This window comes from Zingiber officinale, chromosome 9B (assembly GCF_018446385.1).
Source record: "Zingiber officinale cultivar Zhangliang chromosome 9B, Zo_v1.1, whole genome shotgun sequence".
Taxonomy (NCBI): domain Eukaryota; kingdom Viridiplantae; phylum Streptophyta; class Magnoliopsida; order Zingiberales; family Zingiberaceae; genus Zingiber; species Zingiber officinale.
Window position 1 is genome coordinate 80255959 of NC_056003.1, and position 72089 is coordinate 80328047.

The following is a 72089-nucleotide window of genomic DNA, read 5'->3' on the forward strand; positions in this document are numbered from 1 at the left end:
ACATGTTGTTGTTGAATCTGCCAAAGCAGAGTAACACATATTATCTTGGTAGGGTGTGGAGAGACAATCTTGGTCCCGCCTATCAACGTCTGGGTGAGTGCAAACTCAATCAGATTGAGTAAAACTAGTTAAACTCAATTGGATCGAGTTTAACTATAGACATTTTCCAATGGTTGGTAGATAGGTCAAAATCACATATATATTAACTCTTAGGCGATTTAGCCAAAGCTAACTCAAGTTTTAATATACATGCGGATCTTGATCCTATAAACAAGAGTTGCATAGAGATGTAATTGCTAATTAGTTACCTACCGATCATACTAAGTCTTGGGTGATTTAGCCAAAGCTAACTCAAGGCGTAGTATGATGTGAATCTTGTCCCACAAGAATTATAGCTAGTTAGTTAGAATCTAGTGAGTGTGGTTTCACCACATCCATGACTCGATTCTACAAAAGTTCTATAATTCAGTGGGAGCATCGTTTAATTAAAGGCCTAATTAAATGATTAGTGGAATATGATATTTATTTTTTATATTTTCTGTTGTAGATTGCCATGTCGTTAAACACGAACACCTTCTCCCTGCGTTCTGTCCTTGATAAGGACAAGCTCAATGGAGCTAACTTCCTGGACTGGTACAGGAACCTGAGAATTGTTCTCACTCAGGAAAGGAAATTGTACGTCCTGGAGACGCCCATTCCCGAGGCACCTCCTACCACTGCCACGCGAGTTGACCGTGATGCTTATAAGAAGTATCAAGATGACGCATTAGATGTGTCCTGTCTCATGCTCGCGACCATGAACTCTGAGTTTCAGAAGCAACACGAGTTAATGGGTGCTTATGATATGGTTGAATATCTTCATCAACTATATCAAGGACAAGCTAGGCACGAGAGATTCGAGATCTCTAAGACACTGTTTCAGTGCAAGATGCAAGACGGGACTCCCGTAGGTCCATATGTACTCAAGATGATTGGGTACATAGAAAACCTACAGAGGTTGGGATTCCCCCTTGGCCAAGAGCTGACTACTGACTTAATCTTGCAATCCTTGCCGGAGAGCTATAGTCAATTCGTCATGAACTACAACATGAACAAAATTGACAAGCCACTGCCTGAGCTGCTAAGCATGTTAAGAACTGCTGAGCTCAACCTTAAGAAGGTAAAGCCCAACTCCATTTTGATGGTATAAAAGGGAAAAGGCAAGGGCAAGCCTAAAGGTAAGGGAAAGTCCCAAGCCAAGGGCAAAGGCAAGGCATTGAAATCCAAAGGAGGGGTCGCCAAGGATGCTACCTGCTTCCACTGCGGTCAGACTAGGCACTAGAAGAGGAATTGCAAAGTCTACCTGGAAGATCTTAAGAAGAAGATAAGTGAGACTTCTACTTCAGGTATATATGTTATAGAAGTTAATCTCTTTATTTTTTCATCATGAGTATTAGATACCGGATGTGCTTCTCACATACTAATGTGCAGGCGGTGAGAACTAGCAGGGCATTAACGAAGGGCGAGGTGGACCTACGAGTAGGCAATGGAGAACGGGTTGCTGCTGTTACTGTAGGGACTTACTATTTATCTTTGCCCTCTGGGCTTGTACTAGAACTAGATGAATGTTGTTATGTGGCTGCTCTTACTAAGAACATAATTTCAGTTTCTTGTTTGGACAAGAAAGATTTTTCATTTATAATAAAGAACAAATGTTGTTCAGTTTATTTAAATGATATGTTCTATTGTAGTGCACCTTTGATGAACGGACTCTACATTCAAGACTTAGAGAACCCCATCTATAACATAAATACCAAGAGGTTCAAATCAAATGAAATGAACCAAACATATCTCTGGCATTGTCGCTTAGGTCATATAAATGACAAACGCTTATCCTAACTCTATAAAGATGGTTTGCTGGACTCATTTAATTTTGAATCATATGAGACATGCGAGTCATGCCTACTGGGCAAGATGACCAAGACTCCCTTTAGTGGACACAGTGAAAGAGCGACTGACTTGTTAGGACTTATACATAGTGATATATGTGGCCCTTTCAATGTCACTGGCAGAGGTGGTTATAGGTACTTCATTACCTTTACTGATGACTTCAATAGATATGGTTATGTGTATTTGATGACACATAAGTCAGAATCCTTTGAAAAGTTCAAAGAATTCAAGAATGAAGTACAAAACCAGCTTGGCAAGAGTATTAAGATACTTCGATCAGATCGAGGTGGTGAATACCTTAGCTATGAGTTTCGTGACTATCTAGCTGAGTGTGGGATTCTATCCCAACTCACTCCTCCTGAAACATCACAGTGGAATGATGTATCCGAAAGGAGGAATGTTACCCTATTAGATATGGTACGGTCTATGATGAGTTATACCGATCTTCCTATCTCACTTTGGGGCTATGCTCTGGACACAGCAGCCTTCATACTCAATTGTGTTCCATCTAAGGCTGTGATAAAGACACCATATAGGATATGAACTGGGAGAGATGCCCAGGTGTCTTTTATGAGGATTTAGGGTTGTGAGGCTTACGTTCGACGTCAAGTCTTGGACAAACTAGGACCCAAATCCGATAAGTGCTATTTTATTGGATATCCCAAGGAAACGAAGGGATATTACTTCTACATTCCCAGTCAACACAAGGTAGTTGTGGCTAAGACTGGAGTTTTTCTAGAAAGGGACTTTGTTTCTAGAAAAACTAGTGGGAGTACGTTCAATCTAGAAGAAGTTCAGGATATGGACCATAGCACTGAAGCCTTGATGGAAGTTGAACTGGAACCACAAAGTGTTATGGATGATGAGATTGTTCCACAAGGAGTTGAGGAACAACAACCAGTTCAAGTAGACATACCTCTTCGCAGGTCTGATAGAGTACGTCGTCAGCCTGAGAGATACTCACTTCTCTTGTCTGACCATGATGACGCTATGCTCATTGAGAATGAGCCTACCTCTTATCAGGAAGTTGTGATGAGACCAGATTCTGAGAAATGACTAGAGGCCATGAGATCCGAAATGGAATCCATGTACACCAACCAAGTATGGACTTTGGTTGATCCTCCTGAAGGGGTAAAACCATTGGGTGTAAGTGGGTCTTTAAGAGAAAGACTGACATGGATGGACTTATATATAAGGGGTGTCTGGTAGCTAAAGGTTTCAAGCAAATTCATGGTATTAACTATGATGAAACCTTTTCTCCAGTAGCGATGTTTAAGTCCATTCAGATCATGCTTGCTATTGCAGCATACCACGATTATGAGATCTGGCAGATGGATGTTAAAATCACGTTTCTGAATGGAAACTTGCTCGAGGATGTGTACATGACACAACCTGAGAGTTTTATAGATCCACAGCATACTAGCAGAGTAAAGCAAGCTTCTCGGAGCTGGAATCTTCGATTCGATGATGCAATCAAATAGTTTAGTTTCATCAAGAATGAAGATGAACCCTGTGTCTACAAGAAGATTGTAGGGAACACAGTTGTCTTCCTTGTGTTGTATGTGGATGACATACTACTCATTGGGAGAGACATCCTTTTGCTGCAGTCTATAAAGACTTGTCTAGGGAATTGTTTCTCAATGAAGGACTTAGGTGAAGCAACCCATATTCTAGGCATACAGATCTATAGAGATAGATCTAAGAGATTGCTTGGCCTAAGTCAGAGTACATATATTGACAAGGTATTACTACGGTTTGCCATGCAGAACTCCAAGAAGATTTCTGTCGATGTCACATGGTGTGAGTCTTTCGAAGACTCAAAGTCCCTCTTCTAGAGAGGAGAGAGACCACATGGATACGATCCCTTATGCCTCAGCCATAGGATCTATCATATACGCCATGCTATGTACTTGTCCTGACGTTTCGTATGCTTTAAGCATGATGAGTAGATACCAGTTAGATCCAAGTGAAAGTCACTAGATAGCAGTCAAGAATATTTTTAAGTACTTAAGAAGGAATAAAGAATATTTCTTGATATATGGAGGCGATGACGAGCTAGCTGTAAAGGGTTACAGTGATGCCAGCTTCCAAACTGACCAGGATGATTATAGATCGTAGTCTGGGTTCGTGTTTTGCTTGAATGGTGGTGCTGTGAGCTGTAAGAGTTTGAAGTAGGACACAGTTGCTGATTCTACAACAGAGGTCGAGTATATTGCTGCATCAGAAGCAGCAAAGGAGGCAGTTTGGATCCGCAAGTTCATTACTGAGCTTGGGGTGACTCCTAGCATAGCCGATCCGATAGAGCTCTATTGTGACAACAATGGAGCAATTGCACAGGCTAAGGAACCTCGCTCACACCAACGGACCAAACACATACTACGGCGCTTCCATCTCATTCGAGAGATCATCGATAGAGGAGATGTGAAGATTTGCAGAGTACCCACAGAGGCAAACATCGCTGATCCCTTGACCAAGGCTTTGGCACAGAGAAAACATGATGGTTACACTAGGTCATTAGGCATTAGAGCCTACACTAATTGACACTAGTGCTAGTGGGAGATTGTTAGTTAGAGCCCTAGAGCCAATCATATGATGATTGTTATATTGACTCATTGTATCATATTCCTATGTATATAAAGGCATTTATTTTGGTTATTATACTTACTTGTATTGGTGCCAAATAACTAAGTATAATAATATCCTTGAGTAGAAGGTTCTTATCTATATCAATCGATTGGTTGAATCGATAGTGAGATAATATAGAGAACACTACTCTTAATCATTCCTAGTCAAATATTAACATTCAAGGACAATGTTAATGCGAAGAGACTAGCATGTAGGTCAACTTGATGACTTGATCTCACAAGTCATGGATATAGAGATATCAAGTTGACACATGGGTATGCATTGGAGAATGTATACTGAATGACCTGCCATGAGAAAGTATCATGGATCGTTATATGAGTGTCATATACTTTCTCATGTGGCTATTAATATGACTATTAGTCCTTGGACTTGAAGTCACCATGGATCCCTATATAAGAAGTTGCATACTTTGGCTTCGTCAAACGTCACCCGTAACTGGGTGGACTATAAAGGCGATTACTGGGTATGTAACAAATTATGCGGAGGGATGTGAGTGATGTAGATGAGATCTATCCCTCCTATATAACGGGAGTGACATCGTTAATCTTGATAGAGTGAGACCACTAAGTGCATGGTCATGCCCAAATGAGTCAATATGAGATATTGAGCTCATTTGATTAGAGTGAGTATACTTGGAGTTCAAGATTTAGATTGATTAGAGGATGACACGGTCTATGCCTCACATTGATCAATCTAAATGTTAAGGATAGAAGGACATTGTCATATATTGTGAAGAGTCACAATTAGTAGTCACAAGGTGATGTTGGATCTCAACATTCTTGTAACTTGGGTAGTAATGATGTGTTGCTAGATACCGCTCATTACTTATGCTCCTAAATGGGTTTAGGAGCATTGCCAACGTTACAAGAACCTATAGGGTCACACACAAAGGTCAATTAGATGAAGATTAGGTTTATTTGATGAACCAAGAGGATTAGGTTCATGTGATGAACCAAATTGGATTAAGAGTAATCCAAACTAGACTAATTGAGTTGGACTCAATGTGATTCATGTGTCCAATGAGTCTAATTTAGATTATGACTCATTGAATCAATTTAATTTAATGGATAGAGATTCACTAAATTAAATTGACTTGAATCAAAGGTTGGATTTGATCAACCATGGGAGAATTTAAGTCAAGTTTGACTTGACTTGAGAGGGAAGATGAATAGTCAAGTTTGACTTGACCTTGACTTGACCAAATGCCATGTCATTGTGACTTGGCATAGGGCCGGCCAATGATGATGTGCCATATCATCAAAGTTTACATGAGTGTGTGCCACTTCATGAGGGAGACCAAGCCTATCACTACAAGAAAAATGTCATTCAACAACACTCAAACAACAACGGTTTTATACCAAACCGTTGTCTTTTTACCTTTTAACAACGGTTTTAACAAAAACTGTTGTCTTTTAGTAATTTTTTTGGCCTATGACAACGGTTTTTAAAAATCGTTGTCTATTTATGTTTTTTTGGGGATATGACAACGGTTTTTAAAGGGTACGACAACGGTTTTTTAAAATTGTTGTCTATGTGCGCTTTTTTGGGATTACGACAATGGTTTTTAAAAACCGTTGTCCATTAAGTGTTGTTGAATGCGATTATTTTTTCTTTCGCCACTTTTTCTCCTTCGTCATTTGTCTATTTTACTTCGTGCCCTAGCCGCCCCCTCCTCGAGCGTCTTCATCTTCGTGCCCTAGCCGCCCCCTTCCCCGCGAGCGTCTTCCTCTTCAAGCCCTAGGCCGCCGCCCCCTCCCCGCAAGTGTCTTCCTCTTTGAGCTCTAGGCCACCGCCCCCCTCCTCGCAAGCCTCTTCATCTTCGTGCCTTAGCCGCCCCCTCCCCGCAAGCATCTTCCTCTTCGAGCCCTAGCCGCTGCCCCCTTCCTGTGAACCTCTTCCAAACTCGCGGGGGGTCATTTTATTCGCTGTCGTTACCTTGGAGCAAATGATCACATCAAAGGGGTTTAAGTGGAGACGCGGGTACTCACGGTTAGGATTTTCTGGTAAGACTCCACTGATCATACCTTGAATAATCCCTCTTTGACAGATTCAGTGAGTTAGGGATCAGCGGAGACAACTGGTTTAAAATAGGCAAAAACATTGATTGTCAGCTTCTGTTATCGCAGCGTCGAGGGAATTGGATCTTGAAAGAGGTTCGATCTCAAACACTTCGATTCAAGTTTTTTTTCTAGTTTCCATGATTTTGTGGTATTTTCAATGTTTTGGGAGGATAATATACATCTTCCGAGTGAAAGTTTGGCTGATTCATGGTTTCTTAAATGTTTCTTTTGTAAAAAAATATTTTTTTTTAACCACCGAGCTGTTTGCACTTTTATCAAACAACTACGAGTTGAATTTTGGTATGGTGTTGTGAAATGTGCCTTTGTTCATGATTTTTGGGGTTGTGATCTAGATTAAGATGTATAGGTTCATTTAAAAAAAACCTTTGCAAGTTATTTGCTTACAGTAGAACATAGTGAAAGTCTCGTTGTTGTAGCAACTAAGGTACAATTTCTATTGTTATGTAACATTATTACCCATTCCAATCTCTTGAGTTCATGTTCTCTTCAAGTCAATCTTATTGACTTGGTAATCTTATTCAGATGAAACGACAGTGACTATGGATATGCACTTTACGGTCAAACCAACTATTTTTATGATCTTTGAATTTGCTGAGAGATCATAATAATGTCAGGTTGAGGCAACATATATAGAATTATTATCTGTTGTGGTGACCAAAATAAGTGATCATGAGTTGTTCTTGTTTTGGTGCTTTGTTTTCCTTCAAAAAAATAGCTTAAGCCTACTAAATAGCACACAGTTTACAAATAACATATTTAGTCTTCTAAACATATTCAAACTGGGCACTTCTTGTCACTTGTATAAATGATGTGATTATAGGTCATTTCTAGATTTATTATAGATCACTTAAACATCTTATTAAATTATTTCAATTTTGCTTCACATTAGTGTTTGTATTGTAGCATTAACTCTCCTATTTCTGTGTTTAGGATTTTTATCAGTCAAGAATATAAGACAATCAAGTTAGCAGCCTTCTACAGTTGAACTCAATGAAGCATCACTTGAAATACTGATATGAATTTGATATTACAATTGACATTGGTTAAGCATAAGGAATTCATGAACTCTGATTTTTCAGGCACATAACACAATTTCCCATTTAAAGGTAATAATCAAATATGAGAGTTTGGAGTAGGGCTTTCACTTTAAAAGGTTATGGAACATATACCTTGGTTGGTTCATGCTCTATGCTTTTTATCATGAGCAAATATTTGCTCATGCATCTCTTTTTATTGTTCTACTCATTTTCACATTCTTGAATCTTGACTTTATATTACACGTTTATAAATTTTATCAGTTGCCTAACTCTTATGAATTGCCATTTTATTAGTGTTCTTTTCCTCGATTTGGCTCGGGAAGATTTCTCCTCAAGTTGCAATCTCGCTGGTAGGTGGCCGGATCGTCCCCTGTTTGATCTGTCATAGAATGGCGGCGTTTTCGATAACTTTTTTTTTTTTTTTTGTCTTCTGTTTATATTGAATCTTCCACAATCTGTTTCTTTTATGTAGTTATGATTTAGGGAAATGTCGGAGGCCAAGAGACGAGTGCTTCTGCTGACGGATAACGTCTTCATTCCTGTCAATGCGGTGCTCGCTTCTGTGATCGATTCGAGTCTGGGATTGGATTTGTCCGCTCGAGACGACGTGTTCGTCATAGTTGCCCCTTCCTTTCGTTCTTTGTTGGGATTGACTTCTTTCCTTGCAGCAAGGCAGTTGTCCAGAACTTCTATTTAGTGATCCATATGGTTTACAATTGAAGCAACTGCAGACGCATTAATCGCCGAAGTAATCTTTTGGCATCTAAAAAGTGATCTTGCGACTATTTGTGCAATTATAATTAATTAGGGTAAATGGTTGGTTACAGGGGGAAAGTTGCCCATTGAGTCTGGATCACTGGATGTAACTGTGTCAGTCTCCAAGTCACTTGAACTTGTTGATGAGGAATGGGTTGAGTAGATCTCAAGAGTGTTTAAACCTGATGGAACTGTTTAATTTCAGACTTCTTATGAGCAGAGTGGAAATAAGGTATGAAGTCATAGATCAGCTGGTTGATTATTTTTCCATTAGATTAAGAGATTGATATAGTTCTTCTTATGCTGGTAATGTGTCTAACTTGGGTGTCAAATCTTTGGTTTCAGCCAGCCAAGAAGAGAGAAGTGAAAGTTACTCGATTGCAGCAGCCTTTGATCACAAAACATCTCATACAGTAAATGTTAAGAGTAATAGAGCTGCTAGTACATGTTTTCTTCTGAAAAGCTTCAGCTGTCCGACCTTGCCGAGTCTATGGCATAAGGATTCAATGGCTTTTATCAGGCTAACCATTCGAAAGGTAAAAGAGGTTAGAACATCATGATTTTGTGACATTACATTTCAATATAACTACTGCACTAATTTTTTTTGCACTCATATCAGCATATCAGCTTCTGAATATTGATTAAATCATCTTAAAAGTTTGGGTTTTTGCTAGATTTAGTTTATTATTTAGATCTATAGTTCACATTTTTAGCTCAGATGAAATTTATAAATTTCTTCATATAGTTTTCTTTTGCACCTCTATCATTTTTCATCTCAAGAAAGGATGTTTATGCATAAACTCAACTATAAGGCTTTATTAATTTCATTCTACTCTTTTTAGGTGTCCTCAAGAGTATTGGGAAGAATGCCGACAAGCTAAAAAAATGGAGAGACTTTAACAAATTAAGGAGCACTAGGAGCTGCAATCCCTCCTCTTCACCGACATCTAAGTAGAAAATCTCGTGTTATATTGTTCTACCTTTGTTTTAATAGTGTTATTATTTTATTGGTTGCTTATGAAATTTTGTTGGTTGCTTATGAAATTTCTTCAGAATGTTATAGATATTACTTTTGAATGTTAGAAAATTGTATATTAAATTATATTTTGAAATTTAGTATTTTGAATGATTTATAATATTGGAAAATTGTGTATTAATTTTTTTTTATTTTTTTTTTAAAAAGACAACGGTTTTTCACCGTTGTCGTAGATAGACAACGGTTAAAAACTGTTGTCTTTGAAGGAAAAGACAACAGTTTTTCACTGTTGTAAAAATGTTGTCTTTGCCTTCAAAGACAACGGTTAAAAACTGTTGTCTTTGGGTACCCCTTTTAACAACACGGCCTTTAACAACAGTTGAAAATGGGCTACGACAACGGTGAAAAACCGTTGTTGTATGACTTTTTTCTTGTAGTGAGAGTTGTGACCCTTGGTATACCATGGAGATAAAAACTCCTCCATTAAGTGGCCGACCACTTAAGTGTGCATTTGGTGTGCTTGTGTAACTCCATCTTCTTCCTCCTCTCAACTTTCTCCCTCTCCTCCTTCTTGGTCGAACACCTTTAGAGTGCTAGCAAACTCTATATGTTTTCTCCATCTCTATTGTTCGTGTGGATACGCATAGAGGTGTGTCCACTTGAACACACTTGAGATCCGGCAAATTTTGGATGAGCGGGATTCGCGAAGGGCTTCACTACAAGGGTAATCTCTTAACCATGTAGATTTAGAGTAGATCTAGGTTAGAAAAACATGTACACGAAATTTTATCTTCGTACGAATCCGGTGGAATGGGACTTCGGGGTTTCCGCAACGCAAAAAGTGGTTTTTGAGACTCGAAAGTCCCAACAAGGTATGTATCTCCTCAGTATAGATACATGGAATATGTCGTGAACGCCTGCTAGGGACGGTGGTAGTGCTAGCCGGTAAGCTACCGCTCCAATCCTCTCCAAGATCTGGAAAGGTCCAATGTAGCGCGGAGCTAGCTTACCTCCGAGGCCAAATCTCTTCACCCCTTTCATGGGTGAGACTCGCAAAAATACATGATCGCCTGTAGAGAACTCTAGGGGTCTCCGCCTCCGATCAGCATGACTCTTCTGGCGGTCCTGCACCTCTGACATCCTCCGTCTAATAGTACGGACCAACTCTGCCTTATGCTGAGGTCTATGAGGCCCTAGCAATTGGGCCTCCCCAACCTCATCCCAGAGGGTGGGTTTCCGACAAGGCCTACTATACAACGCCTCAAACGGTGCCATCTGGATAATCGAATGAAAGCTGTTATTATAGGCGAACTCTACCAATGGCAAATGGTCCTCCCAACTGCCTCCGAAATCCAATACACAAGATCTCAGCAAGTCCTCTAGAGTCTGAATGGTCCGCTCTGACTGTCCATCTGTCTGCGGATGGAAAGCTGTACTGGAACAGAACTGAGTGCCCAAGGCCTGCTGCAGACTCTGCCAGAACCGGGACGTGAACCGTGGGTCTCTATCTGAAATAATACTCAAAGGAACTCCATGTAATCTGATGATCTCTTGACAATACAGATCTGCCAATCGATCTAGGGAATCAGTCTTCCGGATCGCTAAGAAGTGTGCGGATTTGGTTAATCGATCAACGATTACCCAAATCTCATCATGACCTTGTTGTGTCCTAGGCAAACCCACCACAAAGTCCATGGTAATATGTTCCCATTTCCACTCAGGAATAGGAATTTGCTGAAGTAATTTGGCAGGTCACTGGTGCTCAGCCTTCACCTGCTGACAGACAAGACATTTAGCTACAAATTCCGTGATGTCTTTCTTCGTACTGTTCTACCAGTATGAACGCCTCAAATCTCGATACATGCGGGTCCCACTTGGATGGATCGCAAATCGAGAGCAATGAGCCTCCTAAAGTAGATCCTGTAAGATTGGGTGAGACTGAGGTACGCATAATCTGCCTCAAAAATATATAATACCCTCCTCATCTCGTGTGAACTCGGTCTGCTGTCCAGAAACTATCTGACTGCCAATGAACTGAAAAATGTTGATCACTGGCCTGGGCCTCTCGGATCCTCGTCCTGATCGACGACTGAGCAACCATGGTAACAAGAATACCCTGCTCTGTCTGTCCCTGCTCCTCAAGGCCTAACTCGGAGAAGCCCTGAATCAAGTCTGTGACTGAAGCCCGGTGGCAAGAAAAAGTCCCTCTGGACTTTCTGCTGAGTGCATCGGCAACCACATTAGATTTCCCCGGGTGGTAGCTAATGGTACAATCGTAATCCTTCAGGAACTCCATCTATCTCCTCTGTCGGAGATTGAGTTCCTTCTGAGTGAAAATATATTTGAGACTCTTATGATCCGTAAGAATCTCAAAGGTAATGCCATACAGATGATGCCGCCAAATCTTCAGAGCAAATATAATAGCGGCTAACTCTAGATCATGAGTTGGGTAGTTTTTCTCATGCTCCTTCAACTGTCAAGAAGCATAGGAGACTACCCTGCCGTGCTGCATCAAAACAGCGCCCAAACCCTGAAGAGATGCGTCGGTGTAGAGCATGAATTCATCCTCTCCAGCGGGCAAAACCAAAACTGGAGCCGACACTAATCTCCGCTTCAGCTCCTGAAAGTTGGTCTCGCAAGCTTCTATCCAAGTGAACTTCATGCCTTTCCTGGTCAGGCGTGTTAGTAGCATAGCAATCCGAGAGAAACCCTCAATGAATCGTCTGTAATATCCAGCTAGTCCTAGAAAACTCCGGATCTCCTGAACTAATTTCGGCTGCTCCCAGCTAGTGACAACCTCGATCTTCTGCGGGTCTACTAAAATACCTCTACTAGAGACCACGTGTCCCAGAAAACCGACTGAAGATAGCCAGAAAGCACACTTGCTAAATTTCGCGTATAGCTGATGTCATCGAAGAGTCTCCAAGATTGTGCGAAGATACTGTGCATGTTCCTCCTCGAAATGCGAGTAAACCAATATGTCATCGATGAAAACAATAACAAACTGATCAAGATACTGCAGGAAGACGCGGTTTATCAAATCCATAAACACCGCTAGAGCATTGGTAAACCCAAATGGCATTACCAAAAACTCATAATGGCCGTATCTGGTACGGAAAGCTGTCTTTTGAATATCTGATTCTTTGACTCTCAGCTGATGATATCCGGACCACAGATCAATCTTAGAATACACTGAGGTACCTCTGAGCTGATCAAATAAATCCTCAATTCGTGGTAAGGGATACTTATTTCTGACGGTTACTGCATTCAGCTGTCTGTAATCGATGCACAACCTCAGAGTATCATCCTTTTTCTTAACAAATAATACCGGAGAACCCCACAGAGAAGCACTAGGGCGTATAAATCCCCTGTCTAAAAGCTCTTGGAGTTGAACCTTTAGTTTGTTCAACTCTTTTGGTGTCATATGATAAGGAGCTTTCGATGTCGGTGCGGTTCCTGAAATCAACTCAATAGCAAACTCCACTTGCCTTCTGGGAGGCAAGCCTGGTCCTGCATCACTAAAAACACATTGATAAGATAATGCCGCGTCCTTTGATGTAGTCAAAGATAACAGAAAACCCTGACAACCATGTGACAACAGTTTCTGAGCCTGAATCGCCGAAATAGTTGATATGCCATGTCCTTAATGCCAGTGAAATCTCATGAGGGTTGGTTCGGAGGTCAGAATGTGACCACCCTCGTCTGGCAATCAACCGTGGCATTATATGCAGACAACCAATCCATGCCAAGGATAATGTCGAACTCGACCATTTCTAGTACCAAAAGATCTACCGTAAGTATCTGATTGCCAAAGTCTAACGGGCAACCTTTGACCTACTGGGTGACGTCCAAAGCATCACCGAACGGTAGAGAGACGGTCAGTTGCTGCAGTTTAAAGGTGGGTAATCTACCAATCTCCCTCATAAAGGCATGGGATATAAAAGAATACGAGCTACCAGTATCTATCATCATATCAGCAGATAAAGCATAAATGGAAATCGTACCATGAAAAATGGATCCGTCGGCCCGCTGCACATCCTCTCTGGTGACCGCATGAATACGTCCAGTCTCTGGCGGAGGTAGAGGTGGTAACACTGCTAGCGGCTGCTGCATCTGGGCAGGAGCCTGCCACTGAGGCAGCGCTGGAGACTGTGCCAGAGGTGGATGTAAGGGCTGCAACTGATACGGTATTGGTAGCTGAGACTGTGTTTGGTACTGAACTAGTGGCTAGGGCTGCAGATACTGGACTAGGGGTTGAGGCTGCAGCTGATATGAGGGTCCCACGACAAAACTCTGTGGTACCATGAGGGCATTGGGGTGCTCTTGTCCATACATGCCATAAGCAGCAGCTGCAGGGGGAGCTGCCCTTTGCTGACGATGTAAAGATTGGGCTCTGTGCCCTCCTCGCTGAGTCCCTGGCTGACTGAGCTGAACTCCATGACCAGAAACTCTAGAAGCAATATGCTGAGCCTTCAGCAAATAATCTCGGCTCATGTGCCAGGTAGTTTGCAATAATAGCAAACTGACTGTTCCGGGATGTAGGCTAATGTGGTGTGCTCTCTGGATCCACACCGGGCGCAGTGGATGCCAGTGGCGGGTTGTTTCCAGGTCTGCTGAGGAGGTCGGAAATGTCCTGATGAAGACCGCCTCGACTTCTGAGGCCGACCAGATGCCCCAGAAGTACCCTGCCCTGGCAGACTGCGACCACTTTGCTATTGTGTAGCCTGTGTCGGCTGGATTTGTCCTGATATTTGATCCATCTGTTTCCTTTTCTTGTCCGGATATGCTCTCTGCCGCGCTGACTCAATCATAAGAGATCTGTCCAATGACTCCAGATAAGACAAATTCCCAAAGCTGGCAAGCTTTACTTACAGATGCCCATCTAGTCCCTGAATAAACTACTGCATACAGGAACTATCCTCAGCATCTAGTTCTAGAAAAAATCTGGCCAACCGATTAAACTCGGCATTGTACTCTATCACCAAGCGATTGTTTTGTCGCAGACTCAGAAAATCCTGCTGGCGAGTCATCTGATATGCTCGTGGGAAGTAGCGGCTCTCAAAAGCCTCTCTGAATCTAGCCTAGGTGATGTTCTGCTCACCTATAATGGAACGCTGCGTAACCCACCAGGTGTCGGCCTCATCCCGTAAATGGAAAGAAGCCAGCTCTACTTTCTCCCACTCGGAGCAAGCCATGTAGAAGACGGTCCGCTCCATGTGAATCAACTCTTCATCGACTCTGCCAACGCTGGGATCCGGGCTCGTGCCGCGACAAATCAGTGAGGTGTGTAGGGACGGCTGCAGGAACTGGCAGAACCACTGGAGCTGGTGCTACAGGTAGTACCGCTGGATAGACTAGGGGAGGTACTCCCAGTGCTGTTGCATAAGCTGGAGCATATACCGCTGGTGGTACTGCAGTGTCGATATGGGTGGTCGCAACTGGAGGTACGGTAGGTGGTGGTACCGGAAATGGAGCAACCGATACCGCTAGTGCGGATGCTAGGTACACTGTAGGTACTAGGGGCATAGGTGCCACTAGTGCCGGGTACACGGTAAGTCCAGGTGGCGGTGGTGCCTGATACGCCGTAGGCTCGACGGGAATAGGTGCGGGGTATACCGCTAGTACCCCTGGTGGTACCGTAAATACGATAGGGGTGAGTACAGTGGGTGCAACCGAGGTAGGTACCTCTAAAGGAGCCATCGGGGTCTGAGAGCCTGACGCACCCGTAGTATCTTGAGTCTGCCCCTGACCGACAGGCTCAAACCCAATAGGGATCTCTGGTGACTCTGTTGCCAGAGATTCCAAAGTCCTCTTACGTGGCCATCCATCACCACGTCTCGTAGCTACTCGTGTAGATCTTCTCATATCTGTTAAGTTATAACACAAATATCACTACAAGTATAAAAATTATAAAATTACCTTTATACCTATTTGCCGTCTGGAGATGTTCCGTCGCTGTCCAGTCCCCATTTTACCTTAAAACTTCGGACGAGAAAATCGACGGAAACCCGTACAAATCCGAAAATAAATACCCAAGTTGACTAGGAAACTTGGGTTAACCTATAAATCCAGAACACCAAAAGTAAGTATCATAACCCGCTCTGATACCAAATAAATTGGTATCAGATTGATCTTGAAAATCACAAAATACTAAAACCAGCCATTCTATACCTGTAACAACCTGACTCGCAAAACCAACAATACGAAAACTAAGCATCAGAAAACTTGGCTTTGATGCCAAATAAATTGTCACACCCCAGGTAGTTCCTGCCAGAAGAAATTTCGGCAGCATCTTCCCTGTACGGGTGAAAATCTGAAACTTCCTACAACATCCAGATACCTCGGCCAACACGGCCGGAACAATATATATAAATAATAAGCAACATCCACACAATTTAATAATAAAACTAAACTAATACAACGATAAGAAAAAACCAAGTCAAAAATCCTACTCAACTACACCCATAAAGATTAAAACTTATATCCTACTCCATTAAACCCGTAAAACACAAATCACAACAATAAAATCAACTCACCTCCTCTGCCGTCCAGGCAGGCATGTAGCAAAACATATCCAATAAAACCCATCGACAATAAAACCATACAATATCCAAGTGTCAAAAACCAGAACAAGTCTAGATAGTAATAAGAAAATCAAAAGATAAAAACACACATCCTCGCGATCTGTAGGGGACTAGCGACTGGAACTCCTCCGGATACCCTCAACCTGAAAATAGTAAAAACCACGGGGTGAGTCAACTCCTCTGCGGGTAACTACTGATATGCATAATAAAGAAAATAACAAATATCACTAATCATGCGTGTAGTCTCCAGATATAAGAAGGATAAATGCAAACTAAAATAAATAGGAGAACAACTGTACTAACCAGGACCTGTTATATGGATAATAACCCGAGAGGTATAGAAATCCTGTATGCATGTCAAACAAATGCATCCATCCAATATGCAGCATATAAGTGTAGCAAACACAAGCAATAAATGCATCAATACGTATGATGCCAGTCAGCCATCTGCCATGTCCTGGACACCCCTACTGCCAGTCAGCCATCTCACACACGATGGTGAGACCGAGTGGGTAGGGTTGTGACAACAGTGCACTCTGCCATCACTGCTCCTGATGAGTGACTGAGTGGACGGGATGTTGTCGGAGTACACCTATCCTCCTACCCCAAATCATAAGTGGGGGAGCTCAATGCTCTCATCTCCTTGAGCAAGTCCAGAGGAGGGATCCCTGTCCTATTACAATGCTGCGTCACACTACCCATGAGTGGACCAACGGAGCCCTTGATAGAGCACCTGCTGCAACACACCCTGCTTGATAAAAACCACTAACCCATGAGTGGTTGTTTGTGCAGAACCATGTAACTGGCGATGTGCTTAACAATAATGGAGCCGATTATCGCACAACATGCAATCATGAAAGATGGTGCATGATACTAAGCATGGGAATATCCTAAACCTATCCATCTTTACATCATGTGTACCATAGGACAATGAATCAAATCAAAGGTCTAGGTACACAGATCAGATAAGGTATAAAAACCTAGGTCCTGAACAGAACATAATGAAGCATGGTTATGTCACTACCCCTATAGGTATTTGTTGGGTTTTTCGGGCCGTGAAAACCACTTTTTGCGTCGCGGAAACCCCGAATCACTCATGTCACCGGATCCGTGCAAAGGAAAAATTCGAAAAATTTTGAGTACGAGTTAGAAAACTTCGATTTACACTAAATCTACAAAGGCTAAGATGTATATACCCTTGATGCGCGCCCTACGCGAATCCCGCTCGTCCAAAATGCCGGATCTCTAGGCCGTCAAGCGTACAGTCCTCTAGAAGTATCCACACGGACAACTTAGGTGGAGAAGACCTAAACAAAGGTGTGCTAGCACCTTGATAGGCCACGGCAAGAAGAGGAGAGGGAGAGAGCAAGAAGAACTCAAGGAAGAAGAAGGAGTGAATGTGAATAACTCACCAAATGAAAAACTCCTCATCATGCCATCAAGTGGCCGGCCACCATCATTTGTGTAACTCCCCTCATTAATGCATTAAGTGGCCATTAAAGAGGGAATATGTAACCTCCATGAGGTGGCACACACATGTACCTTGATGATGTGGCACATCATCATTGGCCACTTAATGCCAAGTCACAAATGATGTGGCATAAAGTCAAGTCAAACTTGACTCTTCCTCTTCCTCACAAGTCAAGTCAAACTTGACCAAATCTCTTCCATGGTTGATCGAATCCAACCATTTGATTCAAGCCAACTTAATATAATGAATCTAATTCATTTAATTAAATTGATTCAATGAGTCATAATCTAAATTAGACTCATTGAACACATGAATCAACTTGAGTCGAACTCAAGTTAGCCCAATTAGGATTACTTTTAATCCAATTTGATTCATCAAATGAATCTAATCCTCTTGGTTCATCATATGAACCTAATCTCCATCTAATTGTCCTTAGTGTGTGACCCTATAGGTTCTTGTAACGTTGGCAATGCCCCTAAACCCATTTAGGAACATAAGTAATGAGCGGTATCTAGCAACACATCATTACTACCCAATGTTACAAGAATGTTGAGATCCAACATCACCTTGTGACTACTAATTGTGACTCCTCACAATATATGACAAGTGTCCTTCTATCCTAGACATCTAGATTGGTCAATGTGAGGCATAGACCGTGTCATCCTCTGACCAATCTAAATCTTGAACTCCAAGTAGACTCACTAAATCAAATGAGCTCAATATCTCATATTGACTCATTTGGGCATGGCCATGCACTTCGTGGTCTCACTCTATCAAGAATACCGATGTCTCTCCCATCATATAGGAGGGATAGATCCCATCTACATCACTCACATCCCACCGCATAATTTGTTACATACCCAGTAATCGCCTTTATAGTCCACCCAGTTACGGGTGACGTTTGACGAAACCAAAGTACATAACTCCTTATGTAGGGAACCATGGTGACTTCAGGTCTAAGGACTAGTAGTCATACTAATAGTCACATGAGAAAGTATATGACACTCATATAACGATCCATGATACTTTCTCATGGCGGGTCATTCAGTATACATTCTCTAATGTATACCCATGTGTCAACTTGATATCTCTATATCCATGACTTGTGAGATCAAGTCATCGAGTTGACCTACATGCTAGTCTTATTGCATTAACATTGTCCCTGAATGTTAATACTCGACTAGGAATGATTAAGAGTAGTGTTCCCTATATCATCTCACTATCGGTTCAACTAACCGATTGATATAGGTGAGAACCGTCTACTCAGGGACATTATTATACTTAGTTTATTTGGCACCAATACAAGTAAGTATAATAACTAAAAACCAAATGCCTTTATTTATATAGAATATGATACAATAAGTCCAATATACAATCATCAAATGATTGGCTCTAGGGCTCTAGCTAACAGTATTAACATGAAGTGCATAACAAGTAAACAAAACAAGCATGTAACAGGTATCGGGTAGTGACCAACCGATACAGATAAGAAACATAATCATTACTATTTGTTAAAAATACTACTATGCATATCAAATGACATATAAAAAAAAATAAGTCAAAGTACCCGCCTCCAATCGAAAAGTCAAATCCGGTCCAAATCCGACGTCGAGATACTCATCTCGCGTCAAAGTCCTGTGTCACCAATAAATATACATTTTTATTTAGCTACAACTCAAATGGATAGCTAAATAAAATCTTTAAGAACAATTTAGGGAAAAACTCTAATCGATCGTAGATATTAACTCTACCCAAATTACTCCATTGCTCAACTAGGGTTATTTCCTTAACCCTAATCATTACTTACCGCCCTAATAACCCTATCCCTTTCATAGCTAGAATTAAATCTAGTTCATATTCGAAATTGCCTCTTCCACTCACCTAATTCCGAAGCCTCAGCCGGTGATCCACGGTCGAAAAGAGCAGCTGCAAGAAGACCCTCCTCACTGCCTGAATCAACAGAAAATCATAAATCAAGCTAGAAATCCATTCACCACTACAATCCAGTCATAAAATGGTCATCCTTACCTTTTCTTTGAATATGTAAACGAAATGGTATCTGCGATGATCCCTTCTTTGGATCTGGTGTAAATCTAGGGTTCTTTGTTGTGGTAGAGGATCGTCGGCTGGAGACTAGGACACAAGTAAGAAGAGGAGAGAAGGAGATGCTCGGGTTCTCCCTGATTCGGCCAAAGACCTCACACGGAAGGCGGCTGAAGGCGATCGGTAGGGGGCTCAGCGGCTGGCACCGAGGAGAAGAAACTTTGGCGAGGCATCGGCGATAGGGCGTTGGCGCTGCTCCATGCGGCCTCAGGTGGCAGCGGCACAAGAAGAGAAGAGGATGCAGGGAGAAGGGCTGCAGCGCACAGGGTGGAAGCAAGGCAGCAATCGCTCCAGATCAGAGGCACGAGGAGGAAGGGAAGAGGTGGAAATCGGCCGGCTTCCCCCTCACTACGACGGCTAGGGAAAAGAAGATTAGCCAGCGGCCGAGGCTTGGGAGAAGAGAGGAGTCGGCGTATGCGTCGGCAAGAGGAGAGGTGGCTCTCGTTGGCGGCGACAGAGGGGATGAGGGCGTATGCGCGAGGGAGATGAGGAGAGGATCGGGTTTGGGAGAAGATAAGGAGATCGGGAGAGAAGTGCGAAGCAGCACCGGTTGGGAGCGGTTAGGGCACTACGTCGGGCGTGTGGGTTCGGCCGGGGGGGGGGGGGGGGGGGGGGGAAACGAAGGAATAAAAGGAAATAAAATAAAATAAAAAGAAAAATTCAACTTTTCCTCATTAAAAAGGGGTAGCCCAAACAGGCTTTCCCGGGGCCCAATTTTATCCCCGTAAACTCGTCCATACGGTATCCGAAAAATTTCTAAAAATTCCGTAAAGATGATTCACCCATTTTCGGTATTTTACAATTTATCATGAAAATTTATTCCTAGAAAGTATTTAATTAATCCAGTAGAAAGAAACCTATATTGAGTTCCAAAATCATGCTTAGATTAAAATTTTTATGCATATTTTAATTTTAATTTTCTTTAATATTTTCATTGAATGCTTAAAAATTATTTTACATCAATTTTTTCAAAATTAATTAGATTGTGATTTTTTTGAGAAAAAGAATTTCATTACTTATATGTAGAAAAAATTTCAAAATATTTTGACAGCTATATAACTTTTTATAAATTTTTTAATAAAAATCATATCTTTAAAATTAAAATAATTTCACAGAGTTATTTTAAAAATAATATTTTTTGGTGATAAAATATCCTATTCTTGGTAAAAAAAATATTTTTAATTTTTTTAATTGTTATTAATTTTTCTACTAATTTTGTACAAAAATATTAATTTTTAATATTAATAATTCATAAAAAGTCTATCTTCAAATATTTATTTTTTCTAAAGATATAACCTCTATTTTTATATTGATAAAAATTGTAAGATTTTTTGAGCTAAAAATTTATAAGTATTTTTTTTGAGAAAATATATCTTTCTGGAAATAATTTATTGCTGCTTATATGGATTTATGTTTTTTGTGAAAATTTTATCACTAATTTAGATTTTCCTGTTTAACTATTATAAAAATTTTCAAAAATTTTCAACAATTAAAAATAATTTTAAAATTATTTATTCCAAAATTACTTTATAAATTGCCAAAATTAAGATTTTTGAAATGTAAGCTTTAAAATTTTTTCTAAGTGTTAGTCATGATTTATGTTTCCCTTAGAATTATAACCCTATTTTTAATATCATTAGAGGGGGAGAATATTAGATTAAGTCTAGGGTGAGGCAGGGGCGGATCTACCAGGGGGGTGGCATAGGCGGTCGCCCCGGCCCCCTTGCTGGCGGAATAAAAAAAAAGAATTTGGGCCTCTTCACAGCCATTGGAGAAAAAAAACGAGCAGAAGAAAGTTTAGCCGTCAGAGAAAAAAGACGAGCAGAAGAAAGTTTCATTTTTTTAATTTTGAACAAAGTTTACATATATAAATTAGGCTTATTTTTGTGTTTTCCTTTTTTATCTCTCCTATTTTTTTCTTTCCGCCACTCATGAAGAAAACATCTTTGCCCTTTTTTTTTTCTTTCTGCCAAAGCCAACTTTCTGCCGCTGTGCCGCCGCCTATCCGTCGACTGCCGTTGTGCCGCCACGTTTCTGCTGTTGTGCCGCCACGGTGCCGCCCACCTCCCGTCAACCAACGACTCTTACCAACTAGTGGCATCTCCGGCTAAATCTTGCTGCGGCGCCGCCTGACGCAACTCGCAAGGGAGTCGACGGACAAAGTCACAAAAATTGTCTGCACCGCCCAGCAGGCTATTGTGCTGCTGCCACCTCCTAGGCTCATAGCTACTGCTGGTCCCGGAGCAGCGGAGCTCCCCTACCGCCTACCGGTCACACGCGTGACGCATCGCCGCAGCTTCGACCTTTAGGTAAGTGGGTTTTATTTTATTTTATTGTTTTATATATATATTTTTTGATTGTTTCTTGATTACAATGATACAATTAACAATTTAAAATTTTGATTGTTTAAATGTATAGTTGCTTTTGTATATTTGATTATTGGATAATTGAACATTTAGATTTTGTATATTTGATTGTTGGATAATTTATAATTTAGTTTTTGTATAAACACGAAATATGTAATAAGTTTAGTTTTTTTTATTAGTTGTTAGTTAATTGTGATTTGTGAATATTGATAATTTATGCTAAATTAATTTTGTTTTCTTAAAAGAATTGTGTCAATGAATGATGAATGATACTAAATAATTTAATTATGTTATTGTTAAATTGTTCACATTAAGTTTAGTAAAATAATACTTTATGTTGATAATTTTTTCCCATATATTATAATTTGTAGAAAATATTGAAATATTTTACAAAGAGACCTAGGAGTTCAATTGAATTGTCTAGTGTTCCCAATGAAGAGTCTACTCCTGCACCACAACCACCACCAGCACCACCTCCTCCGCAAATTTTATTTGAAAATATTGGAAATCTGAGTAATGAAGTAGAAATTGTTGATGATCCTGGTTTACGAAAATTGATTGAAGAGTATGATGTTGGTGTTAGAGATCGTATTCGAAAATAATATGTTGCTATGGGTCCTTGTCAACCTCGAGGCCATAATTTTCCAAGAAAAAAAATGGGTAAAGATAATAGATGTTTCAGAGAAGTTTGGTTTAAAGATTGTGATTGATTGAAGTATAGTGTTTCAAAGGATGCAACCTTTTGTTTTTGGTGTTATCTTTTTAGACCTAGTAATATAGGGTTTGGAGGAGATGATGTGTTTACGAGATCTGGTTTCATAAATTGGAAAAAAGCAATTGAAAAATTCAATGAGCATGTAGGTGGAGTTGGTAGTGCACACAATGAGGCAAGAATATAGTTTGAGGGTTTCAAGAATCAAAGACAAAGTGTGGAGTATTCATTTTCATCGGGGAAACATGAGATTGAAGTTGCTTATCGCAAACGCTTGACTGTCATTTTAAAAGTAATTCGATTTTTTTTGTTACAAGGATTGCCTTTTTGGGGACATGATGAGTCTTTGACATCATCCAATAGAGGCAATTTTTTAGAATTGCTCAAATGGTATAGCTCAGAGTGTCCAGAAGTTGCGACAGTTGTTGGAATGAATGCTCCTACAAATAATCAAATGATTGCCCCAAAAATTCAAAAGCAACTGGTGAATGCTTGTGTAGTTGAGACCACAAATGCTTTTCTAGCTGATCTTGGAGATAGGTGGTTCACTTTACTACTTGATGAGGCTCATGATTGTTCAGTGAAAGAGCAAATGATAGTTGTTATTAGATATGTGAACAAACATGGAGAGGTGATTGAACGATTTATAGTTGTAGTTCATGTTGCAACAACTACAACTACTTGTTTGAAGGAGACAATCGACTCTTTATTTGCTAAGTATGGTTTGTCAGTGGCGAGATTGAGGGGTCAAGGATATTATGGTGCTCCAAATATGTTTGGAGAATTTAATTTCTTAAAGTCACTGATAATGAAAGAAAATTCGTATGCATTATATGTTCATTGTTTTGCTCATCAACTCCAGCTAGTAGTTGTAGCTGTTACTTAAGCAAATCAATATATTTGTGATTTCATGTGGATTGTTGGTTTGATTGTGAATACATCTGCATCATCTTGCAAAAGGGCTGACAAACTTTGACAACTTGAACATGATAGAAAAGTTAAACTTCTTGAAAGAGGAGAGATTATTTCTGGTAGAGGACTAAACCAAGAAACTAGTCTAGCTAGACCTAGAGATACACGATGGGGGTCTCATCATTCAACTTTATATTGTATTGAACAAATGTGGCCATCTGTTATAGAGGTTCTTCAAAATTTGATTGATGATGGTGATCATTCTTCTAAGGGTTTAAGTAGAACTTTGGTTGAAAGAATGGAGAGGTATGAATTTGTGTTTATTCTACTATTGATGAAACGTATATTGGCAATCACAAATCATTTGTCAACCATTCTATAAGAGAAAGATCAAAATATTGTGAATGCGATGCATTTGATCAATAATGTGAAAGGCAAATTTGCATAAGTTGAGAGATTTTGGATGGGTTGTTTTACTTGAGAATGTGAAGAAGTTTTGTAACACTCATTACATTGAAATAATTAATATGATAGATAACATCAACAGCTGTAGTCGTTTGAAGAGAGATGTAAAAAATGTTAATTTTTATCACTACTACCATGTTGAAATCTTTTGTGAGGTAACTTCATAATTCTTTTTTTTTATTTAATTACCATCAATTAAATTCTTTTAAATAGTAACATCTTTATTAATTTTTACTTTTGTTGTTTGGTTTTTAAATGGTAGGTTATCAATATTATTCTACATGAGATGTGATCCGGTCCGAATCGCCTAACCAAAGGACGCTGGGCATGTGGCGCGATCCTAGTCGGTGGAGTGGATCTCCGGCTTGGTCGAACGAAGCTCCGGCGATCCTGCACAAAAGTCGAGCCGGGAAGGGATTCCCGGCGGCGACCCTCCGACGCTCAAGTCAGGTAAGTGGTGGAAAAAGTGGCTGCCAAGCTTGTATCATGTGTACCTTTTGAGAAGTAAGAGGCTCTTTATATAGGGTGAGGAAGGAACTAATGCACGTCCACCGAGGTGCATACGTGTCAGCAACCCATACCTTGGTATGCACTTGTCAGAGAGCTTACCTGACACCATACTGCTACAGTCCGAACATGCCTTCGATGGGACAACAAGACACCCCGTTGTCAGATTAGGAGTATGGCGTAGCCATACGACTTGACGGCTGTCAGAAGATGTTCCCGTCTTTTACCCACCACCCGGCCGGGACGTCCGTCCGGCCGGTCTGGCGAAGAACGTCGTCCGAACGGCCTTAATTCCCCGCGCCGGCCGGGCGGCACGTCCTTCCGCTCGGCCATTATGTACCGTTTCATTTGAGCGTCGGAACCCTAGTCCCTACCAGGGTGCCTTTTACTACCAGATGTCCCTTTCTTCCAAGTCCGATCGGCTCGTCCTTCTCCAGCGGGCCACTGGGCCCTTTGACCTCCCCGTGGCGTTGACCCCTCGTTATGGGGTTTCGGATTCTTACCACCGGATCACTTGCCTTCCCCTCGAGTCTAGTCGAAGGAGGCGAAGTCCGACTGACTGGACTGCCAATCTGACTGAGCAATGCTCCTTGCATTAGGCCGCTCGGCCAGGCATAAGGATGCTTATCCGTTCGGCAGTATCTATCCGTCCGGCGATATCTTGTCCGTACCTTGTGTTTTCTTGGAATCCACGTCCGCTGTTCTCCCATACTGCCCATCACGTGCTCTGCGCACGGTAAGGGGAGCTCATTAAATGCGGCTAGTAACCGGCTGACACGTGGCGATCGTGCGTTTGTCAACGTATGGCGGTTGCGTCACTTCCGATGGGACAGTCGCTGTTTGAAATGGACGGCTAGATGACAACCTCGATATTAATGACCTGGATCGGACGGTGGAGATTGCTCCCGGGCGGCGATATAAAGCCCTCGACTCTATTTCCGCCGCATTTCGTCCTCCTCGTTTCCAGACACCTGTTGCTCCTCCTTTCGCCGACGACCTTGTGCTCAGGCTTTCCGGCGACCATACGGCTTCTTCCGGCCATCTCCCTCGCTTGTAAGACCCTTTTTCTCGCTCCTGACGCTTTCTTCTTTCTGCTAATCGTCTCCTTCAGTCGATTTCCCTCCATTCCTTGCTTGAACTTTCCCTTTTGGTCCCGTATCCTTATTTGTCGACCATGACTAGCACCTTGCAGTCGACCGGCGGTGCTCCGGGTCTTTGGTACTCGAACATGGAAAGCCGGTTCGACGAGGAGGACGCCTTGCGCCTCACTCGAGCCTATGACCTGCCGATCGACTACCAAATAGTGTTAGCCACACCGGCCGATCGGCCTCACGATCCGCCGCCCGGCACTGTTGTTTTCTTCCGAGACCAATTTCTGGCCGGACTGCGTTTTCCACCCCACAAGTTTTTCTTAGAAGTTTGCAATTATTTCCGCATTCCGCTCGGCCAGGTAGTTCCCAACTCTATTAGGTTGCTGAGCGGAGTGATAATTTTATTCAAACTGAACGACATCCCCTTAGAACCAAAAACTTTCCACTACTTTTTTTATCCCAAGCAAGCCGAGTGGGGCACCTTTGTTTTCCAGTCTAGGATAGGCTTCGTCCTTTTTGATAATATGCCGAGCTCCAACAAACATTGGAAGGAGCATTTTTTCTATATACGTTTTCCCGAACGGCCAACTTTTCGCACCAAGTGGCAGACGGCGATGCCATCGCAACCGGAGCTCGGCAAATTTAGAGGTGACGCGGCCTACCTTCATGCAGCCGACCGGCTAGTCGGCCAGCGCTATCATATTGACAAGCTACTCCTCCCGGGAGTAATGCACATATTCGGCTTGTCCTCTACCACAGCCGATCTGCCTTGCAGCATGAGTAAGTTTCCTTATCTTCCCATTTGTTTTGTTCTAACTGATTTATTTTTTGCTCCTGCAGCTGAAGTCATGTGGCGCGCCAAAGCTACCGAGAAGCTCAAACTGAAGGCCGCTCAGATTGAGGCGGTGACGAACAAGGAGGCCGCCGAACGGGGCCTTGTTCCGGCTGATCCGGTCGGGTAAGAAGGTGAGGGGGCACCAACTGTCCCCGAAGCCTCAGACGCCCCCGCCCCTCATGATGAGGCTGCCGGCGACATAGAACCTCCCACTGAAGCTAGGGTAGAGGGCCGTTCGGCCGATGATGTGCCGCTGCGCACTCGGAAACGTCGACGACCAGAGTCCGCCCCTACCTCTACACCTGATGAGCCCCAACCCGAGCGGGGCGCGGGTGCACCGGTGCTGTCCGGGACGGTTTCCCTCGAGAGTACCCCGACCCCTCAGGGTTCTCTGAGGGCCAGCTCTGAGGTGTCGTACTCCAGCCCTTCAAGAACTTTGCGCCGTATCAGGCGTTTGGGCGAGCTTCCTTCCTCATCCACCGGTAAGGCCGGTACCTCTCAGAGCGAGCCGAGCGGCTCGAACTTAATAAAGACCGTTCTGCGCCTCCCCTCAGAGGCGTACATGGCTGCTGCTGATCGGCCAGTGGTCCCCGAGCAGCAGATTACCCTGACGGGCCCTCTCGCACAAGCTTGGATAGATGCTCGGCGTCGAATAGCCAAGATGACTCCCGGGCAGCTCGGTGACAGCAACCTCCAACAGGCCACCGGGGTATGTTCTCCTTTTCTTTGTTTGCATATTCGAATTAAGTTCTTTAACCTGCGCACATTTGCTGGCAGAACTGGGTGGAGCAGATCGCTATTAGCGATCGATTGGCCGAACTGGAAGACGAGTTGAAAAAACAAAAAGCTGCGGGGGATAATGGGCAGTCGACGACCGCTCTGGAGAAGTCCCAAAAACTGCTGGATGCCGAGCTGAAAAGGGCGTCCGATTTGGCGAGCAAGGTCGTTCGGCTTGAGGCGATGCTCAAACAACGAGACAAGGAGATCAAGACGGCGACCACTCGGAAGCAACAAGCCATCAATGATATGGACCGCATGAAGGTAGAGATCCGGGGGCTGGAGCAACGCATCAAAGACTTGGGCGCCCTGCTGACCACCGAGAAGGAGAGCCGCTCGGTTGATCTCCAGAGATTTGATGGGGACTTGAAGGAGCTTCAAGCTGCCAGTGATGCCGCCCACGCTGCGCTCAAGGAATACCAAGAGGGGGAGTCGGCCCGCTCGGATGAAGTGAGGAAAGCGCTCCTCCGCTCGGAAGACTTCGGAGAGAAGTTTACCGACAAGATATCCCTCACTTTCGAGGAGGCGATCAAGGCGGCGGTGGGCTATCTGAAGACCAAAGGCCACCTGCCTGCCGAGCTGACCATCCCCCCTGAGGATCTAGCGAGCGTGATGGACACCATCCCCGACGCTCTTTTTGATTTTGATGTGTGAGGAGCATTTTTGTAAACTCCCTTTTTTTTTTTTTTTTTGAATTCCCGCCGTTCGACCCTGCTTATCTCTGTAATGACTTTCTTGGCTTGCATAATAGATAATCTTCTGTTCCTTTCGCTTTTTATTTTGGCAATAAATTTTTCCTTCGTCACAACTAAGTGTTCTTTAAAACTCTTCCGCTCGGACGTTTATAGACGCCGGCTCGTCTCTCGATCTTTAACGTCGAAGCTCGACGGCGCGGATATTTATAGTCGGTCGGCGCGGCTCTCGATCTTTAGCGATGGAGCTCGTCGGCCTTCCGCTCGGATGTTTATAGACGCCGGCTCGTCTCTCGATCTTTAACGTCGGAGCTCGACGGCGCGGATATTTATAGCCGGTCGGCGCGGCTCTCGATCTTTAACGTCGGAGCTCGTCGCGGATATTTCAACTGATCGGCCGATCGACCTTAATCGATTTAGTACTTGCGAACGCTCGTTATTTGGCGTCCTTAGTTCCGTCCAAGATGTTTACAGCGCGGGTTCGGCCTCTCGATCTTTAGCGACGGAGCTCGTCGGCCTTCCGCTCGGACGTTTATAGACGCCGGCTCGTCTCTCGATCTTTAACGTCGGAGCTCGACGGCGCGGATATTTATAGCCGGTCGGCGCGGCTCTCGATCTTTAGCGACGGAGCTCGTCGGCCTTTCAAAGCTAACTCCTTACCATGCCGGACGGACTGGGCCTTCGTATCATATCCTGTGCTTGAACAATATTTATGCCCGGCCGAACAGCACGGGTTATTTGCTTACAAGTCTTTAAACATATAAACCTACCGGCCGATCGGCTCGTGGGCCTTCACTTTTAGAGCGCTGGGCTCAGATAATTCACCTCCGGCCGAACGGCACAGGGCCTTCACGTAGTAAGCCATTCGGCGGAAGATGCTCAATGTGTTTTCATCTTTTTGCTTCCTGCATTACAAGTATATAGGCGACTAGCATATACACAAAAATGGATTACATTCGTGCACCTTTCATCCAGCTCGATAAGGCTGGAGATGATTTGCACTCCACGGTCAATCTAGCTGCTGCCCGGCTTCATCTTCCAAATAATAGGCTCCCGAGTGGAGCTTTTCAATAACTTTGAAGGGGCCTGCCCACGGTGCCTCCAGTTTGCCTACGTCGCCGACCGGCTTGACTTTCTTCCAGACGAGATCGCCGACCTAGAATGATCTGGGGATTACTCGACGGTTGTAGTTCTGCTTCATCCGCTGCCGGTATGCCATCAGCCGAACGGACGCCTTGGCTCGCTCCTCTTCGACCAAATCCAGCTCCATGTCCCTCCGTTCGGCGTTTCCATCATCATAGCTCTGGATCCGGACGGACTCAACGCCGACTTCCACCGGAATGACTGCCTCGCCACCGTACACCAAATGGAATGGTGTGGCGCCCGTCCCTTCCTTTGGCGTTGTCCGGATGGCCCACAAGACGCCCGGTACTTCATCCGGCCAACTTCCTCCCAAATGGTCGAGCCGAGCACGCAAAATACGAAGGATTTCCCGATTGGCTTGACCGTTGCTCTGAGGATAGGCCACGGACGTGAAGTGTTGTTCGATGCCGTAGCTTTTGCACCAATCCTCTAGCACCTTCCCTGTGAACTGCCGCCCATTGTCGGAAACCAATCGGCGAGGGATGCCGAATCGACAGATGATGTGTTGCCAGATGAATTTTTTAACCATCTGTTCGGTGATCTTTGCCAGCGGCTCGGCCTCCACCCACTTGAAAAAATAGTCGACCGCCACTAGTAAAAATTTCCTCTTCCCGGTCGCCATCGGAAATGGACCGACAATATCCATTCCCCATTGATCGAACGGGCATGAAACGGTTGATGCCTTCATTTCTTCGGCCGGTCGGTGGGAGAAGTTATGATATTTCTGGCACGAAAGGCATGTAGATACTGTCCGAGCGGCGTCTGCTTGTAAAGTTGGCCAAAAGTACCCGGCCAAGAGGATCTTCTTGGCCAACGAGCGGCTGCCCGGATGCCCCCGCATGATCCTTGATGTACTTCCTGGAGGATGTAGGCCGAGTCCTCCGAGCTCACGCATTTCAGCAACGGGCGAGAGAAAGCTTTCTTGTAAAGCTGATCGCCGATGAGTGTGAACCGACCGGCCCTTCTTCTTAGCAGCCGGGCTTCATACTCACTGGATGGTGTGGCGCCCGAGCGGAGGAACTCTATGATGGGTGTCCGCCAATCGCTTGGAAAGGTAAGGCCTTCCATCCGGTCGACGTGCGCTACTAACAGTACTTTTTCAATTGATTGCTGAATGGCGACCGACGTTATTGAGCTCGTGAGCTTGGCTAACTCATCAGCTGCTTGATTTTCGGCTCTGGGTATCTTCTGTACAATAACTTCACCAAAATCAACCTTGAGCTTCTTGAAGGCTTCAGCGTAGAGCTTGAGCCGAGCGCTATTGATTTCGAAGGTACCAGAGAGCTGCTGAGCGGCCAACTGCGAATCCGAGTGAAGAGTGACCCGACCGGCTCCCACATGCCGTGCTGCCTGCAAGCTAGCTATGAGGGCCTCGTATTCTGCTTCATTGTTGGTAGCTTTGTAATCCAGCCGGACGGATAAGTGCATCTTCTCTTCTTAAGGGGAGAGTAACAATATCCCAATCCCGCTTCCGAGCCGTGTGGATGACCCATCCACATATATTCTCCACATAGCTTCTGGCTCCGGCCTTTGCACTTCAGTCACAAAATCGGCCAAGGATTGAGCTTTGATCACCGAGCGGGGCTGGTATTGGATGTCAAATTCACTCAACTCCGTCGTCCATTTGATGAGTCGTCCGGATGCTTCTGGATTTAGTAGCACACGTCCGAGCGGACTATTGGTTTTGACAACGATTGTGTGCGCGAGGAAGTATGGACGAAGGCGCCGAGCGGCGAGAACCAGAGCGAAAGCTAGCTTTTCGAGCTCGGTATAGCGAGATTCAGCATCTTTTAAAATGTGACTAAGGAAATACACAGGCTCTTCTCCGCTCGACCTCACTAAGGCTGAGCCGATTGCATGCTCGGTTGAAGACAAGTACATATGAAGTGGCTCACCCGCAATCGGCTTGGCTAATACCGGGAGGGAGTTCAGGTATGCCATCAAATCTTCGAACGCCCGGTCGCATTCTTCGTCCCAGTGAAATTTTGTAGCTTTGCATAAAATCTTGAAAAAAGGAAGGCTCCGGTCGGCGGTTTTGGAGATGAACCTAGACAGAGCGATTATCCGACCGGTCAAACGCTGCACCTCCCTTGTATTTCTTGGAGGCGGCATATCTTGTAGAGCTTTCACTTTGCTGGGATTTGCTTCGATTCCCCGTTCGGTCACTATGTACCCCAGAAAATGCCCCCCTTTTGCTCCGAACAGGCACTTCTGAGGATTTAGCTTGACTCCATATCTGCGCAGCGTTCGGAAGGTTTCCTCCATGTCTTTGAAGAGATCTGTCGCTCGGACGGATTTGATGAGTATGTCGTCCACATAAACTTCTACGTTCCGCTTGATCTGCTCTCTGAATACTTTATTCATCAAGCGCTGATATGTGGCTCCCGCATTTTTCAATCTGAACGGCATCACATTGTAGCAATAAGTGCCGTCGACCGTCACGAAGCTGACTTTTTCTTGATCTTCACGGGCGAGCGGCACTTGGTGATAGCCCTGGTAGGCATCGAGCATACAGATTAATTCGCAGCCAGCCGTAGAGTCCACCAGCTGATCTATCCGGGGCAAAGGATAAAAATCTTTCGGGCAGGCTTTGTTAAGATCCCGAAAATCTATGCACACTCTCCATTTGTTGCCCGGCTTGGAGACTAATACCACGTTTGCCAGCCAGCTCGGGAACTGCACCTCGTGTATATGACCGGCTTCCAGAAGCTTTTCCACCTCCGCCCGAATGATGGCATTCTGCTCGGCGCTGAAATCTCTTTTTCTTTGCTTTACTGACCGAGCGTCCGGTCGGACATGTAACTCGTGCTGCGCGATGCTCGGCGAAATTCCGGGCAGCTCATGTGTCGACCAGACGAAGACATCATGATTTCTTCTAAGGCATTGGATCAGCTCCTCTTTCTACTTCTCCTCCAGATCGGACGCAATGAAGGTTGTGGCCTCCGATCGGGTGGGGTGAATTTGCACTTCCTCTTTTTCTTCATAAATTAAAGTGGGTGGCTTTTCGATGATGACGTTTACCTCAATCCGGGGCATTTTTCGAGCGGAATTGGCTTCTGCTCGGACCATCTCAATGTAACATCGCCGAGCTGCTAGCTGATCTCCTCGTACTTCTCCCACTTGGTCCTCCACGGGAAACTTGATCTTCTGATGAAAAGTTGAGACGACCGCTCGGAATTCGCTGAGCGCCGGTTGTCCCAAAATGACGTTGTAGGATGAGGGAGAGTCCACCACCACGAAGTTTATTGTTCTTGTCCTCCTGAGCGGCTCTTCTCCCAGCGAGGTAGCCAGCCGAATCTGGCCGACCGGCTGAACTTCGTTACCCGTGAACCCGTAGAGCGGAGTCGTCATAGGTAGCAGCTCGGCTCGATCAATTTGCAGCTGATCGAACGCCCTCTTGAATATGATGTTGGAGGCTCCTGTGTCACAACAAATACGCGTGAATAGTGTAATTGGCTATTACCGCTTTGATGAGTAGAGCATCGTCGTGGGTACTTCAACTCCTTCCAGTCCCCGCCCAAACTAATTTGGGTCCTTCCGCTCGCTCTCGCCATGTACCGATCGATGAATCTGAGTCGCCGCTTGCCTTTCTAGCTCGGTTGGAGTCTCCTCCGGTCGGCCCGCCAGCAATAACGTTGATCTCACCTCGGGAAGTATTGCTTCTATTTTCCTCTTCCCGAGCGGACGGTCGGGACCGTTCTATGGACGCTCGGCGATTCTCCTTCCTTGGAGAATGATGTCGATCGGGAGTCTGTCGTTGTCGTCTATCAGCTTGCGTCCGATCGGCTTCATTAGCTCTTTGTCACCTGTCGACTGAGGGAGACCGTTGTCCGGCGTTCCGAGGCACAGGATGAGCCACGAAGGGAAGACTTCGACAATCCCTTGTGTTGTGGGTATCCGTCCGGTGGAAGGAGCAGAACATCGGGGTCCATCTCTTCTTTATCTTGGGCCGAGCGGCAGCTACCTCTTGCACATGGGACCTAACGTGGGGGGATCGGATTGCTTCAGCCCTGGGTCCTCTGGGCGGCTGATGAGCAGCAGATTGTTTCCACTCGGACGGAGGAGGTCGCTCGGCTGGAGTTTCTTTTTTCCGAGCTGCTTGCGCTTCTTCCACATTGATGTATTCATTCGCCCAGTGTAGCATGTGATCATAGTCTCGGGGCGGCTTTCGGATGAGCGATCGGAAGAAATCTCCATCCACTAGGCCTTGTGTGAAGGCATTCATCATAGTTTCCGAGGTGGCCGTTGGAATGTCCATCGCCACTTGGTTGAATCGCTGGATGTAAGCTCGGAGCGATTCACGGGCTTCCTTCTTGATGGCGAACAGGCTAACGCTTGTTTTCTGGTAGCGTCTACTGCTGGCGAAGTGGTGGAGGAAGGCCGTTCGGAAGTCCTTGAAGCTGGTGATGGATCCGTCCGGCAGCCTTCGAAACCACCGTTGGGCCGATCCCGAGAGAGTGGTAAGAAAAACTCGGCACTTTACTCCATCTGTGTATTGATGGAGGGTTGCCGTGTTATCAAACTTACCTAGATGATCATCTGGGTCGGTTGTCCCATTATACTCGCCGATCGTCGGAGGTACGTAATGCTTGGGCAGAGGGTCTCGTAAAATAGCCTCTGAAAATTGGCGATTAATCCGCTCGGGCGATGCTTCCGCTCGGGGGGCTTTCCCCTTCCTATCATCTCGTCTAGGCATTTCATCCGAAGAAGACCCCCTATCTCTGTGAGTTGGTACGGCTTCAGGGGTGCGGAACAGAGCCCGATGAAATGCGACGGTGGCAGGTGGTGCTTCCGCTCGGCCACCAGATGCTGAGGTTGCTTGCTTCTCCGGCCGCTCGGATGCCACTTTTTGTTTTTGCTCCACAAGCTTGGCGGCCCTTATCTCGATCAGAGCGTCGAGTTCCTCAGTAGAAAGTGTCACCGCGTGTTGTCGTCCAGCCTCGTCCATTGTTTCCGATCGGATGCAGGAGCGTTCCCACAGACGGCGCCAAATTGATCCTGTCCGAATCGCCTAACCAAAGGACGCTGGGCACGTGGCGCGATCCTAGTTGATGGAGTGGATCTCCTGCTTGGTCTAACGAAGCTCCGGCGATCCTGCACAAAAGTTGAGCCGGGAAGGGATTCCCGGCGGCGACCCTCCGACGCTCAAGTCAGGTAAGTGGTGGAAAAAGTGGCTGCCAAGCTTGTATCATGTGTACCTTTTGAGAAGTAAGAGGCTCTTTATATAGGGCGAGGAAGGAACTAATGCACGTCCACCGAGGTGCATACGTGTCAGCAACCCATACCTTGGTATGCACTTGTCAGAGAGCTTACCTGACACCATACTGCTACAGTCCGAACATGCCTTCGATGGGACAACAGGACACCCCGTTGTCAGATTAGGAGTATGGCGTAGCCATACGACTTGACGGCTGTCAGAAGATGTTCCCGTCTTTTACCCACCGCCCGGCCGGGACGTCCGTCCGGCCGGTCTGGCGAAGAACGTCGTCCGGACGGCCTTAATTCCCCGCGCCGGCCGGGCGGCACGTCCTTCCGGTCGGCCATTATGTACCGTTTCATTTGAGCGTCGGAACCCTAGTCCCTACCAGGGTGCCTTTTACTACCAGATGTCCCTTTCTTCCAAGTCCGATCGGCTCGTCCTTCTCCGGCAGGCCACTGGGCCCTTTGACCTCCCCGTGGCGTTGATCCCTCGTTATGGGGTTTCGGATTCTTACTTCAAAATTTGATTGATGATGGTGATCATTCTTCTAAGGGTTTAAGTAGAACTTTGGTTGAAAGAATGGAGAGGTATGAATTTGTGTTTATTCTACTATTGATGAAACGTATATTGGCAATCACAAATCATTTGTCAACCATTCTATAAGAGAAAGATCAAAATATTGTGAATGCGATGCATTTGATCACTACTACCATGTTTTACTTGGATGGTAGTAGTGATCAAATTAATGTGAAAGGCAAATTTGCATAAGTTGAGAGATTTTGGATGGGTTGTTTTACTTGAGAATGTGAAGAAGTTTTGTAACACTCATTACATTGAAATAATTAATATGATAGATAACATCAACAGCTGTAGTCGTTTGAAGAGAGATGGAAAAAATGTTAATTTTTATCACTACTACCATGTTGAAATCTTTTGTGAGGTAACTTCATAATTCTTTTTTTTTTATTTAATTACCATCAATTAAATTCTTTTAAATAGTAACATCTTTATTAATTTTTACTTTTGTTGTTTGGTTTTTAAATTGTAGGTTATCAATATTATTCTACATGAGATGGATAGTCATTTCTCTGAAACAACTACAGATTTACTGATTTATATGTCATGCCTTGATCCTAGGAACTCATTCTCTAGATTTGATGTACAGAAGTTAGTGCAGTTTTAATTCTATGTAATTAAAAAAATATTTTTAAATAACTTGATATACAGGAAAAAGGTACAATATTATGAAAAAACTCGTACAATAATATTAAAGTAGTCTACTAATGAATACGTGACAATTGCATTCTTCGAGACTCCATGTTCTGAAAATGTTGTAAAATTGGCTCATTGTCGACAGTATTAAAAACATCTTTTTCGATATAGACTACCAAACTATCATTCATCCATTCATCTCTAATCCTATTTTGCAAATCTATTTTGATAATATTCATTGCCAAAAACACCCTTTCAACGATTGTAGTAGCAACTGGAAGAAGTAAGGCTAGCTCAATCATCCGATAAACCAAAGGAAACACACGGTTCTTCATTGTTTCAATCATTTTCTTTGCAAGTGCTCCCAAATCTGAAATGCCTTCAAACCGTTCATCTAATCTGACACCATTAATATATGTTTCAAGTTCTTGTTCAACTAACATATGCTCATTCTAAGAAAAATCATCCTCATAAAAATTGTTGGTGCAGCGGAGACTGGCAAGAGGGGGGTGAATTGCTGAAAACAAAAACGAAAATACCCTCCTCGTACTTTCAACTCAGTTAGTGCAATAGTTAACAAAATAATAAAACAGTAAAAGAAAGACACAGAAGAATTAACCTGGTTACAACCAAGGAGGTTGTTAATCCAGGGCAATAGAAGCACACTAAAAGAAACTCTCCTTTGCTGAAGGCGGAGAAGCCTTTTACACTTTCAAAAGCTCAGAACTATTGCTAGGAAACACTACAGATTGATTGCTTGAGTTGTTGTTGAATTCCTAGCTCCAGGGGCCTTTTTATAGCTCCTGGAAAGTCTATCCCGAGGGTCCAAGGCGCCTCCAACAAGGTTCAAGGCGCCTCCAGCTCGGTCAGCGGATAAAACTTTATCCGCACGCAAACGGTCAAAACTGACCTGTTGAAGGCGCCTTCAACAGGCTTGAAGGCGTCTTCAAGGGCGCCTTCCAGGGCGCCTTCAAGGGCGCCTTCCAGGGCGCCTTCAAGGGCGCCTTCCAGGGCGCCTTCAAGGGCGCCTTCCAGGGCGCCTTCAAGGGCGCCTCCAAGCTTCCATTTTAGTTTCTTCAGCTTCCTTCGCTCCGTTCTTTTGGGTGATTGCGGCCAACCGGAATATGGCTCACCCGAACCCAATTCCCGACCTTCCTAGAGCAGCCTTTCGTCCCGGCTTAACGTCCCTCGAACGCCGCGCACGCTCTTCACGCCCACCGGAGTACTCTTCCGCAGCTCTCTCGTCCTTCGGACGCATCGAGCCCCTCGGCTCCCTTCCCGTGCCGTCCTTCTCGCTAGCTGCGTCTTCCGCTCGACTTCCTGTGCTCCTAAGCTCCTGCACACTCAGACACAGGGATCAAATACAACGCAAGACCTAACCAACTTGGTTGATCACATCAAAACTACCATGGGGTCCAACAATCTCCTCTTTTTGATGTGCATCAACCCAAGTTCAAGTTAGGGACAACATAGACATAAATAGTAATTTTAAAGGTAAATTACTAAACTGACAAGTTAAGCATAATTTTTGCAATTAGTAAAATTGCAATACTTTTTATAAAAATAATAACAGAAAATTTAAAATTTTCTAACTCCCCCTAAACTTGTACTTTTCTCTCCCCCTTTGATCATAGCAAAAATGGGGTCCTAATTAGAGGGAATTTTTTAAAAAAAAATTCCAAGTAAATAAACTTTTAGAATTTTCCAAAAGAATATTTCGAAAATTTTTTTAAGGATTTTCCAAAAAAAATTTCAAGGCAAAAAGCAAATTAAGTCTTTAGAAATTTTTCCAGGAAAAAATATTTCTAAAAATGAATTTATATAAAATTTTTTTTTAAAAATGTTTGATTAAACTTTCAAAGCATTATTTAATTCTAATTTTTAAATACTTTTTCAGAAAGTTAATTAAACATTTCATTTCAATATTTCAGCTTCCAGGTCGTGGCGAGGCACTAGACCTTCTTGGTTATTGGAGCAACAACCACTTCCTTGACAAAGCTTTATAAAGAAATTACTGTTTAATTTTCTTCTCTGAAAGCGCTAAGTCTAACATTGCAACTAAGATCAAATATTATGATTTTTAAATTTCCATTTTAACTTCTCATAAGTTCTTAATTCACAGTTTTTTAGAATTATGACAAAAACTATTGAGCATGCAAAAAATTGTACATTTTCTATTGTTAGTTTGTCAAAATCTTTTAATTGACAAATTGTGTCTTTTAACTCAATATTCTTTAATAGTTTTTCATTTTTTAATTTAAAATATTCTTTCGACGAAATAATTTGTAATTCACGAAACTTTTCGGCAATATTTCAATTGAAACAATTAATTTGCCAAGAGGTGGAGACCATACCTGACTTACCTTGTCGGCGGTTGATTCTCCCCCTGTTGAGTTGTTTTCATCTTCTGATGTTTCTCCCCCTTCATCGATGCTCATTTGTGATGAGCATTCTAGGTCTTCAAGTTGGAGTTCGGTTACTGGTTCTGTCTCGGCACTTACCTCAGTTTCGGACTCTTCTGACGTCGAATCAGTGTCCATCGAGGAGTCAGATTCAACTTCAATTTGTTCTTCGTGGAGTTTTAAGAACTTTTCCCAAAGTTCTTTTGCGCTATTGTACTCTCCGACTTTGTCGAGATCTTCATTTGGTATTGTGGTTAGAAGATGAAATTCAGCTCGTACATTTGCCATAAACTCGTCACGTTGCTTCTCGTTCCAGAGGTATTTCTTGAGCTCTTCTCCGTTTGCTTTCTTTGGTACTTCATAACCAGATTTCATTATTAGATAAATACAAATATCAGACTTAAGGTATACCTCCATTTTTTGCTTCCATGAAGCAAACTCCCCCTCGAATGCAGGTGGGTAGTCACTGGCTCCGGCCATCGTCTAGATCTTCGTGCTTCAGTCGGCGGTTAGTCCTTTTGAGGCGGTCCGGCTCTGATACCACTTGTTGGTGCAGCGGAGACTGGCAAGAGGGGGGTGAATTGCTGAAAACAAAAACGAAAATACCCTCCTCGTACTTTCAACTCAGTTAGTGCAATAGTTAACAAAATAATAAAACAGTAAAAGAAAGACACAGAAGAATTAACCTGGTTATAACCAAGGAGGTTGTTAATCCAGGGCAATAGAAGCGCACTAAAAGAAACTCTCCTTTGCTGAAGGCGGAGAAGCCTTTTACACTTTCAAAAGCTCAGAACTATTGCTAGGAAACACTACAGATTGATTGCTTGAGTTGTTGTTGAATTCCTAGCTCCAGGGGCCTTTTTATAGCTCCTGGAAAGTCTATCCCGAGGGTCCAAGGCGCCTCCAACAAGGTTCAAGGCGCCTCCAGCTCGGTCAGCGGATAAAACTTTATCCTCAACAGGCTTGAAGGCGCCTTCAAGGGCGCCTTCCAGGGCGCCTTCAAGGGCGCCTCCAAGCTTTCAGCTTAGTTTCTTCAGCTTCCTTCGCTTCGTTCTTTTGGGTGATTGCGGCCAACCGGAATAGGGCTCACCCGAACCCAATTCCCGGCCTTCCTCGAGCAGCCTTCCGTCCCGGCTTAACGTCCCTCGAACGCCGCGCACGCTCTTCACGCCCACCGGAGTACTCTTCCGCAGCTCTCTCGTCCTTCGGACGCACCGAGCCCGTCGACTCCATTCCCGTGCCGTCCTTCTCGCTAGCTGCGTCTTCCGCTCGACTTCCTGTGCTCCTAAGCTCCTGCACACTCAGACACAGGGATCAAATACAACGCAGGACCTAACCAACTTGGTTGATCACATCAAAACTACCATGGGGTCCAACAAAAATGAGCTAGACGCACTAACTTCTGTACATTAAAGCTAGAGAATGAGTTCCTAGGATCAAGGCATGACATATAAATCAGCAAATTTGTAGTTGTTTCAGAGAAACGACTATCCATCTCATGTAGAATAATATTGATAACCTACAATTTAAAAACCAAACAACAAAAGTAAAAATTAATAAAGATGTTATTGTTTAAAAAAATTTAATTGATGGTAATTAAATAAAAAAAGAATTATGAAGTTATCTCACAAAAGATTTCAACATGGTAGCAGTGATAAAAATTAACATTTTTTCTATCTTTCTTCAAACGACTACGGTTGTTGATGTTATCTGTTATATTAATTATTTCAATGGAATAAGTGTTACAAAACTTCTTCACATTCTCAAGTAAAACGTCCCATCCAGAATCTCTCAACTTTTGTAATTTGCCTTTCACATTATTGATCAAAAGCATCGCATTCACAATAATTTGTGTTAGGATCTCTTCGTACGGCTAGAGAGGGGGGGTGTGAATAGCCGCCCCAAATCGCTCGTTTCTTCCTACAATTCGTTAGCGCAGCGGAAAAATAAACTAGAAACGAAAGGAAGAATATCAAACCTTAACACAGCGATGTACGAAGTTCGGAGATGATGCTCCTACTCCTCGGCGTGTCCGTAAGGTGGACGAACCCAATCAATCCGTCGGTGGATGAGTCCCCGGAAAACCGGCTAATAAAAACTCCTTCTGGGTGGAGAAACCTCGCCACACTTGTTTGCAACAGCAAACAGGAGTACAAGTACAAAGAATAAGCAAGAAATACAATAAGAATACACAAGCACTCTACCAATCTTGCTTTCTCGTCGACTGGAGTCCGGATGAAGCAATAACTTCAAAAACCCTACCAGCAGCAGCTGTTCCAGTCGGGGAAGCTCACGCGAAGCTTTCGGGAGGAACTCAACAGAGCTCTTATCGCAGCCCACAAATCTTCAGCAGAAGAGAAGAAAGAAGGAAGAAGAAGGAGTTGTGATCTCCTATTATAACCTGCGAACCTGCACAGCGAAGACAGAAGCCAGCGGAGAAGACGGAGCGACCCATTGTGACTCAACGGTCGAATCGTGGACCGATCAGGATCCACCCTGATCGGTCCAGAACCCTTCTGATCGGTCTGGGGACCGATCAGGCCCTGGGCTGATCGGTCCCTAGACCGATCAGATTGCTCCACAGAAAGTGCCCAACTTTCTGTTCGTTTCCTGATCGGTTTGTGGACCGATCAGGCCACAGCTGGATCGATCCACAGACCGATCCCACCTCTCTCGGCTGCGTCTCTGATCGGTCGCGGAGACCGATCAGGCTTCATGCTGATCGGTCCCCAGACCGATCAGTAAGCCCACAGAACCATGATCGCCTTCTGTTTGTTATCTGATCGGTCACCAGACCGATCAGATACACAAACGTATCACTGGATCGGTCTGCAGACCGATCCAGAGCTTGGTTTTTGCCCAAACCAAGTCTCAAACCTTCCAAACCAATATCCGGTCAACCTTGACCTATTGGTACATCATGCTTAGCATCCGGTCACTCCCTTGACCTGCTAAGACTCCCCACCAAGTGTCCGGTCAATCCCTTTGACCCACTTGGACTTTCCTTTTCGTGCCAAGTATCCGGTCACTCCTATGACCTACTTGGACTTCCCATCACCAGATGTCCGATCACCCTTGATCCATCTGGATTTTCCTTGCCTCACTCACCAGGACTTTCACCTAGCTTCACTACTAGGGTTTTCACACCGCCTAACATCCCAGCTAGGACTTTCTCACTGCTGGCTTCACTCACCGGACTTTCCAACCGCCTAACATCCCAGTTAGGACTTTCCCACCGCCGCTTCACTCACCAGACTTTCCAACCGCCTAACATCCCGCTTAGGACTTTCCCACCGCCTGGCTTCACTCACCGGACTTTCCACACCGCCTAACATCCTAGTTAGGACTTTTCGTGACAAGTCTCCATACTTGGACTTTTCCGTGCCAAATCTCCACTTGGACTTTTCCGTGCCAAGTCTCCATACTTGACTTTTCCGTGCCAAGCTCCCCGCTTTTCCAGTGCCAAGTCTCCATACTTGGACTTTTCTAGTGCCAAGCTCCCTGCTTGGACTTTTCGGTTGCCAAGTCTCCATACTTGGACTTTTTCCCGAATCAGGTCAACCAGGTCAACCTTGACCTACGGTTGCCCCAATAATCTCCCAAACATATATTCTTGTCCCATATCAAGAATACAACTCTTCCACGAGTGTCAAACATCAACATGCAACTCAACTAGGTCAACCTTGACCTAAGGTTACACCGACAATCTTCCTAAGTCAAACATCAAAATACAACTCGAGTCAGGTCAACTCGAGTCAGGTCAACCAGGTCAACCTTGACCTTAGGTTGCACCAACAATCTCCCCCTTTTTGTTGTTTGACAAAACCCATAATCAAGTTAGGTTAACCCGATAACCTAACTTAGGTTTTCCACTCATCTTCCAATGTCCAATGTTCTTTCCTTGAACATTCTCTGGACATTCTCCCCTTAGGTTAACCCGATAACCTAACTTGGGTTCTCCAATAATTCTCCCCCTTTTTGACACACATCAAAAAGAATTCCAATATTCTTCCTTGAACATTCCTTGACATTCTTCCCCTAGCTTAGGTTAACCCGATAACCTAACTTGGGTTCTCCAATAATTCTCTAATGAACACTCTCCCCTTTTTGACACACATCAAAAAGAAAAAGAGGGTATCAAGGTTAAGAGTTTCTTCCTAATGAAAGTCCCATACCTTTCATTGAAACTCTTAATTTCCCCCTTGATACTAAACTCAACAATCAACTTAGTGATAATCCCATATCACTAATCCTCAAAAGTCTTAAGGAGTAAAAACTCCCCCTAAAAGTCAACTCCCCCTTGACAATTAGGTAAAACTCCCCCTAAAGGTCAACTCCCCCTTGACCATTGCACCAACAATATCTTTGTGAGTTCCAAACCTTTAGAAATCCAAAAACACCATTTCCATAACTGAAATTTCAGACAACAGCTGAAAATCGAAACGGCACGCTCTGATCGGTCCCCGACCGATCGGAAACCCATGGATCGGTCCCCAGACCGACCGATCGGTCACCAGACCGATCAGGTCTTCCATGGATCGGTCTCAGGACCGATCCACACTGCCTGGATCGATCAGACTTCCTCGGATCGGTCCCCAACCTCTGATATCAGTTTCAAATTTCCTTCCGAAATTCAGAAACTCCTAGAAAATTCCAGAAAATTCAAAAAATTGTGAAATTTTGAGGATACATTCCTCATAACATATACTATCATGGAAAAATAGTTTTCTATGAAAATAACTTCCATTTTTCAATCTTGATACAAAGTTCAAAAACTTTGAAATAGTTCAAGTGTAACTCAACTTTGTATCACAATGTTCAATGATGAATGCTATCACTAGGAAAGCTTCATCAAGGTTTTTCAAATCAATTTTAAAATGCTTTTAAAACCATTTGAATTTAGGACCATAATCTTAGGGCAAGATGTACATGACTTGTACACAAGCTTTCCCTATGATCCTTAATTTCTTGAATTAGGGTCATCTAGGCACAAGGACAATGCACCTTGATCCTAACTCATGATCCTAATATTTCACACACATCTAAGGTGTATCAAACCACATTCAAGTCAATTTGATGTGAGATATGGGTTAAGGTCAACTTAGGCTAAGTTCTCATGCATTTTCTAATCACCAATTTGATCTCAATATCAAATTATATGTTTGTCCTCAAATCAATTTCATTGATTATAATGCAAGAGATGATGACATGGCATATAATGATATCATAAGTAAAAACATGTGCCAATGTCATGATGTCATGGCATAAGTTTGAAAACTTAAATAAAGCATGACATATAAACTAGCCTAAGCATTATCATGACATTTCAAATGATAATAAAATAAATATGATGTCATGGCATGGCATATGGCAACCAATCATGGCAAGTTAGCACAAATAAAATACCTAAATTCCCTATCTAAGTATCCTTAGCCTTAGCTAACTTAAAATCTAACCCTAAATTGCCCATATATCCCTAAGAGAAAACCAAAATCCCAATTATGGTATTTCTCTAGGTTTTCTTAAATTGTGCCAAATAAGATTAAAATCGATATTTTTCAAATATGGCACAATTTACTCTTCAAGGAGTAAATAATAATTCTTTTTCATTTTCAAAGGTTATCAAAACCTTGAAAATGCTCCTTGAGTGTCAATTTCCTCAAAGTTGGGTTAACTACCCTTCTAATTGGAGTTGACACTCTCTAACTCATCTATGGGATAGAGAAGATGCTCCTAGGAACCCAATACCTATTTGAGCTCATTGGGTTCACTAAATATTCACTAGGGATAACTTCCCTAGCAACCCTCCTAATGACCCTCCTAGGCTTTAAAGCCTTGGTCATTTGGGACTCATCAAGATCAACTCTAGGGGTGACTCCCCTTGGTGGTGGCCTTCCTAGCCCTAGGTTTTGTTCCATAATCGAATGGAACACTATGATAAGTGGGCTTGACCACTTGGGACTTAGGTTTGTGACCCAAACCTTTCTTGTCCTTGGACATTGGTTTTTGACCCCTAGACTCTAGAGTCAAATCCTTAAGAGCCTTTTCTAAGGAGTCAAGTCTTGACCTCAAGACTTGATTTTCCTTTTCTAATACCTCAAGTTTTGATTTGTCATTGTTCTTTGAGGCATTCCTAGGCATGTGTCTAGTTGATTTGGGATTCCTACCTAGGTTTTCCTTAGCCTTAGATGAGTTAATTCTAGGGTTGGCTTTCTTAGTGTTATCCTTATCTAGGCTCACATGTTTGGCACCTAAGCACATATATTGATTCCTAAGATTATCATGCTTATCATTCTTGACAATTGCAATAAAACTACTAGCATGAGTCTTATTATTATTGCAAGAATGTGCCTTAAATGTTACCTTAGGATTTGCCTTAGCTCCCCCTATCAAAGTGCTCGGTCTCTTGTCCTTGTGAGATTGCCTCCCCCTTGGACATTGACTCCGATAATGTCCCCTTCGCTTGCATTGAAAGCACACCATGTGCTCTTTGCCTTTGCGTATCGGGACTCCTGCTTTCTTGTGGAGTCTTCCTAACCCTCTTTGGACACTTACTCTTGTAGTGCCCAAATTCCCTACACTCAAAGCACATTATGTGTAATTTGCTTGAAATCACAGTGTTTGAGTTACCTAGGGTTGTGGATGTAGATGAGCTTTCTTCTTCATCCCTTCCGGAGGTAGATGCCTCTTCTTGCTCCGATCTTGAACAAGAGCTCTCCTCCTCTTCTTCCTTGGATGTTGAGTAGCCCTCAACTTCCAATTCGCTTCCTCCATGATGTGAGCTACTTGGCTCACTAGGCTCCTTTTCATGGAATTTTGCCAAATTATTCCACAATTCCTTGGCGTTGTTGTACCTATCTATCTTGCACAAAACATTATTAGGCAAAGCAAATTCAATAATTTTTGTTACCTCGTCATTGATTTCGGATTGTCGGATTTGCTCTTTCATCCACTCCTTCTTCTTGATAGGTTTTCCTTCCTCATCCATCGGAGGGGAAAACCCTTCTTGTACACAAAACCAATGTAACATATTAGTTCTAAGAAAATACATCATCCTTACCTTCCAATATGTGAAGTTGTCGTGAGACTCGTAGAAGGGTTGAATCGTGACATCTTCTCCATAGAGATCCATCTCTAGCCCGTGCTCCCCCGGGTGTTGATCCGTCGAAGAGCGGCCTCACTCTGATAGGGGTGTGAATAGCCGCCCCAAATCGCTCGTTTCTTCCTACAATTCGTTAGCGCAGCGGAAAAATAAACTAGAAACGAAGGAAGAATATCAAACCTTAACGCAGCGATGTAACCTCCTCGGCGTGTCCGTAAGGTGGACGAACCCAATCAATCCGTCGGTGGATGAGTCCCCGGAAAACCGGCTAATAAAAACTCGCCACACACGTTTGCAACAGCAAACAAAGAGTACAAGTACAAAGAATAAGCAAGAAATACAATAAGAATACACAAGCACTCTACCAATCTTGCTTTCTCGTCGACTGGAGTTCGGATGAAGCAACAACTTCAAAAACCCTAACAGCAGCAGCTGGAAGCTTTCGGGAGGAACTCAACAGAGCTCTTATCGCAGCCCACAAATCTTCAGCAGAAGAGAAGAAAGAAGGAAGAAGAAGGAGTTGCACCAAAGCCTTGATCTCCTTTTATAACCTGCGAACCTGCACAGCGAAGACAGAAGCCAGCGGAGAAGAAATCTAGCCGTTGCGTGATCCACCCCGATCGGTCCAGAACCCTTCCGATCGGTCCGGGGACCGATCAGGCCCTGGGTTGATCGGTCCCTAGACCGATCAGATTGCTCCACAGAAGTGCCCAACTTTCTGTTCGTTTCTGATCGGTCTGTGGACCGATCAGGCCACAGCTGGATCGGTCCACGACCGATCAGGCTCCATGCTGATCGGTCCCCAGACCGATCAGTAAGCCCACAGAACTGCTCGCCTTCTGTTTGTTATCCGATCGGTCACCGATCGATCGATCACTGGATCGGTCCGCTGATCGATCCAGAGCTTGGTTTTGCCCAAACCAAGTCCCAAACCTTTCAAACCAATATCCGTTAACCTTGACCTATTGGTACATCATGCTTAGCATCCGTCACCCTTGACCTGCTAAGACTCCCACCAAGTGTCCGGTCAATCCCTTTAACCCACTTGGACTTTCCTCTTCGTGCAAGTATCCGGTGACTACTTGGACTTCCCATCACCAGATGTCCGATAACCCTTGATCCATCTGGATTTTCCTTGCCCGGCTTCACTCACTGGACTTTCACCTAGCTTCACTCACTAGGATTTTCACACCGCCTAACATCCCAGTTAGGACTTTCTCACCGCCTGGCTCACCAGGACTTTCCAACCGCCTAACATCCCAGCTTAGGACTTTCCCACCGCCTGCTTCACTCACCAGACTTTCCAACCGCCTAACATCTCAGTTAGGACTTTCCCACCGCCTGGCCACCAGGACTTTCCACACTGCCTAACATCCCAGTTAGGACTTTTCCGTGCCAAGTCTCCATACTTGGACTTTTCCAATGCCAAGTCTCCATACTTGGACTTTTCCCGTGCCAAGTCTCCATACTTGGACTTTTCGCGTGCCAAGCTCCATGCTTGGACTTTTCCAGTGTCATGTCTCCATACTTGGACTTTTCTAGTGCCAAGCTCCCTGCTTGGACTTTTCGGTTGCCAAGTCTCCATACTTGGACTTTTTCCCGAATCAGGTCAACCAGGTCAACCTTGACCTACGGTTGCCCCAATAATCTCCCAAACATATATTCTTGTCACATATCAAGAATACAACTCTTCCACGAGTGTCAAACATCAACATGCAACTCAACTAGGTCAACCTTGACCTAAGGTTGCACCGACAATCTTCCTAAGTCAAACATCAAAATACAACTCGAGTCAGGTCAACTCGAGTCAGGTCAACCAGGTCAACCTTGACCTAAGGTTGCACCAACAATTTGATCTTTCTCTTGTAGAACGGTTGACAAATGATTTGTGATTGTCAATATACGTTTCATCAATAGTAGAATAAACACAAATTCATACCTCTCCATTCTTTCAACCAAAGTTCTACTTAAACCCATAGAAGAACGATCACCATCATCAATCAAATTTTGAAGAACCTCTATAACAGATGACCACATTTGTTCAATACCACATAAAGTTGAATGATGATATCCCCATCGTGTATCTCTAGGTCTAGCTAGACTAGTTTCTTGGTTTAGTCCTCTACCAGAATGTTAGCTAGAACCCTAGAGCCAATCATTTGATGATTATATTTTGGACTTGTTGTATCATATTCTATATTAATAAAGGCATTTGGTTTTTGGTTATTATACTTACTTGTATTGGTGCCAAATAAACTAAGTATAATAACGTCCTTGAGTAGAAGGTTCTTACCTATATCAATCGATTGGTTGAATCGATAGTGAGATGATATAGGGAACACTACTCTTTATCATTCCTAGTCGAGTATTAACATTCAGGGACAATGTTAATGCAATAAGACTAGCATGTAGGTCAACTCGATGCCTTGATCTCACAAGTCATGGATATAGAGATATCAAGTTGACACATGGGTATGCATTAGAGAATGTATACTGAATGACCCGCCATGAGAAAGTATCATGGATCGTTATATGAGTGTCATATACTTTCTCATGTGGCTATTAGTATGACTACTAGTCCTTGGACCTGAAGTCACCATGGATCCCTACATAAGGAGTTATGTACTTTGGTTTCGTCAAACGTCACCCGTAACTGGGTGGACTATAAAGGTGATTACTGGGTATGTAACAAATTATGCGGAGGGATGTGAGTGATGTAGATGGGATCTATCCCTCCTATATGACGGGAGAGACATCGGTATTCTTGATAGAGTGAGACCACGAAGTGCATGACCATGCCCAAATGAGTCAATATGAGATATTGAGCTCATTTGATTTAGTGAGTCTACTTGGAGTTCAAGATTTAGATTGATCAGAGGATGACATGGTCTATGCCTCACATTGATCAATCTAGATGTCTAGGATAGAAGGACACTTGTCATATATTGTGAGGAGTCACAATTAGTAATCACAAGGTGATGTTGGATCTCAACATTCTTGTAACTTGGATAGTAATGATGTGTTGCTAGATACCGCTCATTACTTATGCTCCTAAATGGGTTTAGGGGCATTGCCAACGTTACAAAAACCTATAGGGTCACATACTAAGGACAATTAGATGGAGATTAGGTTCATATGATGAACCAAGAGGATTAGATTCATTTGATGAATCAAATTGGATTAAGAGTAATCCTAATTGGGCTAATTGAGTTAGACTCAAGTTGATTCATGTGTTCAATGAGTCTAATTTAGATTATGACTCATTGAATCAATTTAATTAAATGAATTAGATTCATTATATTAAGTTGGCTTGAATCAAATGGTTGGATTAGATCAACCATGGGAGAGATTTGGTCAAGTTTGACTTGACTTGAGAGGAAGAGGAAGAGTCAAGTTTGACTTGACTATTTGCCACATCATTAGTGATTTGGCATTAGGAGGACTAATGATGATGTGCCACATCATCAAAGTGTTCTACCTCATGGGGGTTACAAAGCCATTCTCTTTAATGGCTACATTTAATGAGAATGGGGGTTACATTTTGGAAATGTGGCCGGCCACAATTTTGAATGAATTGGATTCATTTTTTTCATTCAAGTGGTATTATTCCATCTTCTTCCTCATGTGCTCTCCTCCTTTCTCCCTCTCCTCCTCCTTGGCCGAACCACACAAGGTGCTAGCACACCTTTTTTGTGTGATTTTCTCCACCTACATGTTCGTGTGGATACTTCTAGAGGAGTGTCTACTTTGACACTCTCGAGATCCGGCACCGTCGAGACGAGCGGGAACGCAATGGGCACGCAACGAGGGTAATGAATCTTTTCATGTAGATCTAGGAGTAGATCTAGGTAGAAACTCGTACTCATAATTTCAAATGGTTTTTCTTCGCACGGATCCGTTGGCTAGGGAGTTTCGGGGTTTCCGCGACGCGAAAAAATGGTTTTCGCGGCCCGAAAATCCCAACAGTGGTATCAGAGCCACGTGCGAAGATGAATATGAGTTTATTTTGGTTTTTATGAAAAAAATAAACATTCTGTGAATTTCTGTAATTTTAAGTTTTTAATGGTTTTTATGAGTATTTTTCTCGTAGAAGCGAAGCACAAGTGTTTCTACACTTGTAGACTTCGACTACCGAGAAGTTTTTCCCAAAACGGCAATGTTTCGACCCAAAACATTTTTGGGACAGCCGGCTAAGGCGCTGTTGGATTGCTTAGGAGTAACTCACGATGGTTAGATCGCGGGTAGGGGTACTGCTCCGCGATTGCGTCCGAAATCGCTAATCGGGACCGCCGGAAAAAATTTACTCATAAAATTGTAAAAATTATGAAAAATTACAGAAAAATTATGAAAAATATATAATTTAGAATTATATATTATTTTTGTGATAGTCATGGCCCAAAAAGACCCAATATGATTGGATTTGTGTTGTAATTTATAATATGACATGTGTGCCGTCATGTGTTTGTGTGTGCTGTATTTGATACGCGACCTGCGCGTCGTGCCTTCCTATTTATATTCTGATTGTAAATTAGATTTAGACTCGAATGTAACTCGAGTTTCAAAATTGTAATGTAAATTTTGAAGCGGTGGAAGGTCCACTCAAGACGGAGTTACGAGGAAGGCGCGAGCAACACAAGGTGGTCAAAAGGAAGGCGCTTGAGAAGCAGTTGACCTTAGGTTGACCATCCGATCTTCTCATTGGCTTGAGAAGATCATAGTAGGGCCATGACATAATCACAAAATTTAGTTAATTACTTGTGTATGTGATGCATGTTTAATTAAGTAATTAATTAGTGCCTAACGATTAAGATTAGATCTAAATCGTGCACAAGATGCACCCTTACGATTAGATTAGATCTACATCGTGTACAAGATGCACCCTATTGATTAGATTAGATCTATATCGAGTATATGATACAACATCGATGTTTAGATTAGATCTAAATCACGTCAACTCTAATACCTACCGTGCCGTGATACCTATCACTACCTCGATCACATGTGTTGTTGAATCTGCCAAAGCAGAGCAACACATATTATCTTGGTAGGGTACAGAGGGACAATCTTGGTCCCGCCTATCAACGCATGGGTGAGTACAACTCAATTAGATTGAGTAACTAGTTAACTCGGTTGAATCGAGTACAACTATTGACATTCTTCCAACGGTTAGAAAGATAGGACATAAATCACATTTATATTAATTCTTGGGCGTATTAGCCAAAGCTAACTCAAGTTTTAATATAACTGCGGATAATGATCCTATAAACAAGAGTTGCATAGAGATGTAATTGGTAATCATTACCTACCGATCATACTAAATCTTGGGCGTATTAGCCAAAGCTAACTCAAGGGTTAGTATGATGTGGATCTTGTCCCACATGAATTATAGAATTCAGTGGGAGTATCATTTAGTTGAAGGCCTAATTAAATGATTTAAAAGAATATGATATTTATTTCTGCATTTATTTCTGTTGTAGAATTTCCATGACGTCAAACACGAACAACTTCTCTCTGCGTTCTGTCCTTAAGAAGGATAAGCTCAACGGAGCAAATTTCCTGGACTGGTACAGGAACCTGAGAATAGTTCTCACCCAAGAACATAAACTGTACGTTCTGGAGCAGCCCATTCCGGAGGCTCCTCCTGCCACTGCCACGCGAGCAGACCGAGATGCTTACAAGAAGCATCAAGATGACGCATTAGATGTGTCCTTTCTTATGCTCGCGACCATGTACTCTGAGCTTCAGAAGTAACATGAGTTGATGGGCGCTTACGATATGGTTGAACATCTTTGTCACCTATATCAAGGACAAGCAAGGCACTGGAAGAGGAACTCCAAAGAATACCTAGAAGATCTTAAGAAGAAGAGAAATAAGATTTCTACTTCAGGTATACATGTTATAGAAGTCAACCTCTCTATTTCTTCATCGTGGGTATTAGATACCGGATGTGCTTCGCACATTTGTACTAATGTACAAGCGCTGAGAAATAGCAGGGCATTGACGAAGGGTGAGATAGACCTACGAGTAGGCAATGGAGCACGGGTTGCTGCTATTGCTGTAGGAACTTACCATCTATCTCTGCCCTCTGGGCTTGTACTAGAATTAGATGATTATTGTTATGTGTCTGCCTTAACTAAGAACATTATATCTGTTTCTTGTTTGGACAAGAAAGGTTTTTCATTTATACTAAAGAACAAATGTTGTTCCGTCTATTTAAACGAAATGTTCTATTGTAGTGCACCTCTGATAAACGGACTCTATATTCTAGACCTTGAGAGCCCTATCTATAACATTAGTACCAAGAGGTTCAAGTTAAATGACGTGAACCAAACCTATCTCTGGCACTGTCGCTTAGGTCATATAAATGATAAGCGCTTATCCCAGCTCCATAAGGATGGTTTGCTGGACTCATTTGATTTTGAATCTTATGAGACGTGCGAGTCATGCCTACTAGGCAAGATGACCAAGACACCTTTTAGTGGGCACAGCGAAAGAACGACTGATTTGTTAGGACTTATACATAGTGATATATGTGGCCCTTTCAGTGTTGCTGCTAGAGGCGGTTATAGGTACTTCATCACATTTACTGATGACTTCAGTAGATATGGTTATGTGTACTTGATGACACATAAGTTTGAATCCTTTGAAAGTTCAAAGAATTCAAGAATGAAGTACAGAACCAGATTGGCAAGAGTATTAAGATACTTCGATCAGATCGAGGTGGAGAATACCTTAGCCATGAGTTTCGTGACTATCTAGCTGAGTGTGGGATTCTATCCCAACTCACTTCTCCTGGAACACCACAGTGGAATGGTGTATCTGAAAGGAGGAATTATACCTTATTAGATATGGTACGGTCTATGATGAGTCACACAGATCTTCCGACATTCCTTTGGGGCTATGCTCTTGACACGGCAGCTTTTATACTCAACCGAGTTCCATCTAAGGTCGTGATAAAGACACCATATAGGATATGGACTGGGAGAGATGCCCAGGTGTCTTTCATGAGGATTTGGGGTTGTGAGGCTTACGTTAGACATCAAGTCTCAGATAAATTAGGACCCAAATCCGACAAGTGCCACTTTATAGGATATCCCAAGGAAACTAAGGGATATTACTTCTACATTCCCAGTCAGCACAAGATAGTTGTGGCAAAGACTGGAGTCTTTCTAGAAAGGGACTTTATTTCTAGAAAGACTAGTGGGAGTACATTCGATCTTGAAGAAGTTTAAGATGTGGATCCTAGCACTGAAGCCTCGATGGAAGTTGAATTGGAACCACAAAGTGTTGTGGATGATGTTGTTCCACAAAGAGTTGAGGAACAACAACCAGTTCAAGTAGACCTACCTCTTCGCAGGTCTGATAGGGTACGTCGTCAGCCTGAGAGATACTCATTCCTCTTGTCTGACCATGATAACTTTGTGCTCATAGAGGATGAGCCTATCACCTATCAGGAAGCTGTGATGAGACCAGATTCCGAGAAATGGCTAGAGGCCATGAGATCCGAAATGGAATCCATGTACACCAACCAAGTATGGACTTTGGTTGATCCACCTTAAGGGGTAAAACCCATAGGGTGTAAGTGGGTCTTTAAGAGAAAGACTGACATGGATGCACTTATCTATAAGGGTCTCTTGGTAGCTAAAGGTTTCAAGCAGATTCATGGTATTGACTATGATGAAACCTTTTCTCCAGTAGCGATGTTTAAGTCCATTCGGATCATGCTTGCTATTGCAGCTTACCACGATTACGAGATCTGGCAGATGGATGTCAAAACCACGTTTCTGAATGGAAACCTACTCGAGGATGTGTACATGACATAACCTGAGGGTTTTGTAGATCTAAAGCATACTAGCAGAGTATGCAAGTTGCATAGGTCCATTTATGGACTAAAGCAAGCTTCTCGGAGATGGAATCTTCGATTCGATGATGTAATCAAATAGTTTGGTTTCATCAAGAACGAAGATGAACCTTGTGTCTACAAGAAGGTTGTAGGGGACATAGTTGTCTTCCTCATATTGTATGTGGATGACATACTACTCATTGGGAAAGACATCCCTTTACTACAGTCTGTCAAGACTTGGCTAGGGACATGTTTCTCAATGAAGGACTTAGGTGAAGCATCCCGTATTCTAGGGATACAGATCTATAGAGATAGATCTAAGAGACTGCTTGGCCTAAGTCAGAGTACATATATTGACAAGGTACTCCTTCGGTTTGCCATGCAGAACTTTAAGAAGGGATTTCTGCCGATGTCACATGGCGTGAATCTTTCGAAGACTCAGGGCCCCTCTTCTGAGAGGAGATAGACCGCATGGATCAGATCCCTTATGCTTCAGCCATAGGATCTATCATGTACGCCATGCTATGTACTCGACCTGATGTCTCGTATGTTTTGAGCATGACGAGCAGATACCAGTCAGATCCAGGTGAAAGTCACTGGATAGCGGTCAAGAATATTCTTAAGTACTTAAGAAGGACTAAAGAATATTTCTTGATATATGGAGGCAATGATGAGCTAGCTGTAAAGAGTTACAGTGATGCTAGCTTCCAAACCGACCAGGATGATTATCGATCGTAGTCAGAGTTCGTATTTTCCATTAATGGTGGTGCTATGAGCTGGAAGAGTTTGAAGCATGACACAGTAGCTGATTCTACGACAGAGGCCGAGTACATTGCTGCATCAGAGGCAGCAAAGGAGGCAGTTTGGATCCACAGGTTCATCACTGAACTTGGGGTGGTTCCCAGTATCACTGACCCCATTGAGCTCTATTGTGACAACAATGGAGCTATAGCACAGGCGAAGGAACCTCGCTCACACCAGCGGACCAAACACATACTACGGCGCTTCCATCTCATTCGAGAGATTATCGAGAGAGGAGATGTGAAGATATGCAGAGTACCTACAGAGGCTAACATCGCAGATCTCCTGACCAAGGCTTTGGCACAGAGGAAGCATGATGGTCACACTAGGTCATTGGGGCTTAGAGCCTACACTGATTGGCACTAGTGCTAGTGGGAGATTGTTAGCTAGAGCCCTAGAGCCAATCATTTGATGATTATATTTTGGACTTGTTGTATCATATTCTATATTAATAAAGGCATTTGGTTTTTGGTTATTATACTTACTTGTATTGGTGTCAAATAAACTAAGTATAATAACGTCCTTGAGTAGAAGGTTCTTACCTATATCAATCGATTGGTTGAATCGATAGTGAGATGATATAGGGAACACTACTCTTAATCATTCCTAGTCGAGTATTAACATTCAGGGACAATGTTAATGCAATAAGACTAGCATGTAGGTCAACTCGATGCCTTGATCTCACAAGTCATGGATATAGAGATATCAAGTTGACACATGTGTATGCATTAGAGAATGTATACTGAATGACCCGCCATGAGAAAGTATCATGGATCGTTATATGAGTGTCATATACTTTCTCATGTGGTTATTAGTATGACTACTAGTCCTTGGACCTGAAGTCACCATGGATCCCTACATAAGGAGTTATGTACTTTGGTTTCGTCAAACGTCACCCGTAACTCCAACAACTATAAAGGCGATTACTGGGTATGTAACAAATTATGCGGAGGGATGTGAGTGATGTAGATGGGATCTATCCCTCCTATATGACGGGAGAGACATCGGTATTCTTGATAGAGTGAGACCACGAAGTGCATGACCATGCCCAAATGAGTCAATATGAGATATTGAGCTCATTTGATTTAGTGAGTCTACTTGGAGTTCAAGATTTAGATTGATCAGAGGATGATACGGTCTATGCCTCACATTGATCAATCTAGATGTCTAGGATAGAAGGACACTTGTCATATATTGTGAGGAGTCACAATTAGTAGTCACAAGGTGATGTTGGATCTCAACATTCTTGTAACGTGGATAGTAATGATGTGTTGCTAGATACCGCTCATTACTTATGCTCCTAAATGGGTTTAGGGGTATTGCCAACGTTACAAGAACCTATAAGGTCACACACTAAGGACAATTAGATGGAGATTAGGTTCATATGATGAACCAAGAGGATTAGATTCATTTGATGAATCAAATTGGATTAAGAGTAATCATAATTGGGCTAATTGAGTTAGACTCAAGTTGATTCATGTGTTCAATGAGTCTAATTTAGATTATGACTCATTGAATCAATTTAATTAAATGAATTAGATTCATTATATTAAGTTGGCTTGAATCAAATGGTTGGATTAGATCAACCATGGGAGAGATTTGGTCAAGTTTGACTTAACTTGAGAGGAAGAGGAAGAGGAAGAGTCAAGTTTGACTTGACTATTTGCCACATCATTAGTGATTTCGCATTAGGAGGACTAATGATGATGTGCCATAACATCAAAGTGTTCCACCTCATGGGGGTTACAAAGTCATTCTCTTTAATGGCTACATTTAATGAGAATGAGGGTTACATTTTGGAAATGTGGCCGGCCATAATTTTGAATGAATTGGATTCATTTTCATTCAAGTGGTATTATTCCATCTTCTTCCTCATGTGCTCTCCTCCTTTCTCCCTCTCCTCATCCTTGGCCGAACCACACAAGGTGCTAGCACACCTTTTTTGTGTGGTTTTCTCCACCTACGTGTTCGTGTGGATACTTCTAGAGGAGTGTCTACTTTGACACTCTCGAGATCCGGCACCTTCGAGACGAGCGGGAACGCAAAGGGCACGCGACGAGGGTAATGAATCTTTTCATGTAGATCTAGGAGTAGATCTAGGTAGAAACTCGTACTCATAATTTCGAATGGTTTTTCTTTGCACGGATCCGTTGGCTAGGGAGTTTCGGGGTTTCCGCGACGCAAAAAAGCGGTTTTCGCGGCCCGAAAATCCCAACACAGAACTAATCTCTCCTCTTTCAAGAAGTTTAACTTTTCTATCATATTCAAGTTATCAAAGTTTGTCGGCCCTTTTGCAAGATGATGCAGATGTGTTCACAACCAAACCAACAATCCTCATGAAATCACAAACATATTGATTTGCTTGAGCAACAGCTACAACCACTTGCTAGAGTTGATGAGCAAAACAATGAACATATAATGTATATAGATTTTCTTTCATTATTAGTGACTTTAAGCCATTAGATTCTCCAGACATATTTGGAGCACCATCATATCCTTGACCCCCTCAATCTCGCCACTGACAAATCATACTTAGTAAATAAAGAGTAGATTGCCTCCTTCAAACAAGTAGTTGTAGTTGTTGCAACATGAACTACAGCTATAAATCATTCAATCACCTCTCTATGTTTGTTCACATATCTAATAACAACTATCATTTGCTCTTTCACTGAACAATCATGAGCCTCATCAAGTAGTAAAGTGAACCACCTATCTCCAAATCAGCTAGAATAGCATTTGTGGTCTCAACTACACAAGCATTCACCAGTTGCTTTTGAATTTTTGGGGCAATCATTTGATTATTTGTAGGTGCATTCATTCCAACAACTGTCGCAACTTCTGGACACTCTGAGCTATACCATTTGAGCAATTCTAAAAAATTGCCTCTATTGGATGATGTCAAAGACTCATCATGTCCCCGAAAAGGCAATCCTTGTAACAAAAAAAATCGAATTACTTTTAAAATGGCAGTCAAGCGTTTGCGATAAGCAACTTCAATCTCATGTTTCCCCGATGAAAATGAATACTCCACACTTTGTCTTTGATTCTTGAAACCCTCAAACTATATTCTTGCCTCATTGTGTGCACTACCAACTCCACCTACATGCTCATTGAATTTTTCAATTGCTTTTTTCCAATTTATGAAACCAGATCTCGTAAACACATCATCTCCTCCAAACCCTATATTACTAGGTCTAAAAAGATAACACCAAAAACAAAAGGTTGCATCCTTTGAAACACTATACTCCAATCAATCACGATCTTTAAACCAAACTTCTCTGAAACATCTATTATCTTTACCCATTTTTTTTCTTGGAAAATTATGGCCTCGAGGTTGACAAGGGCCCATAGCAACATATTATTTTCAAATACGATCTCTAACACCAACATCATACTCTTCAATCAATTTTCGTAAACCAGGATCATCAACAATTTCTACTTCATTACTCAGATTTCCAATATTTTCAAATAAAATTTGCGGAGGAGGTGGTGGTGGTGGTGGTTGTGGTGCAGGAGTAGACTCTTCATTGGGAACACTAGACGATTTAATTGAACTCCTAGGCCTCTTTGCAAAATATTTCAATATTTTCTACAAATTATAATATATGGGAAAAAATTATCAACATAAAGTATTATTTTACTAAACTTAATGTGAACAATTTAACAATAAAATAATTAAATTATTTTTCATCATTCATCATTCATCATTCATCGACACAATTCTTTTAAGAAAACAAAATTAATTTAGCCTAAATTATCAATATTCACAAATCACAATTAACTAAGAACTAATAAAAAAACTAATCTTATTAAATACTTGAAGTTTATACAAAAACTAAATTATAAATTATCCAACAATCAAATATACAAAATCTAAATTTTCAATTATCCAATAATCAAATATACAAAAGCAACTATACATTTAAACAATCAAAATTTTTAATTGTTAATTGTATCATTGTAATCAAGAAACAATAAAAAAATATAAAAAAATAAAATAAAATAAAACCCACTTACCTAAAGGCCGAAGCTGCAGCGGCGCGTCACGTGTGTGATCGGCAGTGGCAGGGGAGCTCCGCTACTCCGAGACCAATAGTAGCTAGGAGCCTAGGAGGTGGCGGTGGCACAATAGCCCGTTGGCCGATGTAGATAATTTCTGTGACTTTGTTCGTCGGCTCCCTTGTGAGTTGCGTCGGGCGGCGCCGCGACAAGATTTAGCCTGAGATCCCACTGGTTGGTAAGGGTCGCTGGTTGGCAGGAGGTGGGCGGTGCCGCGGCAGCACAACGACAGAAACACGGCGACACAGCCGCAGTCGCCAGATAGGCGGCGGCACAGCGCCAGAAAGTTGGCTTTGGCAGAAATTAAAAAAAAAAAAAAAAGCAAAGATGTTTTCTTCATGAGTGGCGGAAAGAAAAAAAGAGGAGAGAGAAAAAAAGGGAAAAAAATAATTGTTCAAAATTTAAAAAATGAAACTTTCTTCTGCTCATTTTTTTCTCCAACGACTGTGAAGAGGCCCAATTTTTTTTTTATTCGATCGGCAAGGGGGGGAGGGGGGCCTACCTCCGACGCCGCCCCCTTGATAGATCCGCCCCTGATTGTCATGTATTCGTTAGTAGACTACTTTAATATTATTGTATGAGTTTTTTCATAATATTGTATCTTTTTTCCTATATGTCAAGTTATTTAATTTTTTTTAATTACATAGAATTTATTAACTGCTCAAAAAAAAATTCACCGCGCTCGGATCACCATCGCCCCTCCATGCTTGAATTTCTGGATCCGCCACTGGGGTGAGGTATATTTTTTTTTTTGCATATTACTTGTTTTAATATTGCATAATTGCTGTGCATGTAATTATTTTACCTGTTATGTTACTGTTTTTTTAACCCTATTTTAACTTGAGTTGATCACCTCAAAAAGGTGAGATTGTTAGTACCCCAGGATGGTTTTGATGTGATCAACCAAGTTAAGTTAGACTCTGTGTTATTTGATGTCTTATTTCTAAGTGTGCAAAGACTTAGGAATGTAAGAAGTTGAGCGGAAGACGCTGTGGATGAGAAGGATGACATAGGAATCGAGTCGATAGGCTCGGTGTATCCGAGTGATAAGAAGCTGTGGAAGAGTACGCCGGTGCAGCGAGAAGGACGTACAACACTTCCGAGGGATGAGAACCTGGAGCAGAAGCTTGCTCGAGGAAAAGGTCGGAGTTTGGTTCTGGTGAGCTCAACTTCGATTAGCCGGAGCATCACCCACACAAAGAGATTAGCTAAGGAGTTGATCTGCCTCGTGGAATGCACCTTCGATGAACAGTGTCGAAGCCACCTTTGATGAATAATGTCGAAGGCGCCTTCCAGCTTGTTGAAGACGCCTTCCCTAGTTGTTAGCCGAAGATAAAACCTTATCTTCAACCGATAAAATTTTCCACTCAAAGGCACCTTGAACCCTTTTGAAGGCACCTTCTATCCACGGATAAGATTTTCTAGGAGCTATAAAAAGGCCCATAGAGCTAGGTGTTGGAGTGTATACTGAAAGCCTAAGCTTTGTAAACATTCATTATGAATAAAGAATCACATTTGGTCTAATTATCTACATTTGTTTGTAGTTGTTCATTTAATTTATATTATAGATAACATAGTATGTGGTGTCACATACAGAAGATGATGTTATCAGTACCTTATAAATTATAAACAGTAGCTCACGACCAGAATGGAAAGGAACAAACCATTAGAAGGTCGTAGTGTAATTAGGTATTAGTTTATCTTGACTATATAATTACACTAGTACACTCAGAGTGTATTGAGTAGGATCATTTGAGGTCATTTCTTTTATACTAACTTTATAAAGGAACAAAGACCTCGGTTATTATGGAAGTGTGTGCTCTTAATCCTAATATAATAACAAGCACATATATTTGATATTTATTTCTTTAATTTATCAATGGGTGAGATTTAGTTCGATAAATCAATAAGCCCGATAAATTGGGAAATGATATCACTTATAGTGTGTGTTGTTGATTATAGAAGGAAACTGTGTCCTAGAGATACTAGGTTGATAATGTCCCCAAGAGGAGCTCATAAGGATTGTCATGTTAAACCCTGCAGGTGGACTTAGTCCGACATGACGATAAGGTTGAGTGGTACTACTCTTGGACTTAGACATTAATTAAATGAGTTGTCAGTAACTCACTTAATTAGTGGACATTCGATATCTTAAACACAGGGAGACTAACACACTCATAATAAGAAGGAGCCCAAAAATGTAATTTGGGATTGGTGCGGTAGTTCAATGATAGTTCTCTAGTGGAATGAATTATCATTGATAAAATTAAGTTGTGTGTTCGGGGTGAACACGGGATGCTTAATTTTATCAGGAGACCAAAACCAATTCCTCCTCTCGGTTCCTATCGTAGCCTCTTATTTATAGAGTTCTATACCCACCTTCTATACCCACCCAATGGGGGCCGGCCAAGCTAGCTTGGGAACAAGCTAGGGCCGGCCTAGGTATAAAATTGGGTGGCCGGCCCTAGCTTGAACCCAAGCTAGTAGGGCCGGCCAAATAAAATTAAAAAGAAATTTAATTTTAATTTTTATTATTATGTGGAAGATATATTTTAAAGAGAATTAAAATTAAAATATCTCTCTTGTAAAAGATCTACAAAAGATTAAAGAAAGAGATTAGATCTCTTTCCTTATTTGTAGATTGGAGAGATGTTTTATTTTTTCTTTAAAATTATTCACATGTTGATAAAATTAAAATTATAGAAATTTCCTTTTATCAACCATGAAGAGATTTTAAAGAGAAATTTTATTTTTTAAAATTTCCGGAAACAAATTAGGAAGTTTTAATTGTTGATTAAAACTTGTCCTCTTTTGTTTTCCAATGATGTGGCCGGCCATCTCAAGTTAATTGGGAAATTTTGTTTTATTTTTCTCAATTAATTCATGTCAAGGAAAATTAAGGAAATTTTATTGTAATTAAATTTCCTAATTTGCCTAGGCCAAGGAATATAAAAGAAGGGGTGAGGGTGCCTTCAAGAGACACAACATCTATTATTCCTCTCCCTCTCTTGTTCCTTGGTGTGGCCGGCCATCCTCTCCCTCTCTTCCTCTTGTGGTGGCTGAACCTCTCTCCCTTCCTTGGAGCTCTTGTGGTGGCCGGATACTACTTGGAGAAGAAGAAGAAGAAGGAGAGAAAGCTAGTATCTCTTGGAGCTTGGTTAGTATTTTGGTTTTTCTCCTTGGTGAAGCTTTTCTTTTGTGGCCGAACCTTGCTTGGAGGAGAAGAAGGTGGTTGGTGGTTTCTCATCTCGGTTGATCGTTGCCCACACAACATCCGAGGTTAGAAGAGGAATATGGTAGAAGATCAAGAGGTTTTTCTACAAGGTATAACTAGTAATTTCTATTTCCGCATCATGCTAGTTATTTATGGAAATAATACCAAATACAAGAGGCTTACGTTCTAGAATTTCGAATATGTTTTTTTGAAGTTGTGTTCTTTTGTTTTTTCTTTTCCTTGTGATTTGATTGTTCTCTTTGGTTAACCTAAAGTTATTTTAGGAAATTAAATATTAGCTTTCTATTAAAGGTTTTGTCTAGTCGGTGGTGGTTGCTCCCATATCCAAGAAGGTCATGTGCCTCGCCACGTCAGTACTGGGAACCTTTTATGGAAATTAATATTTAATGGAATTAATAACTTAAGGAGACTTGGGTCGAACGTGTTAAGTTCCGCAGGAGATCCAAGTCAAAACCTAAAAGAACAAATAGATTAAGTTTTGGATCAAACGTGTTAAGTTCCGCAGGTGATCCAAAATTTAATTTAAAAGAACACATGGTAGCTAGGAAAAGGTTCAGACCTTTGTACAAAATTTTTGTACAGTGGAACCTATAGGTTTTCCGAGTAGCAACCAACAATTGGTATCAGAGCTAGGGTTTTGCCTCTGTGTATTTGGTATTTAGTTTAATTATGCACATGTCATACATAATTTAGGCAGGTTAATAGTAGGATGTGCTAACTCTATGGATGCAGGATCCAACTATTATGGCTTTTAGTTATTATGTGTGTGATTGGACCCTTGGACATGTCAAGGGCATTTATATGTGTGTGCATGATTGTATTAAAATACAGCAGGAGCTGTATTTAGTTTTATTAGGATTTTATTTTTGATCTAGATACATGTACATTCCGTTTATGGAATATAAGATCAAAAATGTAAAATTCTATTTATGTCGCGGATCGAATCTTGCAAAGCGTGGAACCTTCTAAGGACCAAAGGCGCAGCGGAACTAGGAGCAAGATGGATGCGACCCGGTGGCGGTGGCCAAATATGGCAGCAGCTTCGGATGACAACACACGGAAGACAATTAAAGATAAAAGCCATAATAGTTGAAAATTAGATTTTCTATTTATTGCTTTTATATTGTGCTGTGTGTGTATGTTAGTTTACAAGTTTAGTAGGCTAGCATAGTTAAAATTCCTCATTTATAAATAACTAAGTGGGAGAGGGATTTTTAAGTAAATCCCATGGTCTCCATTACTGGTTTGTAAGTGATGCAAACAAGCTTGCGCGTTGGCTCTGAGTGCCTTCCTCCATAACGGATGAGCTTGTTTGCGGATCACTAGAACAGACTTCCATTTTTGGATGACTATAGGAAGTTAATTAAGAGCGTGTGTTATTCCCCAATGGAAGGGGCATAATCTTATTAATGGACTTAGTGTCAAGTAATGGTGTACACTTAGACACATCTAATAATATCCTCCCCAACGGAGTTACTGCTATTATTTGTGTGACCATGTAATACCAACTATTAATTTTATTTGTCAAAAAGTTAGGTTGACAAGATAATAAAATTAATGGGTTAAAACCCTCCTTTTACAAATGTTGAAATTGTATACGTCCACACTAACGTGGCATATAAAATTCACGGTGTTATGAGGTGTTGGTTAATTTAAAATAGTATTGTTTGAGAAATCAATATTATTCTAAATTTAGAGTTCTGACCAAAAGTTATTTGTGATTCTTAGGATGACTTTCAACCCACTGTCCATCGTACTTCAACAAAATAGACTTACTGGACCAAATTACATAGATTGGAAAAGAAACCTGGATATTGTTCTGACTGCTGAAAGCTATAAATTTGTACTGACTGAACCTTGTCCTGATGCACCCACTGGTGAATCTACCCAAGAGGAGATTGAATATCATAAGAGATGGGTAAAGGCAGATGAGATGGTGTTACATTTTGGCTTCAATGTCAAATGTATTGCAACATCAGCATCAAGATTTACCAACAGCTTATGATATTATGAACAATCTCAAGGAACTCTTTGGTCATCAGGATAGGGCTTCTAGGCAAGAAGCCATGAGAAAGATAATGACTGCCACCATGCAAGAGGGTACTCCTGTAAGGGATCATATCCTAAAGATGATGGCTTATCTGAACGAGATACAGATCCTTGGAGGAGAAATTGATGGGGAAACCCAGATCGATATGATTCTCCAAACGCTACCTAGAAGTTTTGAGCAGTTCCGCCTGAACTATAATATGAATAAAAGGATTTATTCATTAGGGGAACTACTGACAGAACTTCAAGCAGCAGAAGGATTATTTCGTCACAATTCTCAAATTCACTATGCTGAAAATGGTTCTACTTCTAAACCGAAAGGAAAGAAGAAGAAGAAACAAGCTGGCTCAGCAAAGAAAGTGAATAAATCTCAGAGTACGGGATTTAAAGCTGGAGTGAAGAAGCCCAAGGGCAAGTGCTTCATCTGCAAGCAGGCAGGACATTGGAAGGCAGACTGTCCTCGTAGGAACCAAAACAAAGGTATATCTCATGCTCTAGTTGTTGAAACATGTTTAGCGGTGTTATCTACCAGCACCTGGTGTGTAGATACGGGAGCCACTGATCATGTCTGCAATTCCTTGCAGGGGTTCCAGGAAACCCGACGACTATCTGAAGGGGAGATTACCGTCTACATGGGCAATGCTACTAAGGTGGCAGCTGTTGCAGTGGGAGACGTCTACTTATCTTTTAGTAGAAATAGAAATTTGGTTTTAAGAAATTGTCTTTATGTACCCAGTTTTAGAAAGAATTTAATTTCAGTTTCTAAACTGTTTTTAGATGGATATTCAGTTTCTTTCAGTAACGATGTAGTTATTAAAAGAAATAAAGTGATTATCTGTTCTGGTGCATTAGTTGGCAATTTGTATATTTTAAATCCAAATTCTTCCACAAAGCAAAACATGGAAATTTATAATTCATCTTCAAATTCTAATAAGAGAAAAGAACCTTCAGAAATGAACCAAGCATATCTTTGGCATCTAAGGCTTGGTCATATTAACTTAAGTATGATTCAGAGGCTTATAGCCGATGGACTTTTAAGTTCATTAGAGTTGGAAAATTTTCCAACTTGTGAATCTTGCTTAAAAGGTAAATGACCAAGAGGCCGTTCAAGGCCAAGGGGTATAGAGCCAAAGAAGTGTTAGAATTGGTTCACTCTGATTTGTGTGGTCCTATGTCTGTCCAGGCAAGAGGAGGTTTTGAATATTTTGTCTCTTTTATAGATGATTATTCAAGATATGGATATATTTACCTAATGCGCATAAGTCCGAGTGCTTTGATAAGTTCAAAGAATACAAGGCGATGTGGAAAAACGATTAGGTAAAAGTATCAAGACACTACGATCTGATCGTGGTGGCGAATACCTCTTAGGAGAGTTTAGGAATTACATATCGAGGCCGGATTCAATCCCAATTGTCCGCACTGGAACACCCCATGTGGCAGAGCGAAGGAATAGGACTCTTATGGAGATGGTTAGATCAATGATGAGTTATTCAGAATTACAATTCGTTTTGGGGATATGCTTTGGAAACAACAGATATCGTTTTGAACTTAGTACCTTCTAAATCAGTTTCTTCTACTCCCATAGAATTGTGGAATGGGCGAAAACCCAGCTAAGACATATTCGGATTTGGGGTAGTCCAGACATGTATGAAACCAGATGATGGTTAGAATCTCGTACTGAAGTTCGCGTGTTTGTGGGATATCCCAAAGGAACGAAAGGAGGTTTATTTTATAGTCCTAAAGACCGAAGGTCATTGTTAGCACTAATGCCCGCTTTTAGAAGAAGACTATATAATGGATCACAAGCCCAGAAAAAATTGTTTTAGAAGAACTTAGAGAGGACACGTCTACTTCAGTACAACAAGACAAGATGAAGTACCACAAGAGACCGCAACACGTGTCACACATGATACACAACCACGGATGCCTCGTCGTAGTGGGAGGGTTGTGAGGCGACTGAGAGATTCATGTTTTGGGAGAGTCTTGGACTTGATCCGGGTAAACATGAACTGATCCCCCATATGATTTAAGCACTCCAAGATATGCAAGATCTTGGCAAAAGGCGATGAATTCAAATAGAGTCTATGTACTCTAATAAGGTCTGGGAGCTTGTAGAACCACCTGATGGTGTAAAAGTCATCGGATCCAAGTGGATCTACAAAAGGAAAAGAGGGACAGACGGGAAGGTAGAAACCTTCAAAGCTAGGCTTGTTGCGAAAGGGTACACTCAGAAAGAGGGAATCGATTATGAGGAGACCTTTTCACCGGTAGCCATGCTTAAGTCTATCCGGATACTCTTATCCATTGCTGCTCATATGGATTATGAGATTTGGCAAATGGATGTCAAGACAGCTTTCCTTAATGGAAGTCTTGAAGAGAACATCCATATGAAGCAACCAGAAGGGTTCATTGAAAAAGGCAAAGAGCATCTAGTGTGCAAGCTCAATCGGTCCATTTATGGACTGAAGCAAGCTTCAAGGTCTTGGAACATCCGGTTTAATGAAGTAATCCAGTCATATGGATTTATTCAAAGTCCGGATGAGTCTTGTGTATATAAGAAGTGTAACGGAAACGTGGTGGAATTTCTTGTACTATACGTAGATGATATTTTGTTAATTGGCAACAATGTCAAGGTATTATCAGACGTAAGGGTATGGTTGTCCAAACAATTTGATATGAAGGACTTAGGAGAATGTGCACACATTCTTGGGATCAAAGTTATAAGGGATTGTAAGAAAAGAATGTTGTGTCTATCCCAAGCTTCATATATAGATACAATCCTTGCTCGTTTTAGCATGCAGGATTCCAAGAAAGGTTTCTTACCTTTTAGACATGGAGTAGCTCTATCTAAAGAGATGTCTCCAAAGACATCAAAAGAGATAGAGGACATGAAAGCAGTTCCTTATGCTTCGGCTGTAGGAAGCCTAATGTATGCAATGCTATGTACGAGACCTGATATCTGTTTTGCCGTGGGCATGGTCAGCAGATATCAGAGTAACCCTGGACAAGGACATTGGACTGCGGTAAAGCATATATTAAAGTACCTGAGAAGGACTAGAGATTATATGCTAGTTTACCAAGCAGATGATCTGCTCCCTGTGGGTTATACGGATTCAGATTTCCAATCAGATAGGGATAACAGTAAGTCTACATCAGGCTATGTGTTTACTTTAGGAGGTGGAGCCATTTCATGGAGGAGTGTTAAGCAGAAATGCGTTTCGGACTCAACCATGGAAGCTGAGTATGTAGCAGCCTCTGAGGCAGCTAAAGAAGCAGTATGGCTCAGGAACTTTCTAATGGATTTAGATGTGATTCCTGGTTTGCCCAAAATCATCACAATTTATTGTGATAATAGTGGTGCAGTTGCAAACTCGAAGGAACCACGAGCTCATAAGGCAAGTAAACATATAGAGCGCAAGTACCACCTGATACGAGATATCGTGAAGCGAGGAGAAGTTGTCATCGCCAAGATTGCATCAGCGGATAACCTGGCAGATCCTTTCACTAAGGCCCTTCCGGCGAAAGCTTTCGATCGGCATGTGGAGGGAATGGGAATCAGATGTATGGTAGAAGATATGGCAGCTTAGTCATTAGTATAAGTGGGAGATTGTTGGAGTGTATACTGAAAGCCTAAGCTTTGTAAACATTCATTATGAATAAAGAATCACATTTGGTCTAATTATCTACATTTGTTTGTAGTTGTTCATTTAATTTATATTATAGATAACATAGTATGTGGTGTCACATACAGAAGATGATGTTATCAGTACCTTATAAATTATAAACAGTAGCTCACGACCAAAATGGAAAGGAACAAACCATTAAAAGGTCGTAGTGTAATTAGGTATTAGTTTATCTTGACTATATAATTACACTAGTACACTCAGAGTGTATTGAGTAGGATCATTTGAGGTCGTTTCTTTTATACTGACTTTATAAAGGAACAAAGACCTCGGTTATTATGGAAGTGTGTGCTCTTAATCCTAATATAATAACAAGCACATATATTTGATATTTATTTCTTTAATTTATCAATGGGTGAGATTTAGTTCGATAAATCAATAAGCCCGATAAATTGGGAAATGATATCACTTATAGTGTGTGTTGTTGATTATAGAAGAAACTGTGTCCTAGAGATACTAGGTTGATAATGTCCCCAAGAGGAGCTCATAAGGATTGTCATGTTAAACCCTGCAGGTGGACTTAGTCCGACATGACGATAAGGTTGAGTGGTACTACTCTTGGACTTAGACATTAATTAAATGAGTTGTCAGTAACTCACTTAATTAGTGGACATTCGATATCTTAAACACAGGGAGACTAACACACTCATAATAAGAAGGAGCCCAAAAATGTAATTTGGGATTGGTGCGGTAGTTCAATGATAGTTCTCTAGTGGAATGAATTATCATTGATAAAATTAAGTTGTGTGTTCGGGGTGAACACGGGATGCTTAATTTTATTAGGAGACCAAAACCAATTCCTCCTCTCGGTCCCTATCGTAGCCTCTTATTTATAGAGTTCTATACCCACCTATACCCACCTTCTATACCCACCCAATGGGGGCCGGCCAAGCTAGCTTGGGAACAAGCTAGGGCCGGCCTAGGTATAAAATTGGGTGGTCAGCCCTAGCTTGAACCCAAGCTAGTAGGGCCGGCCAAAAAAAAATAAAAAGAAATTTAATTTTAATTTTTATTATTATGTGGAAGATATATTTTAAAGAGAATTAAAATTAAAATATCTCTCTTGTAAAAGATCTACAAAAGATTAAAGAAAGAGATTAGATCTCTTTCCTTATTTGTAGATTGGAGAGATGTTTTATTTTTTCTTTAAAAATTATTCACATGTTGATAAAATTAAAATTATAGAAATTTCCTTTTATCAACCATGAAGAGATTTTAAAGAGAAATTTTATTTTTTAAAATTTCCGAAAACAAATTAGGAAGTTTTAATTGTTGATTAAAACTTGTCCTCTTTTGTTTTCCAATGATGTGGCCGGCCATCTCAAGTTAATTGGGAAATTTTGTTTTATTTTTCTCAATTAATTCATGTCAAGGAAAATTAAGGAAATTTTATTGTAATTAAATTTCCTAATTTGCCTAGGCCAAGGAATATAAAAGAAGGGGTGAGGGTGCCTTCAAGAGACACAACATCTATTATTCCTCTCCCTCTCTTGTTCCTTGGTGTGGCCGGCAATCCTCTCCCTCTCTTCCTCTTGTGGTGGCCGAACCTCTCTCCCTTCCTTGGAGCTCTTGTGGTGGCCGGATACTACTTGGAGAAGAAGAAGAAGAAGGAGAGAAAGCTAGTATCTCTTGGAGCTTGGTTAGTATTTTGGTTTTTCTCCTTGGTGAAGCTTTTCTTTTGTGGCCGAACCTTGCTTGGAGGAGAAGAAGGTGGTTGGTGGTTTCTCATCTCGGTTGATCGTTGCCCACACAACATCCGAGGTTAGAAGAGGAATACGGTAGAAGATCAAGAGGTTTTTCTACAAGGTATAACTAGTAATTTCTATTTCCGCATCATGCTAGTTATTTATGGAAATAATACCAAATACAAGAGGCTTACGTTCTAGAATTTCGAATATGTTTTTTCAAAGTTGTGTTCTTTTGTTTTTTTTTCTTTTCCTTGTGATTTGATTGTTCTCTTTGGTTAACCTAAAGTTATTTTAGGAAATTAAATATTAGCTTTCTATTAAAGGTTTTGTCTAGTCGGTGGTGGTTGCTCCCATATCCAAGAAGGCCATGTGCCTCGCCACGTCAGTACTGGGAACCTTTTATGGAAATTAATATTTAATGGAATTAATAACTTAAGGAGACTTGGGTCGAACGTGTTAAGTTCCGCAGGAGATCCAAGTCAAAACCTAAAAGAACAAATAGATTAAGTTTTGGATCAAACGTGTTAAGTTCCGCAGGTGATCCAAAATTTAATTTAAAAGAACACATGGTAGCTAGGAAAAGGTTCAGACCTTTGTACAAAAATTTTTATGTGGAACCTATAGGTTTTCCGAGTAGCAACCAACAATTGGTATCAGAGCTAGGGTTTTGCCTCTGTGTATTTGGTATTTAGTTTAATTATGCACATGTCATACATAATTTAGGCAGGTTAATAGTAGGATGTGCTAACTCTATGGATGCAGGATCCAACTATTATGGCTTTTAGTTATTATATGTGTGATTGGACCCTTGGACATGTCAAGGACATTTATATGTGTGTGCATGATTGTATTAAAATACAGCAGGAGCTGTATTTAGTTTTATTAGGATTTTATTTTTGATCTAGATACATGTACATTCCGTTTATGGAATATAAGATCAAAAATGTAAAATTCTATTTATGTCGCGGATCGAATCTTGCAAAGCGTGGAACCTTCTAAGGACTAGAAGCGCAGCGAAACTAGGAGCAAGATGGATGCGACAGTTAGACCCGGTGGCGGTGGCCAAATATGGCAGCAGCTTCGGATGACAACACACGGAAGACAATTAAAGATAAAAGCCATAATAGTTGAAAATTAGATTTTCTATTTATTGCTTTATATTGTCTATGTGTGTATGTTAGTTTACAAGTTTAGTAGGCTAGCATAGTTAAAATTCCTCATTTATAAATAACTAAGTGGGAGAGAGATTTTAAGTAAATCCCATGGTCTCCATTACTGGTTTGTAAGTGATGCAAACAAGCTTGCGCGTTGGCTCTGAGTGCCTTCCTCCATAACGGATGAGCTTGTTTGCGGATCACTAGAACAGACTTCCATTTTTGGATGACTATAGGAAGTTAATTAAGAGCGTGTGTTCTTCCCCAACGGAAGGGGCATAATCTTATTAATGGACTTAGTGTCAAGTAATGGTGTACACTTAGACACATCTAATAATATCCTCCCCAACGGAGTTACTGCTATTATTTGTGTGACCATGTAATACCAACTATTAATTTTATTTGTCAAAAAGTTAGGTTGACAAGATAATAAAATTAATGGGTTAAAACCCTCCTTTTACAAATGTTGAAATTGTATACGTCCACACTAACGTGGCATACAAAATTCACGGTGTTATGAGGTGTTGGTTAATTTAAAATAGTATTGTTTGAGAAATCAATATTATTCTAAATTTAGAGTTCTAACCAAAAGTTATTTGTGATTCTTAGGATGACTTTCAACCCACTGTCCATCGTACTTCAACAAAATAGACTTACTGGACCAAATTACATAGATTGGAAAAGAAACCTGACTGCTGAAAGCTATAAATTTGTACTGACTGAACCTTGTCCTGATGCACCCACTGGTGAATCTACCCAAGAGGAGATTGAATATCATAAGAGATGGGTAAAGGCAGATGAGATGGCGCGGTGTTACATTTTGGCTTCAATGTCAAATGTATTACAACATCAGCATAAAGATTTACCAACAGCTTATGATATTATGAACAATCTCAAAGAACTCTTTGGTCATCAGGATAGGGCTTCTAGGCAAGAAGCCATGAGAAAGATAATGACAGCCACCATGCAAGAGGGTACTCCTGTAAGGGATCATATCCTAAAGATGATGGCTTATCTGAACGAAATACAGATCCTTGGAGGAGAAATTGATGGGGAAACCCAGATCGATATGATCCTCCAAACGCTACCTAGAAGTTTTGAGCAGTTCCGCCTGAACTATAATATGAATAAAAGGATTTATTCATTAGGGGAACTACTGACAGAACTTCAAGCAGCAGAAGGGTTATTTCGTCACAATGCTCAAATTCATTATGCTGAAAATGGTTCTACTTCTAAACCGAAAGGAAAGAAGAAGAAGAAACAAGCTGGTTCAGCAAAGAAAGTGAATAAATCTCAGAGTACTGGATTTAAAGCTGGAGTGAAGAAGCCGAAGGGCAAATGCTTCATCTGCAAGCAGGCAGGACATTGGAAGGCGGACTGTCCTCGTAGGAACCAAAACAAAGGTATATCTCATGCTCTAGTTGTTGAAACATGTTTAGCGGTGTTATCTACCAGCACCTGGTGTGTAGATACGGGAGCCACTGATCATGTCTGCAATTCCTTGCAGGAGTTCCAAGAAACCCGACGACTATTTGAAGGGAAGATTACTGTCTACATGGGCAATGCTACTACGGTGGCAGCTGTTGCAGTGGGAGACGTCTACTTTTCTTTTAGTAGAAATAGAAATTTGGTTTTAAGAAATTGTCTTTATGTACCCAGTTTTAGAAAGAATTTAATTTCAGTTTCTAAACTGTTTTTAGATGGATATTCAGTTTCTTTCAGTAACGATGTAGTTATTAAAAGAAATAAAGTGATTATCTGTTCTGGTGCATTAGTGGGCAATTTGTATATTTTAAATCCAAATTCTTCCACAAAGCAAAACATGGAAATTTATAATTCATCTTCTAATTCTAATAAGAGAAAAGAACCTTCAGAAATGAACCAAGCATATCTTTGGCATCTAAGGCTTGGTCATATTAACTTAAGTAGGATTCAGAGGCTTATAGCCGATGGACTTTTAAGTTCATTAGAGTTGGAAAATTTTCTAACTTGTGAATCTTGCTTAGAAGGTAAAATGACCAAGAGGTCGTTCAAGGCCAAGGGGTATAGAGCCAAAGAAGTGTTAGAATTGGTTCACTCTGATTTGTGTGGTCCTATGTCTGTCCAGGCAAGAGGAGGTTTTGAATATTTTGTCTCTTTTATAGATGATTATTCAAGATATGGATATATTTACCTAATGCACCGCAAGTCCGAGTGCTTTGATAAGTTCAAAGAATACAAGGCTGATGTGGAAAAACGATTAGGTAAAAGTATCAAGACACTACGATCTGATCGTGGTGGCGAATACCTCTTAGGAGAGTTTAGGAATTACATATCGGGATTCAATCCCAATTGTCTGCACCTGGAACACCCCAACAGAATGGTGTAGCAGAACGAAGGAATAGGACTCTTATGGAGATGGTTAGATCAATGATGAGTTATTCAGAATTACCAAATTCGTTTTGGGGATATGCTCTGGAAACAGCAGTATACGTTTTGAACTTAGTACCTTCTAAATCAGTTTCTTCTACTCCCATAGAATTGTGGAATGGGCGAAAACCCAGTCTAAGACATATTCGGATTTGGGGTAGTCTAGCAC